The sequence below is a fragment of the Anoplophora glabripennis genome, unplaced genomic scaffold (assembly GCF_000390285.2).
Source record: "Anoplophora glabripennis isolate ALB-LARVAE unplaced genomic scaffold, Agla_2.0 scaffold760, whole genome shotgun sequence".
In the NCBI taxonomy this organism is placed as follows: domain Eukaryota; kingdom Metazoa; phylum Arthropoda; class Insecta; order Coleoptera; family Cerambycidae; genus Anoplophora; species Anoplophora glabripennis.
This window is the reverse complement of record NW_019417081.1, coordinates 1-69782: the sequence shown is the minus strand read 5'-3', so window position 1 is coordinate 69782 and position 69782 is coordinate 1. Positions and strand designations below refer to the sequence as shown.

Genomic DNA, 69782 nt, shown 5'->3' with positions numbered 1-69782 from the left:
ATATTTTTATTATTATTATTATTATTATTATTATTATTATTATTATTATTATTATTATTATTATTATTATTATTATTAAACACACTAACGTAAATAAAACGTTTGCGCTTATGTTTTGTAATATCTTATTGACATCTAGTGTGTTCACTAGATGATATACCTACTGCGTTTTTACTGTAAATGATGCTTTGTCTTCATTTTAATTTAACAGCGTAAAATGGATTGTAAGTGTCTAAAGATGAAAACCTAGTGAAACCAGGAAAAGTTTTTTATGCTGGTGATTACAATTGACAAATATTTAAAAGAATTTGCTTATAAGCCCAGAATTGTGAAAATATTAGATTCTGTCTAAAATTATGAAAATGAAAATGGTTTATATGCAGGCCTAATTTTTATTGAGGTATCTCCAAAGTCCCTTAGAGTTTTATATTGAGACAGAAAGTTTTTAAATTTGAGACTGTATGAAAAATATTTTTCATTACATGCTAATCGATAACATTTGATATACAATATTTTGTTATGATAAATTTTTCACATGTTCATCATAAACAAATAGTGTTCTCTGTCGAAACCACGCGAGCTACCCGCTCGTACAGCTCCTACTCAGGTTCTTCTTTTATATAAACACAACGTACTTTTCTTTTAAAATATATTTTCCACAAAACACAAAACAACAAGATTACATTTGACGTTATNGAAACCACGCGAGTTACCCGCTCGTACAGCTCCTACTCAGGTTCTTCTTTTATATAAACACAACGTACTTTTCTTTTAAAATATATTTTCCACAAAACACAAAACAACAAGATTACATTTGACGTTATTATCAATAATAACAATTGTTTTTATTTTAACAAAACAAAACTCTCATGTCAAGATACAGATAGGATACAGATTATCGATGTCTTTAACATGCTCCCACCTAAGAAATTTCTGTATAAAAGCTAACAAATTTATTATGAGACAAAAGAGACATCAGCTCCACTTTACTGATTGGAAATACTTAACTATGTCTTAAATCTACTAGGTCTTTTGACTGAACGTCCACTTCGCGTAACGGACACTTTGTCTACGGATACTCTGCTTTTATACAGCACTCCCGCACAATCACTTTCGTACTCAACACTAGCAGTCGCCTCTTCGGGAAAGTTTCTTTGAAGTTCGGTGACATCACTGCATTCAAGGGGGTAGATATTTTGTAGAGGCCGAGGAAGTTCTTCACCAACCGTATTCACACGAACTAAACGAACAGTTCCATCAATGCATATGCAGGCAATCACATTACTTTTCCTCTCTCTGTTTACTTCTAGTTCGTCACATTCTAGATTTTCTTGTACCCACAGAGATTGCGGTTGAAGAAGCTATCCCTCCCACCATCTAAATTCAAACAGATCTTTAGCAGAACAGCCTCGGGAGGTAAGTCTGCTGGGTTCAAATCTCCAGCACATATCTCCATGACTCGATAGTAGTTAACGAACGGATCTTTATAATTCGATTCCCTACAAATGGTGCCCATAGTTCTTGTCTTTGTATCCACGAAATAACAGTAGAAGAGTTGCTCCAGCAAAGATATTCAATTTCTTTTTCAAGGCTTTCCAATATAGACTTGGTTAACCTGGCTCATATCGTTGCAGCCAGCAGTTCTAACCGCGGTATCGTTAAATTCTTTAAGGGAGCAACTCTGGCTCTGGCGGCTAGCAACTGAACAGTTACTGTTTGGCTTTGTTCCACTCTTAAGAAAACTACCGTAGAATACGCATTTTTACTGGCATCGCAGAAGGTGTGCAGGCTCAAATTTACTGCTTCGCCTGGTCCTGCACAATCCAACGGGGTATTTCGATTTTCATCAAGTACGGAAGTCCATCAAGCCAATTCTTAAAGGCACATTCTAATTCCCGATCTACTGGAGTATCCCAACCTATTTTGAGACACCTAAAACAGGCTCTTTTATCAAAGAAAATGTTCATGTTTACGTTCCAAGCTGAACTTTTGTGCTTTAACACAAGTCTCGCTTACATGTGATCCTTCACAAAACACACACTTGGCAACATCGCAGCTTACTAGGGTACTCGCCGTCGGTACAATCGTCTCATGAGGTTTTGCCTTTCTCTTGACTTCTTTGCCTGCGTATGAATCTTCGGAACATAATTCAAATCCTCCCTTAGCCAAAGAAATGCGTTGTTCGTTTTCCACTTCCCTCTTAAGAAAATTCATTAAATTTTTCAACTGACTGAATGAATCCTTGATAGGGAGTGATTCGCGAGACCCAAGCTCTCTTGCTTCCATATCTGTTGATGTTCTTCTTCCTACACGTTGCCAAACTCTAAGCAGGTCTTCTGGTAGGCACGACTCTATTAAAGGAAAGAGCATGGCAGAACATTTTTCGGAGGTTCCTCCGAGGGTTTCAAGCGCCCTCATCTGGGATTCTAACCTGTCGTACAATGTAAAAAGATCTACTTTATTTTTCGACATGGCATTGTGTAAAATGAGCTTTAACAGTTCACGAACATATACTTCTATTTGTAGATCTTCTCTACCAAATCGCGCCTCTAGCCCCTGAACTATTTTCTCATAATTTTTTCCTATTGCAGGGAAGCTTTCCACTAGTTGCCTGGCCCTACTGCCTGGTACTGTTGCTTGAATTAAATATTCTACCTTATCTACCAAAGCAATATCAGGATCATCATGTATTTTCCTAAACTGTACCCAAAATGACAACCAGTCGCGTATATTGCCATCAAATTTTTTAAACTCTATAGTAGGAAGTTTAAATTTATGCCTACTTATTACGCCACTGGCCTCTGAAATCACCGATTGCAGATCTTCCTGTCTTCTTTGCTGACAATTTGAGGAAACATCATTGTAACGGATTCTCAAATCAGTAAATCTCTTTTCATAATTATCACATAGTTCCAATTCTGTTAACAATAAATCCTCTTCAGTTGCATCGTCTGCTAGAATTGCTTCATAAATATCTCGGTCTACCACTTTCAGATTATCATGTTTTTGTACAAGCAGCTCCCATGACACCTGAGTGTCTCTTAAACTAGCTGGGGATCTGTCACTACTTGTCAACAGGGTTTCTAAGTCACTTGCATTATTTGTAAATGCAGTACGCAGTACTTTGCGATGTTTCTTATTTTGTTCCACGTTCGAACCCATGATAAACTCTGTTCAAAACAACACTTGTTTCACAAAATTCCAATACACAAACAGTGCGAAAGTTTATCGTTCCGAAATTCACAAATATCTGGTACAAACACAAACGTTTTTCACTATACAGAGAGTCCTGTCACGGTCGCCATTATGTTCTGTGTCGAAACCACGCGAGTTACCCGCTCGTACAGCTCCTACTCAGGTTCTTCTTTTATATAAACACAACGTACTTTTCTTTTAAAATATATTTTCCACAAAACACAAAACAACAAGATTACATTTGACGTTATTATCAATAATAACTAACAAAACAAAACTCCCATGTCAATACAAAAGATAGGATACAGATTATCGATGTCTCTAACAAATAGTAAATATTGTCTGGAATAATTTCAAAGGTTTATTACTGTTGTTATGATACAAGCAATCTAATCTTATGGAGGTTAGTCAATAAAATGATATCAATGGTAGGTAGTAAAATATAAATTGCACATTGAAATTTAACGGGAGCAACCCACTGGCTTCGGTAATCCGTAAATAAAAATCAACATAGGGAATCATTGGACAAACTTCAGAAACAATAAAATGTTTTATCGTGTCTCGAGAGCAAACGATGAAATGTAAGAAATCCAGATTGTCACATAAATTCAGGAGCTGTCCATTTTGTATAAGATATTCTTGATTGAAAATGATAAAGGTCATGTCTGGGTAGAGGTAGATTAAGAGAAAAAAAATAGACTGCTTTGCAATAAAATTGAAATAAAAAGCAAAAGCTGAGTTGATGTTGATATGTTTATAGGTATATTATCATAATGAAAAAAAAATGTAGTAACTCATCACATCATGGATTAGTGGTGCTTGCAAAGGGTGTTTCTTTAATAATGGGAAAACCTTTAAGAAAAGTAAGAGAGTCTTTTCAAAAACGTCTACGGTCCAAGTTACATCCCTTTAAGGGGTAGGCTAAAATTCCGTTTTTATTTTATTTCTCACAGTTGGAGAAACATAGAAGATTATTGTTTTTCTTATCAAATGACTGTCTAAACCGATATTTTAAATCATTTGTGACCCACGAGCGGGTTTTTTGTTTCTTTATTGCACTTCTATCTTGTATTTTTCCACTAAAATGTTTTGTAAAAAATAGAGTACATGTGCATTAAAAAAACATTAAACGTAGCCAGTGTACTAATTATATTTTATTTTATGCTGATAAAACTTACATACATATTTAATTATTTTTTTTACCACATTCTTTTCTTTTTCTAAATAGTTGTTTATCAGGGATTTGCGAAAATAATATATTGTTGTCGCTATGTATATCTCGCCTCACTTAATACAACAGGTGTACAATTTATGGTCTTTAAAATGGTAAACTACACAAACAGTAAAAAATGCGAGATGCACTTCGTTTATGGTCTTGCTAGTATTTTTTGAATAAATTGTAAAAAGAAACTTATTTGGTTTATTTTTTTTTACTAACAAACCGAACATTTTAATAAAAAATACAAAAGACAAAAAGTTTTTAAGTGATTAAAAATATCGGTTCTGATAAACAAAAATGGAAAAAGAAAAAGTGTAATTTTGTAACAAAATTAAACTGACATTTGTATCCTTCGTACTATCATTACTATTATTACATAGCACCAGTTCAATGATTTCCATCGTTTACAATCCTTCCCGTTATCCCTGGCATCTAAATCCATTTAATCTAATAACGTCATGGTTGCTTGTATATACAGTTATTTTGTTCTAGCAGTGATCGATGTTTGTGCTAATAGTGTATGTCTTTCAGCTTACGAGTTGTGGTTCAAACAAATTATTTATGAGTTGGATTCGATTAGAGATGTTTTCAGTGAGGTACTGGAAGAATCCCAGACTCTTGAAATTTTAAAGAGGCTTAACAGAATCGTTCTCATTCTAAAGGTAAATATACAACCTTTAAATCTTCCATAGATTGGTACGTACTATGCTTTTTTTCCATACGTAGATTTAAAACTACAAAATAAAAAAAGCATGTACACTTTTCTTATGTTCGTCATCATTTATTTTGTCTGCAGTATAAGTGCCCTATGTTCATTTTGTAACAGAATACCGTAAAATAAACTCTAGAGATCTGTGCGGCATAAGTCCTAAGTCCGTCCATTTCAAAGACATATAAGAAGAAGCCTATAAAGTTTGTGTTGGATTTGGCAATTGAGTGTGTATGGTTATTTACTGGTTACGCATAAAGTAGTAAATACCAAAAACAAATAAAGCATTTTTTGCAAAATTATGAACAAGCAGCATTAAATAAAAGTGAGAAACAAAATACATTTATTGTAACAGATTTTACAGCAACAAGTATTTAAAATTTTACAGCAACAAGTATTTAAAATTAGGATGTTTGAATATTATGAATTAATTGCATCAAATTTTAAATTCGTGTCGGACATTTTGTTGACGATTCTTAAAAAAAGAATTTTTATTTCGAATCAAATTTTATTTTGAAAAGATGAAATTGGTGATGTAAACAAAATACGGTCCTTATTTTTGTTTAAATAAAAATGATAAATTTTTAGTTGTAATTTCTTTTCTCCTTATAAATTACAAAACAGGTCATTAAAACTAAAATTAAAAAAAAAATTATTAACTGCTTTCTTATAGGAATAAGATATACAGGGTGTTCTCAAAGTTGTGTCATTTATTTTAAGAGCTAATAAAACTCATAAAAAAAGTCGATTTACCAAAAATCGTCTATATAAAAGTTGTCAAATAAAGCAATTATTAACAATTATTTAAAAAAAATTGAAATTTAAAAACTTTGTAATACAAACCTGATATATTGTCATTTTCAACCACTCCGTTGTAAAAACATAAATTGTTTGTTTACTACTGATACTGGGTATGTCCTTTTTTTTGTAGTAGCACGGTTTTGAGTACGCTTTTCGATTTGAAAAGTGCTAAATAATTCGTACAGTAATGCGTGGTATTATTTTTGATTTGTGGGTGTTTTGTGCAATAAAATGAGGTTTTGAGTAGCTATACAAACTTGAATTACTCAAAAATTGTTGGATGTGGTTAAATTTTCCAATAGATTGATAATTAATTGAACACTACATGGAAATTGTGCCCATTTGACAATATAAATTATCAGTGGTGTAGAAAATACCTATTTATAAAGGGGTCACGTTGTCCTCGCCTCTACGCCACCGTTGTCCGTAACATATTGGTCTTTAGGTACTAACTGCACGTGGCAAATTTGAAATAGAAATGTTAAGGTATTTTGGAATTATCGATATTTAACGTTAACGCCCAATCTCATTAAGGAAGCATCTACTTTAATTTCTGTATGTATTTTTTGCCCTACTCTATCAGCAGTTTTTTCAATCACCATGTAAAACCTCCTGCTTTACTTTTATTACTCAATTTTTAATTATTAGATAATATTCGCTTTTGCATTATCGACCAGAAAGATTTGCATTCGCATTTGTATTCGCAAATATCGAAAATATGGAACAACCCTATTTAAAGTGTTCTCCGTCGTATTCTAAATTAGAGCGTACTGTACAAATCCAATTAGATATTTCGAATACGTTGGAAAATTCCCGCCATCATTCCTGTTTACGAGGCAGCGGCAAAAATTCTTCAACGAAGTTGCTCTTCGTGTTCAATTTCATTGAAATATGCTAGTGTTTTATTATAGATGCAGCTACAAACTACTGGATAAAACGTGAAAAATCTCGTGTAAAAGAAAATTTTTGGAATTTGCTTCCAAACACTAACTTCTCAAATTCTGTCTGCGTGAGGAGAAACCGCTATTATCAATTTCTATTCTCATTTAACATGATAGGGGTAAACTACTGTTGTTTAAGTACTGTTGTTTCAGATATGCCAGTTTGATTGGCAACTATTATCCTTTCGCTTGTACCGGAAAATATTTGGTGTCTGCTCTTCTAGCTGTACGGCTCTCTGGATTCCGGTTATACATCCTGCTTCCTGTAAATTCATAACTAAAGAGCGCAATTTTGCTTAAGGTTGTTTTTGTCAGTATATGACTGTATCATGCTATCCATAACAGTGCGTATTTCTTTTTCTCTGGGGCGCAAATAATACATTAAAACTACTAGGTCCGTTTATGCAACAGTTTCAAACTGTTTTCACACTATCGGATATGTAACCTGAGGGATTATTTCTTTATTTATCTATCTCCTGTTATGACCAGTATCATAACGTAATTAGATTGCAAAAGACTTTACTATTTACTTCTTGAAAGGGAATTAATAATTAAATTAATTCAATGGATACGTGGAACTCAGAAATGTTCAAAGAATGAATTTCAGGCACTTACCATCCATTGCTTACGTAGAATGTAATCCAGTAACTGGCTATACAGGGTGACACTGAAGTTGAAAGAACAAAAAGAAACACCAAAACTCTCCAGTAAGGGTTTTAGTAACAATAAAAACAAAACAAACAAAATAACGATGACACAACGGTCTCGAACAACATTATTAATCATTTACTCGCGATAGCGTACCGAGATTCAGGAAATGCGAGTTCCGTAGCAAAATTTGGAAAGACTTTATCCATTATTAAATTAACCCAAGACTTTAAAACTAAGTAGACTGCTCAGTGTGGAATCCAAGGAAAAACTGCCTTTTTCTCTCCTGAATTCGACACCGCGCTTCGACATACCCATTTCTTGGTTTCTGAAGTCTCGGTTCTTATCTCACTGACGGGATCCCTGAATATCGGGACGCTTTGGCATAACTATACCATGTTAATAGTTATCTAATTGACTAAATTTAAAATTGTTTGAATAAGTCTGTGATTACCTGAACTTACAAGTAACCCTACCCTTCCTCTCATGACTTCGTATAGCAACACGGGATGGATTAGTCAGTCTGATTTAATATATTCTTATAGCTTGAAAAATACGCCTAAAAACCAGCTATTTGATCGACTATTTTTTCCTCATAATATTCTAAAAATTTGTTTGAGTATCTTGGAATTCCTACGTTTTTTCGAATGTATTTCGTGCGTTATTAGAAATATTTTTCCCTTCACCATGGGCTAAACCCTTGATACCAAATGCTCGACACATAGCCCCGACGGCGACGATCTAAGTCAACTTGTTCAAAAACATTGCTAAATTTCATGAGGCCTTCTCTGAAGGACGGCTTTGCAAATTTATTACTCCCAGTTACAAAAGGCACTAGTCTGTCGACGACTTTATGGCGACGCTAAACCTACTTGAAAACCCTTCACTTTTCAATAATTAGTGTTGGCTGAAATATTTTACTGTCTGAATTGGCCCATCCGTTCCAAGAACTAATAAATAAACTACCCCGCGTCCCGGCTTTTGCTACAGATATATTCGACCACTTAAGTTGTGGTCAAATGATAGTTTCAAATCAGTCTTCGACTGCTGCTTAAACAGACCTTAATGATTAGGTGTATCTGCATCTTAACCTTGCACAATTGTATCAATAGTAGAATGTATGGCTTATAAAGCAAATTATAGAAATATGAATATTAACTATGCTTTTTCTAAATAACGCGAAAAGTACCGGAAGCTATGCCCGGTATAAGTACAGAGGGCCAGTATTACAGCACATAATGTCCCGTAGCTTTAAAAAATTGTATTAGGTACTTTCTAAATTCAATTCTACATTTTTACAATAACCATCTTTTTTAATTGAAAATAACAGTTTATGAGATGCTTCGCTTTTTTCATAGACAATATTAGTTCGCATAAACAAATATGCTGCAATAACACTAGTACTATAAACAATCAAAGGACGCAATAATTACCAGTTGCTTTGCAATCTGATACAATTGTACACTTCAGAGAAAGTACACTTCAGAGAACAATAAAAACCACAGAAAATGAATTGCGATTTAAATCACGTTAATTTTCATAAGAAGACGGTTCTGTATTTCCAGATTGTAAGCATTTATAATTAATTAAAAACAATATAAATTAAATCTTATTATCATATATTTGCATAAAATATTGCGATATGCGAAGAAGCAAATCATTATTAGCCTTAAAACAAACAGTTTTAGTTATCATTGTAATCTATTTTATTTTGTAAACTTAGATTTTTTGACACAATATCCATTTTATCCAAACAATTAAGTTTAGGACCCATGTTATACAGGACTTTTTTCTATTTATTTTGATCCATACATCACATATTCAAAGTATGGCACTGATACTGCGGACACTGACACTTTTCCTAAGAGAAGATGGAAATCATTTCGCTGAACTATTCCTCCAAAATCCCGATTTGGTAGGTACTTTAAAGAAAGAGTTAAATTCTGTGAAATGAGAACTGCTCTACAATAAGTAATTTCAAATTTATTTTGCTTTCTAGGTTCTGGTAGATCAAGTGATGATCTTGGAAACAATGACACCTTTAGACTTTATGGAATTTAGAAATTATCTACGCCCGGCTTCCGGATTTCAAAGCCTTCAGTTTAGACTTCTGGAGAACAAGCTTGGTGTCCGACAAGAGAACAGAGTGAAATATAATAAGAATTATACAAAAGTCTTTGGAAATAACGAGGTATTTACTGAGACACTGCTGACATTTTATTAATAGTTGTAGAAAATTAGTCATGTTATTTTAGCAAGAGTTGTTCTGTAAAAGATATTTATTTTCCCATAAAGTTGCTTTTAGAAGTTGTTCCATAAATTAGGTGTCAATAAAGAAATATACAGTATAGTCTAATAAGTATCACCTCTCTAAAAATTTTTTGGGATGTAGGACTTTGATTATTTTATAACGCAGTTTGTGAAAAACCTGGTTTTAAATTTATGAAATTTCTGTTTCGGTGTTAAAATATGCGAGAATTTGGAATGTCTGAAAATAAAAAATTAGGCAATTATTGCCCTGTGGATTATAAGATAATAGAGTCCGGAAATAATCTTCTTTCGTAATTTTAGATTTGATTTTTAGGCAGGTATTGGTTAATTTTTAGGCAAGTATTGGTTAATTTAATTCCGTATTGGTTAATTTAGGAGGCAGATATTGGTTAATTTTTAGGCAGGTATTGGTTAATTTTTCATCTTCAGGCATTTTTAATCAATCTCACATTTTTAAATGTCAGCAACTTAAAATTTTAAATATCTATAAAAAAATATTCTACGTTATAAATTGCTAAAATTTGAGATATGGGAATTCTAAGTGGTACCTACCAATTAAGACTAGTAGCAGTAGTAGTAGTAAAGGGGCGGCCTCAGCCTGGCAATTAGGCCACAAATGGGCCCTTTTTGCCTACCCCGCCGTCCCATCACCTATCCACTCTCTGCCTCTGACCCTCCTCGACCCTGGCCGGTCTCTCACCTCAACCTCTTGCAGCTCTTCAGCACCAAAGACTTTATGTCTTATTCTCCCAAAGGCTGCACAATGTCCCAGAAGGTGGACAGGGGTGTCCTCCCCTTCTCCCCATTTCGAGCATAGAGGGTCCTCCTCAATTCCTATTAAACTTAAATGCCTCCTAAGTCTGCAGTGACCTGTCAGAACCCCCACCATTTGGTTTAGGTCTCTTCGACTAAGGCTCAGCAGCCATCTCGTCTTGGATTTGCTAGGTCCATGTATAAAACTATGGGCCTGCTTACATCCTCTATTTCTCCTCCAATTCTGACCTAAAGTTTGATAGGCCCATTTATTGACGGCTCCATTGATGCTGCCTCGTGTGATACCTAAGATTGGTTCAGGTCCCTGGCCAGGTCCTCTGGACCCGAGACGAGCTAGTTGATCAGCCCTCTCGTTACCAGGGATACCCATATGGCCTGGGACCCAAACCAACTCTACCTCTCTTCGTCTGGCCAATGACTCTAGAGCGTATCCACATTCCTGGACAAGGGCATACCTAGTCCTCGGGGTGCTAACCACTCTGAGTGCGGCCTGACTGTCGGAGCGGATAAAAATCTTCTCCTCTACACAATTCCTTACCTTCTCCTTTCTTGCTACCATTAAAATAGCAAAAACCTCGCCCTGGAAGACTGTAGCATACATACCAATTAAGACTATGTAGCCAGATTGATTATAAAAACATCATTTAAAATAATTTTTCTAAAAATCGCTTCCAAAAAAGCGTTCAGCCAGTACATTTAGAAGGTTCTGTATATTTTAGTACATAAATTTATAAAATAAATATTTATTTAACACAATTATTGAGGTTAATTATTTCTGTATTGCTAATGATCTCAAAAGTCTTTTCTATACTTTACAGTATGTGGCGATTGGTATATAAAAATATTTCACTTTAGTTTACACTTATGAGACTTTCACAAGCAAATATTATGAAAAAGACTAATATTTCACTACAAATATTAACTAACTAGAACATTATATTAACATGGCTACGTTGTAGGATGCTACCAAGCAAATCGAAGTGTCAGAAACGGAACCGTCTCTCATGGATTTAGTCCAAAGATGGTTAGAGAGAACACCAGGATTGGAACTAGAAGGGTTTAATTTTTGGGGGAAATACCAGAAAGCAGTTGAAGTTTTGTTAGAAGAGCAAAGAATTCTAGCCGATGTGAGTAATATTACTTGAGATCTTTAGTTGTTGTACTTAGAGTTGTCATTGAGTCTTAGAGATTTGCCACATGCCTACAACATATTATTTTAAGAAATTTTTACATACATGTGGAACATACGAGTATAAACAAGAATTTTACTATTCATTTATTTAGTAATTTCATGCTTTAGGAAGAAAAGACAGAGTGCATAAGACAATACCGACTTACCGACATTGAGAAGAGAAGGGAGGTCTACGAGTCTATATTCAACCCGGAAATACATCGAGCTTTAATAGCAAGAGGCGAACGGAGGTTTTCCCACAAAGCTTTACAGGGTGCCATCATGATTACATTTTACCGGGATGAACCACGATTCAGCCAACCTCATCAAATCCTGACCCTTCTGATGGACATCGATTCCCTCATAACAAAGTGGAGATGTAAGTCTTTTTCTTTGAAATCCAAGTAGAGTTAGATTTTATTTGATAAGTCGATACATTTACCAGAAATATTACCTTATGAAACATATTTCCATTAATTACTGACGCAACTGAGATCAAAACCGTTCGTAGAGTCTTTTCTACATTCATGAGATATGAATGCAATTTATCACATCAGGTGTTAATACGGATTAATTTTAATTCTAAATAGTCTCCTTGTAACCACAGATACAAAAAAGACTAGACCCGTATTTATTTTTAAGTCAATATTCTTTTTTCGAACTTTCAGTACTAACATTGGATTTCGTTTCATTTAAAAAATTGTATTTTAATATCTTCTTGTATTCAATAGCTTTGTTCCTAATGCACTAGTTCTGGATTGCTCTAGGAACAAAGCTAATGTATCCTGTTAACGTCAAATAATAGTAAAATTAAGATATCTTCCTTCCGGAAGTTTTACGTAATGTGAAATGTAACTTTCGGCATTATTTTTAGACAATCACGTTCTTATGGTACAAAGAATGATAGGGTCATCCCAACTGGGCACAGGAGGGTCTTCGGGGTACCAGTATTTAAGATCAACCTTAAGGTGAGGGCAATCATCATTTTTAATTGTAATAGTGGTTTTAAAGCTTTGACGACCCGTGCTCTTCTTTGCCATGCCAACTACCATGTTCCTTTCGTTATACCGTGCCTATGTAACAACAAAAACCGAAATCCTTAGTAGGGGGTCCAAGGAGTTTTGAAAGCGGGGCCGCCCCTTCAGAGCCTAGCCCGAGAACAATAGAAACAGATCAAAGATTCTTAGCTAAGATTTAAGTCTGGCGATGACCAGGTACATAGATCACGGAACAATTACTTATTATTAATAATAAGTAAATATATATATAAAATTGCATTTTTTTTTATAATTCATAAAATAAATTCGTATGAATGTATGTCATAAACAGTTGAGTTTTTGAAATACAGATCGATCAAAGTTTTTGACAAATGCAACAATTATGCAAATATATCTGAAAATGTTTGACATAAACTGATGAAACTGAAGCTAACGATTTAACTAGTAGAAATACAAAGTCATTGAATTTGTATATGATTGTGTCAACCACTGACGGAAATACTGCGAGACATCCACAAGAAGAATCAAAGAACTTTTTTTACTATTGTATTTAACTTTTGAATAAATGAATATTTAAATACAAACTCATACAATGTCTTTAATAAATAAACTACTGGTAAATAAGATGGTCAAATATCAAATAAACCATAAATTTTTCTTATAAAAGATTAAAAGTTATCGACAATTTTAGATAAATATAATTAGTCAAACACCGTATAAATCAAGTTTTGTTTTTATAATTTTACTATTGCTGCTGATAAATAGATTTCATATCAAATAAACTGTAAGAAAAAATAAGTCATTTGTTATGTGCATCTTATAATAATGAAATATATAACATACAAAGTATCCTAATATTTCATGGAAATCAATAAAGCCCAATAAATCGACTAAACAAATTTTACAGTTCTTACGATATTTGGCCGCCAATGTCTCTCTACCTCAGGTGTCGAATGCGATTAATTCGAAAAAAGTGACGCATAGGTCTTCTTGGAATTGTATCTCAACAAATATCGTACGGACTGTACAAAGATTTAAAATTATTTGTGAAGTGTTAGAGGGTATCAACGTTGAAAAAGATTTTTTTTATACATATTTTCAAACAATTTCAAAAGCTTTGTTTGCACCTTACGCGTAATCGAAACACGAAATTATCTAGAACATATGACAACACTTTATATTCACATTTATATTCTTTTAATCGATTATTTAAAAATTGACAATTAATTAACTATTAACAAAAGTTATAGATTAAAAGTGAAAGATTTATTACAACTATAAGGTTAATATTTTAGGATAAAAAATTAAAAGTTTAATGGATAATTTAGAGAATGATTATGATAATCAAATTTTTCAATTATAGAAATGATTAATTTAATGTTAACAGTGTTTGAGATAGCGAATTATTTCATTAAATTGTAGTGTAAACAATTTTTATGGCGCAATAATATACAGTCAGTTACGTTCAAATTAGAAATCAACAGCAAATCTAACAAAAAACATTAAAAATAATAAAATAACTTACATTCTTTCAAAACTGCAGTATGAATTACATATATATTTTTTATTGTTTATCTATTAGTACTATTTATTACCCTCAAGCTAAAATATTGACACGCTTTTGTAACCTGAGGGGTTATTTCTTTAATTATCTACCTATTATTAATTATCTATTTAATGCTCGAAAGAGTTACTATTCAATTCTCGAAAGGGAGTTTATTTAGTTATCGTTATACTTTAATTAACACGTGGGAACTTAGAAATGTTGTATGTTCAGAAAATTACTTCCAAGCACTTACCCTTTCATTGCTTACGTGGGTAGCACTGAAGTTGGAGAAACAAAAGGAAACACAAAACTTCCAGGAAGGGTTTTATTAACAATAAACAAAACAAACATTATTAATTAATTGATTCAATCGCGACAGCGTACCGAGATTCAGGGTATGCGCGCTCTATGCAAAATTTAGAAAAACTATAAAAATTAATTAATTAGCCCGAGACTTTAAATTTAATAATTAGTCTGCTCAATGTGAAACTTAGGAACGAACTGCCGTTTTCTTGCAGATCCTTCTCGAATTCCACAATTCGCTTTGACCACGACCATTTCTTGGGTCCAGAAGTTTCGGTTCTTATCTTATTGGCGGGGACCTGAATATCGGGATGCTTTAATAATTATCTAATTGACTGAATTTACATTTATAACAATAATTATATGACTTACTAGTAACCCTAGCCTTCCCCTATGACTCCGCGTAGCAATTACGGGGACGGATTACTCGCTCTCATTTAATCTACTCTTATAGCTAGGAAAAATCCGTCAAAAAAACCCAGCTTCTTAGGTATACTCTCTTTTCGAATTACTATCTATTTACAATATTAAATTGGAACCCCTACGCTCTTTTCGCGGTTTGGCGCGTTATTAAAAAGATGGGGTTCTACGCGGCGTCTCCTAGACCATATGGCCCTGACTCTAAGCGAACTTGTTACAAATATTGATACATTTTGTGAAGCCTTCCCCGAAGGTCGGTCTTGTCGATCTACTACTTGAAAGCCCTCAACTTTCGATAATTTGTGTTGACAAAAGTATTTTACTTTATGCCCATCCGTTCTGGGAACTAATAAATAAATGACCGCGCTTTTGTTACACTTTGATGGGGCCTAAGAAAATTTTAATTAAAATATCTTAAAACCGATTAAATTCTCATAATAGATAGTGTTTTGAAGTGGATACTACTAGGACAATAATAAACACAGACAGATACACAAAAAAAATGGTCGTACCCATATACCAATCTGTCTTGGGAAACGTCCCATAAATCTCAGTATTTTTTAAATTGCCAAAAACCACCCTTAGATGCAGACATAACTTTGGATTCAGTAGGACTCATAGTATATTTTGAGTCTTCAAAGATTCACTTGAAATCTAAAAATCAGATAAAATTTTACATTTAGCAGATTCAAGTAACAAATTGATACTACAAATTTATAGTTCGGAGACAATGAGATTCACGCACCCTAAGTAGCAGACAAGTGAGTGACTCAACAGACAATACAATCCACACTCAATACTACAGATGTATTCTGGACATAAAAGGACAAAATGAGTTCTGTAAGTCTGCAGTTTTTGACGACCACTAAAAAACCCTACTCACCGAAGCCATTAAATCTATTACAATTTTACTTGGTGGATTTCTATCTGCCAAAATCTGAAATTTCTAAAGACTCAGAGTCAGTTATAAAGCTACACCTAAAGGCTATATCTATAAGTGGTTATTAGATATAATTTTTCCTTTTGTGTCGCTTTTCCTTTCTTTTAATTATTTTTTTCTCAGTTTTTGTCTTTCATACGTATCTCTTTGTAACGCATTCGAAACTGCCTTCAGAGATCAAGATTGCAGAAATACTGCTATACAGACCCTCATTCAAAGAGGAACACGCTAAATGTAAAGGTCCAGTAGATTTGGAGTTTTGGAGGGAAGGCATAATATCCACCAACTCGGTGTTTACAGGACTGAGTTTTGTCCTTCTCTGTCCAAGCTACGTATTCAGTATTGAGGCAATGGATTGTAGTGTATGTAGATCATTAACTAAGCTGACATCATTCAATTTTAGCCAATCTTTATATTTTAAGGGTAGCTTTAGGATGTTCAACCGAAGTCGAAGAGTTTCAAAGGTTGTTTGAGTCTTTTTTTGGTGTAATCTACTTTAATTTTATTTTTAGAAATATTATTTAAAATACCATTTACAGTGATCGGTACAAGGTGTTCGTCGATCTTTTCAACCTATCCACATTCTTAATACCAAGATCTTATATACCTCCGCTCACCCCTGCCATGCGAAGCCACCTGTGTCATTGGGTAAATGAAAGGCATATCCCGTCAAAAACAGCAAATGTTGAAAATGGAAAACTAGTGGAAAATGGGAAAGTGATGGAAAATGGAATAATTGCTGAAAATGGTAAACATGAATATGCAGATTCATTGTAACAGTAATTTATTATTGTTTACTGAATATTGTACATACGATAAATAAAATTTATTATATTTGTTAAAGTATTTGTTCTTATTAGTACAATATCTAAAAAAAATGAGTGAAAACTCTACTGTAAAAAACGATATAAAAGGATTTAAATCTATGGCATTTTAAGATATTCACCTGAGATTGCACAGACGTGTATTTTATGCCGATACATTTTTCGTGTGATGTTAGTTAAAAAATAAGTGATCAGTTATAGAAACAATTTTTAAGTTGGCTATCATTAGAATTCAACCCTTTACAAATTAGTTAATAGGAAGTCACTCAAAAGTTTTTATAAACAAATGAAAATATAAATTTGAAGGCACTTGTAAAAATTAATTAATATTTAAAATTACTTAATATTTTCAATTACTTAAATTACTTCAGTTACTTAATATTATTAATTTCTTATAATTATTTACAAATAGTACAAGCTTCTTTACACGATTAATATTTTGGTATAGGATAAAAGTGTATGCAAAATTCAATGTCTTAAAAGAAAACGAAGTTATTACAACATATTTTTTTAATCTGAAACTTCGACATCTCCTATGTTGGAAAAGAGGTAAGTTCCATTATTTTCCTTTAAAGAATCTATGGTTCGGTTTACTTTTTTGTAATATTCAATATCAACTAAATTTGCTATAGGTACTTTATTTTTTCTTCGATCATATTTTTGCCACGCAAAAGAGACTTTCGATTTTTATTTTTGAAAACAATTGAGTATATGTTAATTAACTGATATAAAATATCTACCTACATAATTTTTTTTATTAGGTACAAGTATAAAATTTAAAACATGGTAATATCCAGATGAATGTTTACCTATTAAGTTGTTACCAGTTTACTTGTAAGGTAAGTATCAGCAGAAGTATAGTGTAAATACTATGTGAAATCACTTCACAAATTTTAAATATGTGTAATTTAAATATCAATATTTCGTAAAATCAAACAATATTAATGCTGGGGTTATTTCTTGCATTATTGAGCCACTGGTTTTGGAGAACATGTCAAAAGATATTTTACGTAGATTGGGGTTTGGGATACTCGTTAAAAAATTAAAGAAAAAATTTGCTGAATTGGCATACAAATATGTCAATCAGCGGCAAATGTACGAGAAGGTCCTTTCTTTCCAGAAAACCCCTGCGCCACTGAATTTTTTGGAAATTCAATCAGTGCATTTGACTCGTAATAGTATTTATTTTTTAGTATTTATTTTTAAAGGAAAAAAGGATTTTTCATTTTGTGAAACTGTTTATATAATAATTTTTCTTTTTTGAGCTTTTTCTTTCAAATACAATTTAGAATCAAATGCCCCTAACGAATTTCAAAAAACTCAGTGGCGTAAAAATTGTTGAGATTTCCAAAAGCAGTGGTTCCTAGTATCTATGCCACTGGTTCACATATTGTATACCAATTCATCAAATTTTTGTCTTTAATTAGATATAGGACTGTCTCGAGTATCTCCAGAGATATTTGAAATGTTGCGATATTTTTTTCCTTCAACACCCCGTATCTTCGAAATGAGTGTCTTTAGTCCTTTGGTTTATTAGAACAAATTGGCCTAAAATGAACCAAGGAACACGCTCCTGAGTTTACATTGCTTAAAATGCATTCTGTACATTTATGAGTATCGTTATATTTAACGATGTACCCTTGGTTTTTTTTCTTTGAGTATAGAAATCAGTTGGGAAAGGTCAACAGAAGTGTCGCAGTAAGAACGCATTTGTCCCGTCTTGGCCACTGGTGCTTTAGCGATCTAAACTTTTTTTATAACTTCCTAATCTTAGAGGATCCCTAGAATACTTTCTTTCGATATCTTTTTTTCGATTCCCCTAGATTATAGGATGGATAGAGTGCTTATAACAAGGTTTTCGACCCAACGTTAATGACATACGACGAATTTTTTTATCCATCGGATACCAAAAAAAAAACCTGGAACGTGAAAGACTCAATTAAATTAATAGCGTTTGAATCTCATTTTACCAGATTTAAATTCATAGATATAGGACAAATGAACTTGGCGAACTTCGTGTTTATAGTAACTGCTATTTTCTGAAGTTATGTACTGTGTTGTACGAAAATTTGTTTGTAAATTTATTAAAATATTTTTTACGGGAAATTATAATACAGGTGTAATTTCTAACCTACTGTTGGTAATTACAATAATGATTAACAAATGATGCATTACTTGAAAATTGATAAAAATATATTGAATTTAATGAAGTTAATGTTTCCTTACAAAGTCTCTAATGAAATGAGTACGTAGAATTGGAAAATTTGCTTACCTATGCAGGTATTATTTAAGTAGGTCGACAAACCCATAGGCTATAAAAACATGGGGTTCCAAATCTATAAGCTTTCGAGATAGAGGGCGATGGAATTTGAAAAAAAAATATGATTTCTAAAATGTTCGATTACTCTTTTTTACTTACATTACTGTTACTTGACTTTTACGTATTACAATTTTAAACAGAATGTATCGAAGATACATGAGAACGTTACAAAAGGAAAAATAATCACTAAAAATTCCTGTATTGAATTACTGCAGCTCTTGGGTTTAGTACTGTAGTATTATAACTGAGTCAATTTCCTCTATTCAAAACAAAACAATTCTTTTTTTAACACTAAATGTCTATTCTTCCACATCAGTCAAAAGACCGTAACGCTTCTGATCCGGGACAATACAGTCACAGAGACACTAGCGCCTGATCAAAACGTACGAGGTTTGATCAAAAAGTAACGGGAATGTTCAAATTGGGCGTGTTGTATTTTGTTTATCTAGTTGATTCTCTTTTCTGTGTATTAGTAGCACTGTCATTAAAGTACCAGGCGTCGCGAAAATTGCGAATATATGTGCTCAGCCTCGAAAATTGAATAATTCTAAATATTTCGAATTTTCACCACCAATGACGGCGGTGATAACATTTTTACCAGTAAGGTATTGTATTAGCCATGTGTGAATCTCTTTCGACGCCAATATCCGATATATATGTTTTCAGCCACCCTTGTGATACGGCAACCCTATTCTCCGGACATGACCCCTGTGACTTTTCCTATTTTCCGAACTTAAAAAGATCTCAAAAGAAAACGTCTTTCAACCGTGGATGAGATAAAGGCAAATTCGCAAACCGTGCTCAAGACAGTACATAGGGAGGCGTTTCACCAGTGTTTTTCAAACTGGAAATTTCATTGTCATGAGTGTAAAATATCACAGGAGATGCGGACTTTGAAGGGGATGGGATAAAAATTGAAGATTAATATTACTTTATGAGAAAATTAACAATTAACAGAGTCGGTCAGGTTCAGTTTACTGATCGTCATGATGAAGTTTTCAAGAGAAGAATTAATGTCATTATTATAATTTTAGACGAGGAAGAGCCAAAGAAACGAAAATGGGTCTATGAAGCATGGAAAAAAGAGAAATTAAAGGAGAATTTGTCTGTATTGAGGATGGAACCAATTTTTTTCAATATATCATCTGAATGTTGCTTTAACATTTTACTGCGCAAACTGTTACTATTTTTAGAAAACCAAAACACCCACTAGATAAAATCCAAATCCGATACACGTCAAAAGGTACCTAAAATATCGTCGGAAAGAATTCCAAAACTTTCGAATAGACGACGACAGAGGAACTAACGGTTAGAATTAGTAGCGACACCTGCTCAGTGTACCTAGCTCGTGTATATTATTCCCATGTATTTAAAAATATGGAAATAGTATATTTCATGACTGATGCTTATAAAACTATTCCGAACTGAACCGTTTCGGGACTTATGTGGACCTATGTGTATGAATAGACCTTAAATTGCGGACCTCCGTGGTATATTCGTAAAATACTTTTTTTATGAACGGAGTGAGATTTTTCTCGCAAACAGTGGATGCTGTACCAAACTGATTCCTGTTCAGCGGATTCGAAAATATGGAAGTAGGGCTATGGAATCCAGTCTGTGAACTAGCTTCTCCCATGACGTTACAGTCCTTAAATCTATTCGCAAATAACCCGGTTTTGAGAATTTGGGAGCATTATCTTGAAAATGGTGTACGGCGTCTACTTCAGATTAGTATTCAGCAGGTCCAAAAATACGAAAATAACATCTGATCAAATGAATAGACTACTTTTGTTGTGTAGACAGGTTATCATTTATACAAGAAAAATATTCCTAATCTTGATAAGAAAATTGAAAACATGATTTGAACTATTTGTAATCAAAATATAAAATAATGCTGTCGGAATTGCTTATGCAAAATGAAAATTATACTAAATATATTTATAGCATTTAAAATAATCTAAGGATGTTACATTTTCGTAGTACGCAATGTCATATTACAATCTCAAATAGAAATCGAAATAGTGAGAAGCTTTTAGTGCCCTAAGGTAATCGTCTATTTTACATATTGAATAATTCAATCCTGTTTGGGTACGATGCATATTAAATCCACAACTTATTAGTTCAATTGTTACAAGAAATATGATAAAATCGCTACTGATATCTTAAGTAGATAAGTAACAAATAATAAATTAAACCCAACATTTAAAAATTACATTTAATTGTTCATAAGGCGCAAATTCATAACATTTTAGTAATAAAAATATTTTTTTGGTTACTGGCATTTTCCAAGCATCGAACTTCGATATATTTCTATTAATAAGTAAAAACGCCATGATATTGTGTGCGATAACGGTGATAATTATGTACATTTAATTGTTTACGGCATTAAAGCTAAAACATAATACATAAAATTAAGTAGATATGAACTAAAAAATAATATTTTTATTGTAAATGTAGTGTCTTTTGATGTATAATTGTGTGTAATTATGTCGAGCGTAGTTAGTGCTAAAAAAACAGCAAATAATTCACACTATACTACCAAAAAAAATAGTAAATAATAAAACATTTTATTCCTACTGGAATAAATACAACCCCGAGTCCGAGAACCATGTCGGACCAGCTTGGAAGTAGATTATTTAATTATCTAATTATCAGTAGGTGTCGAACGGTCGTCTTCAGATTAAGATATTTTATCACCGCCGCAAATAAGTTTCGCTGAAACAAAGGTAGAAACATACCTGATGATGCGAGCTATAACGGATCCCATCCAGATTGTGGAACCGATGGTAACGATGCGTAAAAGAATTTACGTGTTTCACAATGATATAATGACATAAATCTTATAATCAATACTCATTGTTCACTTTGGTGAAAAAAGCACACTACCAAAGACATTTTTTAAATAACTGCGAACTGGTTCATCAGATCTAAATTCAACTCGGTACAGATTTACGATAAACTTAAGGGGAAATAATTATTTCTCATTTACAGAGACGCACGGGGTAAGTGTGGGTTATTTTATTTTATCAAATGGTCCTTCGGATTTTTGGTAAAATTATTATTTTTCTGAAAAAGGATCTTAAAAAGATAAAAAAGGTACTCTTGTTCGATATTGATAATCTACACCGTTTTTGAGACAATTGACTATTGTCAATACAGGGTGTTTGGTAAGTTGATGCATTCCTTGCAGGAGGTACCGCTCAGAATATTTTAATGAAATTTTACAGGTTTTGACAGTTAATAACAATACATGTTTCAAGATAAAAATATCGTTTTCAGTTTCACCAGTGGCGTGGACACAGGCACATATCTGGATATTTTTAAAGAAAAAAATGATACGCCACTGATTTTTCTTAAAATAAAAATTATTTTTGAATTCCTTATTAACACATACATTAATCACAATTATTGAGTATCTTTACACATTTGCTTTACAAAACAGGAAAAGTAAATTTTCTGATATATACATGTTCTCCGTGATCTTTCATTGCGAAAAATTAAAGGAAGTTGTTCCAGTTTAGCGTTACGCTTCGTCACTTCCTGGATGGATCTACCTGTTCTATCATTATCTCACTAAAAATGTGCTGTCCTTAATCGGTGTATCGAAGAAAAGGTGAACTATAGTTAGTATAGCTAACAAAATATTGGTAAGAGTTAAAAAAATATGTAAATTTACAAGATTTTATTATTTTTTAAAGAAAATCGTTGTATACACAATAAACAACAGTATTACATTCAACAAACGCTGCTATCAAATCCTTAACACATATTTCCAATTTGAACAGTTAGTAAGCACTACAACAACAATTACGCTTGTTCAGACAATCTATTTGTCCATTTCGTCTCCATATTCATCTCACTGCCGGTCAAGCCGAATTTTCTCGACTCTCTAAGGTCCTTGAAGCACTCAAACAGGTTTAGAAACGACTTCCTGAAGCCGCAATTCATAAAACAGTAAGTGATGGGGTTGCAACAACTGGAGGTGAAAGCCAAAAGTTGGAAAAAACTTATTCCCGTGTAGCCGATGTTGTTGTAGATGATGGAGGCGTCGAACAGAGCTATGGTGTTGACGACGTACAAAGGAGTCCAGCAAATGAAGAACTCTAGTACCACGGCGAAGAGCATCTTGATGACTCGCTTTTTGTTCAGCAGGCTCCGTTCTGCGTTCGTTCTGCGCAGGCCTGGGGTCTGCCTTCTGGAGCCGTTAACGGGGCTGTTGGAGTCTTCCGATAAGTTCTGCTGCAACTGGTGCCTGCTCGAGAATTGGCGCGAGGAGTTTTTGTAGCTTAGGCGCGTGGAGCTCCTGCCTTGGAGGTTTATGTAGACGCTGACCGCGTTGTGAACTGAAATATAAAATGTGATAATTGAATTAATTACAAGTTAAACTTATATTATAATACCATACAGGGCGAATCGGGAGGATTGCACCAAACTCCAGGAATACATTCTACACCTCAAAATAATATTGAAAAACTCAAATATTTTTATGCGATTTTAATTTTTTTTCAAGTTATAGCGTAATTACAAATCGTAAAAATTTGAAATCAGGGTATGTCATGCTTCAAGTTCAAAAGTAGGATTAAAGTACCAAGAAGTTATTCCAATTTAGAGTATGCTGTTGAAGAATATCGCCTAAGGTTTCCACATCACAGAAGTCCTGATAAAAATCAGAGTTCTCAACAAACTGTGCGAACCCGGAAAGATTCCCAATAATCCCAATGCTGAACGAGTTCATCGACAAGGTTTAGAAGAAGTAGAAAATATTATAGGTTTAGTAGATGATGATGCAATTACCAACTCACGAAGAAATACTACTCAATTGGGCATTCCAGAAAAAAACTGTAACGAAGTGATTTTCCGACACCCCACATTTGTCTTCTTTTTATTTAATTGTATTAATAAGTATAGTTTACCGCATCGTCATTGTTTATGGCATTTCAAACGCCTCCTGAATTTAACCCGTCACCGCGTAGCGCCAAGCCGATGGCCTGCTAACTCACACCGCGTACCACAGTCTTCCGCCAGCCAGCGTAGGGACCAGTCGTGCCGAGCTCAGCCTGCCGTCCAGCCAGCGATACGACACCACCGCATGAGTAAGAATTTTACAAGTCCCTCTTAGGAGAACCACGCAGTCGCTGCCGAAGCGTCACCGGGACCTATAAATTAAGCCGCCGTCAGAGATTCAGTTCACCACGAGGCATAGTAGAGTCCAGTCGAGCCGTCAGCCGTTCCAGTAAGACCTACGTCACCAGAAATAAATTGTTAAGATTTCGCTAAGTCCAGCCTGAGGAAACTGCGCAGCCGCCAGGATTTGCCGTACGAATACAGCAGACAGGCTGCATTCGAAGTAGGGATGGGCGGTTATTGAAAAATAACCGGTTATCAGTTAACCGGTTATTGAAAAATAACCGGTTATTTTTCTTAGTCGGTTAAACCTGAATCGGTTAACCTCTACCTAAAAACCGGTTATTGAAATAACCGGCTTTAAATTTTTGTGACTGCTCTAATTTATCTCTGTATTAAAAAACTGTGTAGTCATGTATTTATATTTTTTTACTTTTATTCAAACACCAAGCAGTGCTTATATTTATTTTTTAAAACTTTATCAAATGGTTAGGTTTTCATATCAAGGAGAAATAAAACATTGCTTTGACAGCTGAAATTTATTGTTATTTTGACACTTCATAATGACCAATATGTTTTGTCCCGTCAAGGAAGCGTAATTAGGGTAGTCCGACCCACAGACCACTAAATAGAATGTCCGGCCGACGATGGCTTAAGTCTGATCACAGCAAAATAAATATTTATTTATTTTATCTATGCTGTGGTCTGATCTACTGTCAAGTTTAGGGATAGAGCACAATATACTTTAATCGTATAGTGAGCTAGAGCTAATTCACTCGGTCTTGGTAAAATAACCGGCACGCGGTTTTTGACATAAATAATCGGTTATCAGGTTAAACCGAAGTCGGGAAATAACCGGTTTTTGACCGGTTAACCGACACACAATAATCGGTTATTCATTTAACCGGTTATTTTTGCCCATCCCTAATTCGAAGGAGTAGTCTACCAGGAACCGTTGTAGCAGTCAGTCCAGTCCGAAGACCGCTGAAGTAAGTTAGGTTCCGCGCATATTCAATGCGCAAGTCTCTTGAGGTGACCAGAGACCTGACGAGATAATTGTACTGCAGAGTTAGTCTTGTTCCAGCATTCCGACCGAACAAACGTGCCCAGGAAGAGAAGTGAGTCAAGGTTTAGGGAACATAGGTAAATACTTGGCTGCTGTCCGTTATACTAATCATATCTTGTCTTTTCAGTTATCCGCCGTCCTACGACAAGGAAGGGTGCACTGTTGTCACTGTCCGGTACATTCGACCTAACTGCGCGCTCTGCTGATAAAATGTCGTGTCCCATTTCCTTTCTGTTCTATGAGTGGAGACGCAGGTCGTAGTTAATCTTATTTCTCTTTCAGGTACGACGTGGTTGGGTGTACTGTTGTCTCTTTCCGGTACACTTAACCTAACTGCGCGTTCGGCTGATAGGATGTTGTCATCCTTTCCTCCTTTTCTGTCCTATGAGTTGAAACGCAGGTCGTAATTAATCCTCCTTTCTTTCAGAGTTTCTGCCAGCCGCCTGCCAGGATTAAGGAGCCCCGCTGTTACTGTTTTATTGCTTTTGTGTAGCGATAGTAGCCAAGTCTAGTCAATAGTTATTGTTTGTAGCTTTGCTTAATCGCTTCCTTCTTTCTGGTATCTGTACTACCGCTTACCGCATTAACCGTTTGCCTGTTTCACTGTTCCGCTAACTCTGCTGTGCTTTGCTTTCGTCAGGTCACCGCTCAACACCGCACCGTTATTTTACCGTTGTCCGTAGTCACCTCCTGTATATAGCCGTAGCCGTTTGTCACTGTTTAGCGATAGATTTAGAGTAGCATAGTGTACATAGGTAGAATTGGACTATAAATAAATGTAAATATATACCAATTTGTGGTCTTTTATTCCTGTGTGAAGTCTAACTCTCTCTAGACCCTCTGGACATACCGTGTCTTCACTGTAGCCGCCCGCGTAGTGGTGTTTCTGCACTTTAAACAGAAACTGGCGCCCGAGGTAACCGCCGCCGCTCAGGCGTCATAGTGACGAACGACGAAAATACGACGTCACAAAACTAACAAAAACCCTCCAGAGCAAGGCTTATATCTGTGCCATGTACAGAGAATACAACACCTACCACCGGAAGATTATAAGCGTATCGAGTTTTGTAGATGGATCAATAATAAATCATCTTGTTGTATCCCACATACTTTTTATGAATGAAGCAACATTCACCCGTGATAATTAATACTCGGAACTTTCATGTATGGTCAAATGAAAATCCCCACGCAACACTCGAAAGTAGTATTCAGCACAGGTTTTCGGTAAACGTGTGGTGTGGTATGATCCATAGTTATCTAATTGGCCCTTTCATTTTGTAGTATCGACTCACAGGAGACCACTACTTGAATTTTTTACAAAACGAATTACAAATACCACTAGAGGATGTTCCAATAAATATGAGAATGTGAATGTACTACCAGCAGGATGGAGCTCCTGCACATTTAGCTCGTCCAATCTACATTTGAAAGACATTGGTAGTCCTATTAGTTGGCCTCCAAGATCTCTACATCTCACAGCACTAGACTAGCGTTTATGGAGCTTTTTTAAGGAAAGACATGCAGCAATCAGGAGACACCCTTTGTAGACGAAGCAGAAAGTATTTAGAGGTTAATGATGGTGTTTTTAAACATTTAGCTAAAGAACGCCATGATTAATAGAATGTCAATAATTTTTTTTATTTAAATGAAAATCGCATAACATTTGAGTTTTTTTATTATTTTGATTTGCAGAATCCATAGAGTATGCTGCGATTCTCCTGACTCACCCTGTAGACAGTGATACAGTAATCTATTGATGCAAAACGTTTTATACGGGATGTTTTATTATACGACGATCAAGATTGAGATCTTGAATGTAGAGAGTGTCAAAATGTTAATTTTGGCAACAGTTCTGGAATTATCTTACCAATCAAGTTTAAAATCTCAGCAGTTACATATTTCGGCTCATGTTTAAAAAGTATTTACTTACATTTCTATTAAGAAATATATAGTGCGGAACAGCTAAATGGAATAAATTCACTATCTGAATTATTGTGCATATTTATAAAAAATTCCGAGATACGTCGATTTTGGATTCTGAAATGACATCCTTAAATTCTAGTGGGAGTTACAACCCCTAATTTTTTTAATTTGAACTGGGGGCTTTTGATACCTCATTTGGAAGATCTTTTCATTATCTATTCAAAAATGCTATATACGCACATAAAAAAAACTTTCAATGCAATGAGTAACGGTACCAATTTTGATGTACTGCTTGAGTCTGAAGCAAACCCACATATCGACAAGCAGCTTCAGCGCTGAATGTTGAAAGATCATTTCATTCTGTATTAAAAAATGCTATGGTTTTCATATTTATTGCAAAAATTAAGGGAGTAAATAATAAATAATAATAATAATTAAGGGAGTAAATAATAATAATAAGGGAATAAATGGGAGTAAAAAAAATAATTCATCTGCTTGAACATTCCTTTGAACATTTTTTTCAGCACCTTAATCATAGATAAACGTTCTTCCACATCTGAGGTGTGACCGACAAGGCAACCGTTACTTTTCTTCTCAAGTCAGCTATATCGTGCTGCTTAATTTTGTATACCATATCCTTGACTATAAGTCAAAGACCATACTTTTCACATATACCCATAGAAATAAATCTAAGGATGTAAGATCAGGATAATGTAGTGGCCATTCTAGTGATCCTCGCCTCTTTATCCACCGATCTGAAAATGTTAAGTCAAGGTATTGCCGGACATTGATTCGGTAATGTGGAGGTGCTCCATCCTGCTGGAACCATCAATGGAAGGGACCAACAACATGGTCTCCAAACATTAACTTTCAGGATTTTGAGTATGTAATTCTCTCATCCAGTGAGTACTTTAATTAGCCCAATAGCGACAGTTTTGACGATTAGCATAGCCGTGAAGAGTAAAAGTGAATTCATCAGAAAACAAAACATTTTCTAATTGAACAACATTGTTATGTCTACGTTCTTCTATCAAAATCATCCTCGTTAAGTTCCTGAGCGTATTGGAAGCTTTATTTTTATCTGCGTCCATTTTCGCGAAATTTCTTTTCAATTTCGCTAGTTGTAACTTGGGTTATAGGTGGCAAATCAGAATTTTTTTCTTGAAATAGACAAGCAACTTCGGCCTGTTATCGCATTCTTTCTCCGTAACCAAATGTCTAATAATAAATTGTTATTTTATGTATTTCCGTTAAATAAACCATGTTCAGGAATTGCAATTAGCAAAACAGTGACAACTGTCAATTTATAACAAGTAACTACGACGTTTTTAATAGAACTGGCAATGAAGAATTTTGATAAGTTTCTTTGTCTTCTTTTTAGTTGATAATGTTAAAAAATAACTGAAATATTGTTTTGTCTGCCTGCAAGAACAAGACGCTCCAAGTTTTTATGTTTTTGTTTGTTGTAACGAATTTCGTCAAGCAGACCGTTAACTTTTGCAATAAATACCGTGACATTTTTAAATAGAGAATGAAAAGATCTTTCAAATGAGGTATCGCAAGCCCCTATTTCCTATTTAAAAATTTAAGGATTGCAACTGAAGGGGGTTGAATTTAGGGATAAAATTTTTACGTTGCAGGAACTCTTTTCAGAATCCAAAATCGACGTGTCTCGGGATCTTCTATAAATATACATAATAATTGAGATACTGAATTTATCCATTTGTCTGTTCCACACTGTAAATTTTACAGTGTGGAACAGTAAACAAATACATTTTTTTAATCTTAGCAAATGAAGTCAAACAATGTTCTTCGATAGCACAAATGTAGGTATGCAAAATATATCTAACCTACAGACAAGACTCCTAATTACAGACATTGCGGAAAACAATTACATATGGGCAATGTCCCAACTAGAACAAAACAGCGAGTAATAAATTATTATTATCCAAAATAAAAACTAAAAATGACACGTCTAAATAAAATTAATACATGAACATACACGCTGATATACTGAAGTTCTTAAATAATGCAAACATTCAGAGAAATATTCTGTATTCTTATTGTCTTACTATCACCCTTGACAAAGATTAATTACGTAAAAAACAGCGATTTTGTAATTTCTAATATTTTTAGAGGTAAGTATCCCATTCAATTTCAAAATTCAGAAATTAATGAAACCTTACATATAAAGTTTAATAGTAATGGAATGGCTTTTGACACTGCAATATTTGAAATATTATACGGGTTAATATTGTTTTTGAAAGAGACACATATTTGAGCACTTTTTTGTAACAAAATAAAAATAATATTTGTTCAATATTCATTAATCCATGTCAAACTATAAAAATCAAAATCTAAAAAGATTTTCCTCTTGTATACGCCACACTTGTAAGACTAATTGTTACAACTGAGAAGTAAAAACAGTTTTCCTTCACTTCTACTGATTAATGGCACACATTTTTATAACGGAGTATTTTATCCCCAGACCTTAAAAGCGAACTGATGAAAGAAATGGCATAAAATGGAATTAAATCGATGACACAATTTTGTATAATAGCTTTTATAAATTCAGCCCTACAGGATCTATAAAAAATGTTTGTTTATCTGAGTAATGGTTATGAAGGTCTGTCAAGTCTTTAAAACGGTGGAAATATAAAGAAAATATCTCCGATATCTGATTAAATAAGGGAATAGAAAGAAAAAATAATATTAAAGAACTCGAAGTTGAAATATTTTGTTGATGGAAATTCTGAGTATCAATTAAGAAACATTAAATTAAATGTTATTAAAAGGAGGGATTTTATACTTATATGTTTCTCCGTATTGACGTTCTTTTATTGTTGAGCTTTTAGGAAGACGTTCTTCATAAAAATTTTGATTAATCTTATATATTTTCACAGTATGGTCAAAGTTATAGTAAGCTAATTTAGTTTTTATGCGAAAAATATTGTAAAAACTATTTTCATTAATAGAGAATATTTAAGTTTGTTAGGAGAACTTAAATAGTATACCTAGAAACATTTCAAAAAAAACAAAAAAATTGACATCACAATATATTTTGTTAAAAAACTTTCACATCTAGAAATAAATATATTATACGAGGGTTTCAAAAAAAAAATACCCGACTAGTATGAAATTTATTTTACAGTACCATATAAAATAATCTTCTCAACAAAGATTAGAAAAGAGAAAGGTATCTATTTTCACCATTTGTTAATAAGCTACTTTTTGAAACTTGCAAAATTAACAAGAGATATATTTTGGCTGAACAATATCTGGCAGTTAACCTTTAAACAAAAAACATGTTATCATAGGCAATTTCAATGTAACCGCTGTACAATTATTTTTTTTAAGGTTTCACTTATCTCTTAAGTAACATTAATCCATCATCTGGAAAATAAAACCCAATAAAAGTTTAATAAAATACAAACAGTGCTTCCTTTGAAGTTAAAGTGTACTTAGTAAGCAATTACTGTTGTCTTTCAATCACTTTTTTAGGCATCAAAAATAGATTTAGAACGTGGAAAGTATTAAAGACGTTAGTCGTTTATTTTGAAAGCAGTACAAATTGTTGCTTTGGAACTATAATATTTTTAATATTTAGACGGTCATTTTTCTTTTCTGCAGCAGCATTTAGACTAGAATTTTAGGAACTTAATAAAAAGCGTAAAATAAATAATTTAAAATCTATTATGTGCAACACTAGTGAATACGATTGATTATTTTTTGAAAATTTGATAATATTTCAGGTAACATTATATTTTAGATGTTACCGTTTGCCTAAATAAAATGTTTATTTAAATAGAATAAACTTGGGAGACTTTTAGAACAAGTTTGATTAAAAAAAAACTATTTGCTTTCTCTGCAAACAATTTTAATATTTGGGTCACTATAAATATTAATAGATTTCTTGAAAGATGTGTGAGATGAATTTTATTAATATTTTTATGTTGTTCCCAATTTAACGAAATTAATTTTACAATATAATTTTTATAATGTTGGAATTATTTTTGTCTATATTTGCTACTAGACTTATTAACATTTCTATAGTAATATTTTTGACTTCTGACCCAGAATTGTAAGAAAAAATTATTTAGAATAAAAGGTAAGAGTAAACTCTAGGCTTAAATAAAGAGTGTTCCACCAAGAAGTGCACAAACTTTAAGGGGACATTCCAATATTAACATTTTTTATACATATACACCTTCGTCTGAAAATGCAGTTGCCAGTGTCGTAGATATGGGGGTTGGGTATTTTCGCGGGGTGCAACTTGTAAGTCGTTGAATTTTGTTGAAATATTGCTCTTTAAGAAGTTGAATCGCAACCAGCTAACCTTTGGCCATCAGTAAATAAAAAATAAAGGTCGTAAAATTTTGAAAGTTATGTTTAGCAAAGTTGCAAATGAAGTTAGGAATAACAATTTTCAATCAAAAAATTGTATATTTACTTAACAGACACTCCGGAAATCAACCCTAACCTACCTCGTTATGTTATCTACTGTTTTTAATTTATTGGTGTTAATAGCAATGTTAGACTATGTTTACCTATTTTTATGTTTGTTTATTTGTTATTACTTTTGTACATAAATTTCGTGCAAGTTTAGTTTTTCTATGCCGACCCTATTAAATAAAATAATTTTGGAAAACTGTAGTTCATAGTGTAAATGTAAAGTAAATAGAAAATTTGACAAAAGTAGGTACTTTGTTCAACTTATAACCAAATATACATAAATATGATTTGATGTCTTGAATGATTTATCTTGAAAATGTAGTTTTCAGGATAAGTTTAAAGGACTTAAAAAAATCATAGAAATTGTGCTTCAGCAAGGGCTGACATATATGCAGAATTACTACTACAGTTTTGTAAGTACTAAATGTCTAACGTGCGTTTCAGGACCAAGGTTTTCTTTATCAACGTTTTTCGACTATTTTTGCCCGAGAAATGTCAAATTAAAGTTTGTGCGTTTCCTTTGGAATACACCCCGTACATGACATTTACATATTGTTATATTACTCTACTTACCACTATTGTCTCTCAGATGCTTCTCTGTCTTCATTCCCTTGCAGAGAGTCCTTGTGATCAAAGAATAAGTCACCGCCAGCACCAGAAGTGGTATGACAAGTAATATAACATCCAAAAATATATTGTATGCTTTCTCGTAGTCCAGAGACGTCCAGTTTTCCCTGCATTTATGATTACCTGTGGAAAATGCAAAAAAATCTCATTGAGACACAAATAAATGATATGTGTTTTAGAATATACAAGATATGACAATGACACCATGATAAACTTTGAGAACTGACTCATCAAAGCATACAAAAAAATTGTGTTTAGATCAATTATAACTGAAGAACCACTGAAGATATACATTTTAAATATGGTGTATTGTACACTGCATCCCATTTTCTTTTTTCAACTTTTTTTTTTCAAATGGAATGACCCATATTAAATATCATGGGTGAATGTAAAATTGAATGCCCTTTCGACTGATAAGGTTGACCATACTCATTTCTAACAGTTTTCCGAAAAAATTAGGTTCTTTTCTAAAAGTAGACTTTCAGCGGAGACTGGAGTTTTGTCAGTGATGTTAAGTCAAGATGATGATTTTTTTAAACAGGTCATGTTCTCCGATGAAGCTACTTTTCATAAAAATGGTTTAGTTAATAGTCATAATTGTCATTACTATGACACAGTAAATCCTCGCCAATTCCGGACAACTCATAGCCAACGATGGTCTTTGAACATGTGGGGAGCAATTTTGGGAACCTATGTCATTGGACCATTATTTTTTGACCAGCATCTAACTGGAGCAGTTTATTTAAACGTTTTAACAAACACTCTAGAAGATTTGTTAGACGACATTCCTTTAACTACACTTTGAAGAATGTGGATGCAATATGATGGTACCCTACCTCACAATACCGCTGCGATTCGTCAGTTTTTACACGAAACTTTTCCCAACAGATGGATTGGGTGCGGGAGCACTAGTGAGTTGGCCTTCAATGTGTCCAGATATGACAAAGTTGTGACTTCTTTTTATGGAGATTTATAAAAAATAAAATTTACGTTACACCACCACCAACTACAGCGGAAGATATGTGACAGCGCATTACAGTAGGTAGCATTTCAAGAAATTACGCGAGATATGCTGACCAATGTTGAACAGTCTTTTAAAAACAGAATTCGTTTGTGTATTAATCAAAATAGAGGATACTTCGAGCAATTGATATAAATCAGCGGTTTAAGTATTCTTCTCCTTGTTGTGTTCCGAGTTTCAGTTTGTTTCGTTTTGCGTTGTGTTTTAGTTGTTGTTAGTGGTTTACTTTTGTTTGTCAAACCACTTTTTAAACATGCCAGTAAATATTGACACTGACAGTCCCAGCCCTGATATAACTAAAACCGCTGTATCTTTTCCATTGCATCACAAGCAATATTCGTATGAACTAAGACGAAAAATCCTAGTCAAATTAGTCACTGTTTGCATATAAATGAAATGTCATCTTGACAATTCCCAAATTTGGATATCTCGCAAATTTTAATACTGGTGTTAATGGATACGAAAATATGCAAAAAATCGATATTTCGACGTTCAGAAAATATATCCAACTGTTAGGTACCGAGATACGATCAAAACAACTGTTAAAATTTTAATTTGATTGTCAACTCTGTTTTAAATGCACTAGTCAAACTATAATCTAAAACTAATAACCAACAAACGTCCTTCATTTTCTTTCACTTTAATACACATAAAATATTGGAACGATTGTCTGTGATAGACAGACTATGAAGGCATTTATGCCATCATTGTATTTCTTTTTGGCGTATAACAAATAATTAATTCACGCCCGCAACGACTGTTTTTGATATTAGGACACACTTGTGACGTAATGGCACTCTTAAAACGGTTCTACTTATAAATGTAAGAGAAAAATGGTTTTGCAAGGCCTTCTTGACGCTGTTACATAGCTACTTTTTCGGATTTTAGAAAAGAAGCTGATTTTTCTGGAAAAATGTTAAAAATAAGTATGGACAACCTTATATCTGTCGAAAGGCCATTCAATTTTGCATTCACCCATGACAATTAATATGGGTCATTCCATTTGAAAAAAGAAGTTTTTCAACCCGTAAGATTAATGTAAAATAAATATGATGTAATGTAAGTCAATAAAAGTCTCAGTATTTCCGAACCTGAATAACGTACACGTTTTGCTCGTAGATGACAAGATAGAGATTTATGCTAAAACGAACTGTGAAAACTTCAGGTTTCTAACTCTTACGTTTTAGACGTTATCTAGCCTCATTTAGAAAGCTGAAATTGTGATTTTTTTTTTAAAACAACTGATTATTTCGAAAACGGTAAGTTTTAAACACCATGTACATTTAATAAACTCTGCTTAATGTTAACCAAGGAATTAAAAAATGCAAAAGTATACAGGGTGTTTCATTTAAAATAACCCCACGCGAATCATTTTTTTTACATAGTCTACATGATTCCAGGCAACTTTTATTGAAACCATTTTTTTTTATAAATTTTACAGTTGCAGAGTTACAGAAGAATCCCTCTTAGGTGGAACACCCTGTGTATACAAAAGGTAAAAATGTTAGTAATAGCCCTTGTTTTTCACCAAATTTAAAAGAATAAAGTTGATTATGACAAAAAACAAATTCACTTCAAATCAGAGTATATGTTTTAGTAATTATTCATTACGTTGGGTTAAATACATATGTCTATCCTTTTGTGTGTGAGCTGGTCTAACAATAGCAATATTCAAGTATAACTGTAAAAACTATATCCAATAAAGATATTTCTCTTAGTATTTGTGTGGTATAAATAGAAACCTTTTACGTTTAGCTTTTCTAAAGGTAACTGCACTACACCAGGTTTAAAGTCTGCGTCTGCAACAATACTTGAGTAATTTAAACTGCGTTTCACATTCAATCTTTGAAGGATGTTCGCCCTAAAGTCCCTTAAAAAGGAAAAGTTTTATTAAATAAAAATCACTGTTTTTTTGTTTTATTTTCTTTCTCTGAGAGTTTTCGCAATATCACGATTCTATTCTAAATTAAGACATATTTATTTTTAGTTAAATATTAATGCTAATTAGGTATGTTTTTTTAATTAAATTGTTAAATACCGATGTCAATATTATTTCTACTACGTACGAGGTCTTTTCAGAAAATAACCGAACTTTATTTTTTTTAAACTTTATTATCAATTTTACTCAGTATTGGTCTTTGTTTCCTTCAAAGAACTTCAAAGAACAAGCTTCATTTGATATTATCAATAGTCTGAAAATAGCGTCTAGATTTTAATTTCGGAAATAAAAAAGTGAGTGTGTGGGCGCAAGCATCATGAGTTGTCTCGCCACAACTTTGGTCTCTTTTAATTCCATTAAAGTCGAAAGAAAGAGTGAGCATCACTTTGACATGGGATCGAGACTGACGTGCTTTCTTGGGACGTGGAGACCCTTTGCCAATCCATTGTGATGATTATCATTTGTCTTAATGTCTCAGCTTCCGTATCCCGTTATGATCCTTTCAATGAATTTTTTATCGTCCTTGGATTGTTCAAAAAGTTGCCGACAAATGTCCACACGATTTTCTTTCAAAATTTGTTGTTCGTTCGGTGACCGAACAACCAATTTAGTTACAACTCTATGTATGTTTAATTTTTCAGTCAAAATTTCTTGACATTACCCAATTGAGATGCAAAGCTCTTCTGCAACTTCTCTGACAATCAATCAGCGATTTGCACGCACCAGGTCTTTGACTCTGAGGGTGGGTCATCACTTGAAAATGAAGGCCTTCCTGGTCGAGGAGTATCTTCAATTGACTAACGACCACTTTTAAATCATGAAAACCGTTGGTAACATTACGTACGCCCCGGCATTATCTCCGTAAGTTTGTTTCGAAAGTTGAAACGTTTCCGTGAAAGTTTTCCTCAGTTTCATGCAATGTTTTAAATTGCATCGTTGTTCCAGAAAATCACACGTTTCAAGAATCGTCACTCAAATAACAATATCACGAAAACCAAATGAGATATCAACAATACAACAACATGTGGTTATAGAGGTTATGTGTAACGCAATACTGCCAAACGCATGTCACTAAATATTTCCATTAGCGCGTAATTATTCACAAAGTTCGGTCATTTTCTGAACAGATCTCGTACATACTGTAAACTCTGTAAAGAGAATCGCATTAAAAGAATAAAACTTACTAGCCGTGAAAATATTTTATTCTCGTTACGTCGTTGTAAGGGCGTTTCTGGGCGGAAGCTATTAAGCACAATTTCCATATGAGACGGAGTGTATTGCAAATAACCCACTTTTACAGTACTTGGAATAAGATCTATTTTATGCATCATATAAACTATTCAGCTTAAAGCCATTTTAATGTAAAATGTGCATATAAAGTGTATTTATTTCATTGCAAGACATGTTTGCGAGGGTTGACCAGCTACGGAGTATTATGAAGCTTGGGTAGGTTAAAAAATTGTTTGAGAGTCAGAGCGGTCAAGTAGGAACGATTTCCTCATAATACATTAGAATGCAAGAAGCAATATGTTCAGTAATTTTACGTTATACAGAGTTTGAAGCAGATACGAAGGTTATTTATTGAATGTCGCTGAAGTCAGGAAGAAAATTTAATTCAAGATATCCTTTTATACAGGGTGATTCAGTCATAATGTCATTAATTTTAACCACGTATTCGGAAGGCTTAATAAAGACAGAAAATCGGAAAAAAAAATTTTTTACTCGACTTTTAAAAATGAAGGAAATCAACCCATAACTCCCGCTACGAGGGCTGCCCTGCCGATGCCCGGATGCTCGGAAAATTTTGTAACGTAATGTCACGAACAGTTGTCGGCTAAAGGAACAGCGTTGCCAAGTTCAGGTTCAAGCTCGCCAGGTTAGTATTTGACATATAACCGACCACTTCGTACACTCGATGCACCTGGGCGACTACAGCTACTACGAAAACAGCCGGTATTTTAGATTTTAAATTAAATTTGTTGATACGATTTTCCTTTGATAAAAGACCGACAACTTTTTGCTACTACACTCGTATTAGTCTAGGGGCTAGGGGCCAGATAGGTTTCCGTAGCCAAACAGAATTCCACGGCTGCAAATAACTTATTTTTAAGTATTTTGACTTCTCGAAACCAAAAAACTTGGTGGCAAAGCCTGAAAGTGGTCAGTTTAATTGTTGTTAACAAATTGAATGTTTAAATGGCTGTAAAAAGTTTATTTTTATAGCTAGTACAATTTTTTATCTGTTAATTATTACGTTTTCTCACAACAAACATATATTTTTTTGAAAATTAAAAAAAGATTAACTTTAACCAAAGTTATTGCAAATTTAGTGCAAATATATTACATTTTCCGTCTCTGCGCGCACCAATTTTACCATATCTCTGGTTCAATTGGACGGATTGAGACGCACATCTCATTTTAAAACTTAAACTTTATTTTACAAGATAGGTAAGTTCCATTGATTAATTAATTTATTTAAAAATTAATGGCAGCTTAGAAAGTTGTGGAATTTCAACGAAAATGTTGGCTTTATTGGTTTATAAAACTTTTTTTGTTATTCAATTTTTATGAAAAGCCAAAAAAGTTACCGGTTATTGTTCCTCGCATCCTAACAATGATTTCATGCCTTGCTTGATTGTTAGAATGCAAAGAACAATATCCGGTAACTTTTTTGGCTTTTCGTCGAAGTTGAATAATAAAAAAAACCTTATAAACAATTAAAACCGGCATTTTCGTTGAAATTTCACAACTTTCTAAGATGCCATTAATTATTAAATAAATTAATAAATAAATGGAACTTAGAACCAGATATGGTAAAATTAGTGCGCACGGAGACGGAAAATGTAAGAAATTTGCACTAAATTTGCAATAACTTTGGTTAAAGTTAATTTTTTTTAATTTCCAAAAAAATACATATTTGTTATGAGAAAACGTAACTATTAGCGAATAAATTGTACTAGCTATAAAAATAAACTTTTTACAGCCATTTAAACATTTAATTTGTTGATAACAATTAAACTGACCACTTTCAGGCTTTGCGACCAAGTTTCTTTGGATTCAAGAGGTCAAATATTTAAGAATAAGTTGTTTGCACATCTGGCTCCTGGACTATATGGTGCACGTGTGCAAATTAAAACTGGGTTAAAAGGTTACTGAACCACAGGTTACCCTAGGTCGGAAACACGACGTACCGAGTTGTTTATTTGTCTCCGTCCCATTGTTTTTTTATGGAATATACAAGTCTCTCTTCTAATTGCAGTCAATATTTAAATACTGCATACAATTTATCCTCTCTTTATAATTTATCTAGTGAGTGTTGGTTTTTTATGACATTATTTCTGTAACGAAATTGAAATGGTTATGAAATGAAATTTAAATTATTTGAACTTTTGGGGTTTTGTAACTTCAATATTAAATCTTATTTAAAGTGAAACAGCTAATTTCTTTGCAGCCATAATAGTCACATTTGGTCAGATGAAACACACTACTACCCGCACACTACTCGTCGGTGGTATAGCTTTCAGAGGAGATTCGGTGTCAATGTCAATGGCGATCGTTTAATTGGGCCGCATTTTCTACCTGAACATCTGAATGGGCCGCGTTACTAATTTTTAGTAGAATTGTTTGAAAACCTTCCCCTTCGGGCTTACAGCAAATGTTGTTAAAATATTAAAATTATGATGCTAATAAAAACTGATTTTTGGCAAGGCATGCTCAGACCTCGAGGTTCTTGCTGGGCAACAATAACAATTTAATATGTTGATTGCATAAATAAAAAATAATTTATAGCATTTTAAATTATTATTGGTTGACGTGAGCAAAACCGTTTATTTATTGTCTTTATATGAGCGAAAATATATAAATATGGCAACGTTGCATCTAGGGCGCGTTGTTCATAGGTTCATATCGTAGCCGTGCATAATATTGTGACGTCAGCCGGTCAGTAACAGCCTGAAAAGGGGGTTAAATAATGATTTGAAAATATTTTTTTTCAGCTTAAATATGCATTTAAATTTTTTTTTAATCACGCCATCGTATTATACTCATTTTTCTCTATCTGCTCTTAAAATTAATGACATTATGACTGAATCACCCTGTATAGACAGTTCCACTAGGAGTGAGATATTTTATATGTGAACACAATTCAATGGAGTTTTTTTTTCATGCCTGAGGAGTCAAGGTATAAACAGAAATTTGAATTTTGGTAATAGTTCGAGAATCATTTTCCCAATCAAGTTGAAATTTTTAGAAAATATATTTTCTAGGACGAGAAACTAGAAAAAATGTGCCTATTTCCTTTGTATTCTTCGCTAAAACAACACGTTACTAGTAACCAATAGTAGGTGTAAAAATGACTAAAGTTTTTTCTTTCTTTATATGAAAATTTGAACCTAAACTTTGCATTGATAGTTAAAAGTAAAGAAAACCTAATCGCTCTGGTAATAAAACAAATTTTTTATTTTTGTATGTAGGGTGTCCTGATTTCCTAATATGTCTAATATGAAGATGGCTCAAAATACCCCAATTGCAAATGGGGAAAATACATACAATGTTGTCTACTAGCTAATAGTCGGTTGTTAGTCATGTTGTTAGTCATGTAGTGACAAAAATAAAAACATAATAAAAGTTATCGTTGCTTTTAGTGTGTGTATGTATTTATAACATTTACATTTTGATGAATTGTAGATTAAATAAAGTTGTGACAACTGTAAGTGACAAAGATTTCAGATTCCCAAGTTAAAACATTCTCACTAGAAATACTGGCACCATTTTAAGATATTTTTCATGCTGGTTTATTATTTTTTTAATTTAAAAAATATGCACATTTAATTAGGATACTTATTTAAAACTATAACTTCCTTAAAATTGTAGGTCCTAAGTGAAACACAAATGTTTTACAACTTTTGTAAAATATATAAAATATGATAGTCAGAATGTGTAGAATAATATCGTGTTAAATTTTGGATGAAAACATCGCTAAATCAATTTCAATAATTGACCCATATAAAAATCGTAGCTGAACTAGTATTTGCAACTTTGGGGACATTATAGATTCGAAAGGTACGCCTTTTTAAGCTCTATCTAAAAAGATCTTAGGCTTCATTCTTCAAAAAAGATGTGTGTGAATTGTATGCCACTTTAATCAACCTTGTGAGGTACAGGACTACTAGACTCTGGGTGTGTTATTAGAGAAAATTTCTATTTAAGTTACACCTCTCTCTCTCTCAACATCTCTTTATTAGTAAATAAATGGGGGACATGGTAAATTTTAATTGAGTTTCATATTAACAGAATTTTTCATATATAATATAGATATTACCTTGTTTAGTCGGTTGAAGTTGACTTAAAACAGCAATTGGTGTCATGCATATTAGACTTCCGATCCATATAGCTATGATGAGCCTGTAGGCATGGCTGAGGGTTTGCCATTGCAGGGATCTCAAGGGATGGCAGATAGCGTAGTAGCGCTCGACGGATATTGCCACCAGAGTCCACACGCCCACGGCTACCGACGAGGCTGAAACAAAATTGGCGATATTTCTAAAATATTACTAGACCCTAGATGATATGTTGTTTACGTTTTCCTTAGCTTTCTCGTTAAGTGCATGTTGACGGTGAGAAACTGAAGGTGTATTTTTATTGTGTCGTAAAAGAAAAGAATAAACATAAACATTTTACGTTTTATACGTAAAACTTCATTGAAACAATGCAGCACTATGAATATTATATCTAGATCTCTAAAAGCTGTTTTACATTGACAATTTATTGATCAATTAATTCATGAAGTCGCTTCATCAAGAAATTGGACAAGTGTAATGCACCAAATCAGCTGTCAAATTAGAGCATGTTTTAATTTTCGTCAATTTCTTCGTGAAGTTCGGAAGTACCAACCCAACAGATTTCCAGCCTCAGATCAGTAATGAGGTTATGTTATTGGAATATGTAAATAATTGTGTGGCGTCGTGCTAGTTTTGCATTGTTTTTACTGATTTGTTATTTACAAAAACTAATATTTATATAATATGTGTCAGAACGGTACCGCTGTTGTATTACTACAATTATGAGTGGAAAGGTGACATTTTTGAAATTTGTTTGCTTCTTTGATTCATTTGTAGAACAGATTCATACGTCAAAAAACTTGACAAAGTCTGTAGCAGTGTAAAACCACACTGTTTACCAATCAATTCGTGAATTAATTGATGAAGAACTTCGTCAATTTATTCATGAATAAATTGTCAATGTAAAAAAGCTATTAGAAACTTATTGGATATACGATCATATTTCCTTAAGCCATAAATAAATTTTGTATCTCGTGTATACGATCCTTAGCACGTCCATTTAAAGAGTAATTTGTTTATTTAAAAAAATAAAATAAAATATGATATTGCAATACAGAACCTTTAATAAAGTAAAAGATTTTTTAAACTATTTTTTGACTTAATCTCTATATCGAAAATCCGAATATAAAATAATTCCCAAAGTTTTAGTTGAATACACAAAAGATAAGCGCACACTATTTAATCGAATGCAAAATTATTTAAAAAAAAATCTATCGTTTTTTGCTACGAAGTAACATTAACAAAGATTTTAACTATTAGAGAAGCTATTATTATATACTAAATTTTTTGAGTACCTCCGCTAAGATAAGAACTAATTAATATGACCGAGTCATCCGAAAAACCATAAAAATTTAATTTAGCACACACTAGATTATGGTATTGAAAGCTTTAGAATTGTCAAACAACATAAGTATGCAATTATTGTTGCCTTTATAACATGCTTTAAAAATATCATCGGCGACTTTGGATAAGACCACATATATACTGAACCCCTTCCTAAAGCCACATTGACATTCAGGTAAAATACAGTTTTGCACAAATTATTAATTTGAGTGTAAAGCAGAAATTTGGAAATAGCAGTAATAATAAGCCTTAATTCTGGAAATAAAAGAGGATTATTTGTTTTAGAGATATACAAATTTTTCTTTTCTCTGTCACTAATAAAAGTGTAAAGTTTCTAATTATTTACATTCAATAAAATTAGCTTGTATATTGGATTAAATTAATTTTCTGTAATGCTACATCTCCTTGCCTCATAAATTTTTAAAAATAGGAGTAAGCCAAGGGGCTTTAGGTTCAGTACATTTCATTTCTTTAAAGGGTACTGATTAATTTTATTGTCAAGGTTGTCTTCCTGTAATAGAAAATACCAAGATAAATTACACAAATTAATTAAAACATCGATATTTAATAAACTTTGGTTGAACTTTATCTTTTGTAATATTTCAGCTTGCCTGTCGGTTTTTAGAACAAATAAACTGAGTACTCCTGCTGAGTAGAAGTTTCGAATTCATTTTAAATTACTCTTTAATTTATATTACCTTGTAAGAGACAATTTCCACATTTAGACAATTTAAACAATTACAGTAATTAATAAGTATAAGCATCCTTGCACATATAATTCGTTGTAAATAACACAGTTCGTAAAAAGAAAAAAACGTATTAAAATACTATCCATAGGTGTAGTCAATGTAGGCAGGGTGAGCCGAAGCAGGAAAAATGATTAATTTTGTTAATTACAGAAATCTGGGAAAACAAAGTCCATCCTCTCGCTTATAAGGTTCGCCTCTCCTTGAACAAATTCCTAACAATGCACAAGGACATATTAGTTAATATAAAATTAGTACGAAGCAGATATTCTACTTACAATACACGTGCAATTCATATACAGGGTGTTAAAAAAAGAGTGTAAAATATTTAAGGAGGTAATAGTATGAACCAAAATAAGCAGAAAAGTCTCAATAAACATGGGTCCGCAAAGTAACGGTTGCGGAGATATGGAATGTTTTATGTTTTTTAGCCCCTTTTTTTATTTTGCAAAAACGTTGTGTATTTTCTTATAATAGTTGGTTGATGTTTAGTGAAATAAACAGTACGTATTTGACAGTTGTTCTCAGTGCACAAGTTTTCTTTCGCTATGGCTGGTTACTCTAACGCAGAATTAACAGACATGCATTTCATGTATGGTCGTGCTAATGGGAACGCCACCGAAGCGCGACGTCTTTATGTTGACGCTTATCCAAATCGCCAGATTCCTTCACAACGCATGTTTGGAAGAATTCACCAAAGATTGCGTGATACCGGTTCCTTGAGCAAACAGTGCCATTTATCCGGAAGACCAAGGTCGGTATCCACTCCTAGAGCAGAAGAAGAAATTCTAGCACTGGTAGAGCAGAATCCAGGTACGAGTGTGCGGAGAATATCAGCCGAGGTAGGAATTAGTGGTCCTCTTGTTTGGAGAATCCTTCACGAGCAACTGCTTTATCCATACCATGTGCAACGAGTACAGGCCTTAAATCCAATAAATGATCATCAAGCACGTTTGGTTTTTTGCCGCTGGTTTCTACGTCATGATGCTGAAGACCCTCGTTTTCTTGCAAACATTCTTTTTACTGATGAGGCCGGGTTCACAAGAAATGGAGTGTTTAATTTTCACAATACGCATATTTGGGCCGACGAAAATCCTCATGCTCTAATAGAATCTGGACATCAGGCACGTTTTTCATTAAACATTTGGATGGGTATTGTAGGTGACAGGTTTCTAGGTCCTGTTGTTTTACCAAACCGATTAACAGGCGCTGCTTACCTCAACTTTCTGCAGAACACACTGTATGAGTTTTTGGAAGACATTCCTTTGAATCAGAGGCAACAAATGTGGTTCCAGCATGATGGTGCTCCAGCTCATTTTTCCATGGCCGTTAGAGAGCATTTACACCAAACTTTTCCACATAGATGGGTAGGAAGGGCCGGACCTGTTTTATGGCCTCCAAGATCGCCTGATCTGAACCCTCTAGATTTCTTTGTTTGGGGATATTTGAAGACATTAGTGTATGGTACTCCTGTAAATAGCCTGGAAGAGCTGCAGCTACGGATTAATCAAAAGTGTCAAGAAATCCAAACCAAGGAGGGTGTTTTCGAAAGAGTTCGAATATCGTTGAGACGAAGATGTCGTGCCTGCTTGGAAATGGACGGAGGGCACTTTGAACATCTTCTGTAACTTTGTTTTTTGTTTGTTAAAAGCTTCCTTTGTCGGTTTATTCCTAATAAAATAAAATGTTTGAAAAACGAATAGTGGTCCATATCTCCGCAACCGTTACTTTGCGGACCCATGTTTATTAAGACTTTTCTGCTTATTTTGGTTCATACTATTACCTCCTGAAATATTTTACACTCTTTTTTTAACACCCTGTATAGGCGTTATATTGATGGTTAAAAATAACAAACTTTTAATAAAATTCTTAATAATATTATTATTCTCTTATGATTCCCTTATTAATTAAATTATAAGTGGAAGACGAAAACATACTTTTTATGGCTAGCTAAAAATTGATCTGGTCGATAGGTTCACTAAATTAGACATTTTCTGTGTTATTTGATACCGAACTTTTTCTAATAATTTTTTTAAACACAAACTAAAATCACAGAACACTTCAATAAAACAGGCTTATAGGAAAAATTTAAATTTTGGTCTGGATGAAATAAATTTTAATTAAAACTCATAAAGCGTAAAATGAAATTTTTAATCAAAATAAACAAAAAATATAGTGTATTCCATTTAGATACCAAGTGACTCTGTGGGTAACTCATATTACACTAAAATTTTCTTAGTATCTTCATTTCTTCAGTATTTCATCAGTATCTTCACCACTTGTATATTCATTCAGCGAATCTGTACTTATTTAAATCACCAATCCAATTTTCATTAATTTGAATTGAACATCTTTCAAGATATATCTGTAGATGTGACATTAGTTTTCAGAAATGTCTCGTATCTCGAGTATTAAGTCTTTAATTTTCGTTTTCGTTTTTTTTTGTTATTTTACTTATTCCTATTTCTGCAACGCCAGAAGACGAGCAACCCCCAACTCAGAAATTTTGCCGAACTCCCCCTTTGTCATAGGACCTCGACTAAATTTGTATAGCTTGTGTGAATACACTGACATACAGCTCACTAGAAGGATGACGAGCATGGCGAGCTTTCATCCATTCAAGTACTAACCGCAATCGGTATTGTCTGACTTTTTATATCAATGACATGAATGCCAATTCGCTAAGCCGCACTCGCCCTCAAAATGTACTTAAAGTCCGTATGTATATGGAGAGTTTTCTGCACTGGTCTTAAGTCTCGGCGTGCTGTAAATAAGACAAAAGATTTCTATATGTATAGTCAATGTGGTATCTATTTCTTACAAAGTAAGATTTTTGGATAGGATTGACAAAAATAATTTCACCAGCTCTTTTCTGGTTATTTCTGGTCATTTAATTGATTTTATGTTAGCAAATATCAGAATCTACCTTTAGTTATAGACTTCATATCCTAAAATTCCGGTGTAGCTAGAGATAGAGATAGAGATAGATATTTTATTCTTTGAGACATAAAAAATGTATAAGGAACGTCATAAGAAGTTGTTAAAAAAGAAATTACATTTTAACAAATATTTAAACACAGGTAATATATAAAAAACATAATATATAAAAAACATAAAATATATAAAACATAATATAAAAAAGAGTAAATAAACGTTACAAGTGATGCTTGATTAAGTATAAAAGTCTGCGGTATTATATAAGCACTTTTCAACAAGATACAATTTTAGATTGAATTTAAAAGCATTTACACTTTTAATATTTTTTATATTTTCCGGAAGATTGTTGAACACTTTGGAACCAATCCGGCTTGGAGTTTTAAAAGTAATATTTACTTTAGAATAAGGGATACATAAATCATTCTTTATTCTAGTATTAATGTTATGGACGTCACAGTTAGCTAAAAACTTAGATTTATTATTAAACACAAACAAACATATCTCAAACACATAAAGGCCAAAAAGGGTTAAGTTTATATCTACCAAATAGTTCCCGTCATGAATGTGTACTAGGGACATCAGCAATGCATCGCCATATTCTCTTTTGCGCCACAAAAACATCTCATGAGAGAGTGGAGTCACCCCAAAAAGCAATTCCATACTTTAGTCGGCTTTCAACTTGCGCATAATACAGTTTTAGTAAATGGTCAGTTCCAGTTACATTTCTAATGTTATAAAAAAGGTAATAAACAGATGCGAGTTTAGATGTTAAAAATTCACAATGTTTCTTCCAGTTTAAATGCGAGTCTAGATATAAATCCAGAAACTTACAGCAAGTATCATGAATATGAAACTTAGTATCACTATTAACATAAAGCTCAAGATCACCAAGTGGTTTCTGCGAGGTGTTAAAACCTAAGAATCTGAGTTTTATCCGAATTAAAATATAAACATATATTATTAAACCAATCAATCAAGTCCGAGATCACGGCTTCACATTTGCGTTTAAGGTTATTTTCACATTTATCAGAAATTACAAGAGCGAGCACAAAGAACAAAATATGCCTCACCGGACAATTCAACAATATTGTTAAAATATAACGGAAAAAGGATTGGGCCCAAAACTGAGCCCTGCGGAACGCCTATGCTTATTTCAGCTAGCTCCGAGCTATATGTTTGCATAACATGATTACTCAAATGGTTAAAGCTCACATAATGAGTTCGCTTTTTACCCTGATACGGTAATTATATAATATGCGGATTAAAATATCATGATCAACACAGTCGAATGCCCTGCTGAGATCACAGAAGATCCCAACAGGGCACTCACCATTATCTATGAACTCAATCAGCTGATCTATGAAACTGTGAATAGCAGTAGAAGTAGATTTTTTAGAGCGGAAACTATGTTGATGATCTATAAAGATATTAAATTTATTGGTAAAATTCAACAATCTGTCCAAAAAAGCATGCTCAAAAATTTTGGAAAACCCACTAGTAATAGGCCTGTAGTTGGCTAGAGAATCATTCTTCTTTAAGATTGGAATGACTTTTCCAGTTTTAAGACAAGATGGAAACTTCCCCTCCGAAAATGAGAGATTTACTAAATATGTTAAGGGTTCTAAAACCAGCTGTAAGTGGTTTTTAATTATTGACAGAGGGATACTGTCGGGACCTGCGCACATTTTACTCTTTAATTTGGAATTTAATAATTTAAGCAACTCATTAGGTACAAAAGAATCTAGATATATAGAATTATTATTTGATATTATTTTGTATGGGAATATTACTAGACGAAGGAACTTGTTTCCTGACCCCTAAAGGCGCATCAATAAAATAACTATTAAATTGAGAAGCCATCAGATTAGGGTTTTCAATTTCCTCATTATTATGCAAAATATTAAAATTATTAAATGCTTTACACCGATTTGTTAATCTATCCAATATATCCCATGGTGTTTAGGTAGGGTTATCTGATCTATCAATTTTATTTTGCAAATACTCTTGCTTTTTCTTATTTATTAAAATAAAATGTGTTTTCTTTGCATTATTATATGCCGGAGAAAGATCTGGATAAGTATTCTTCAGTATGAATAAATCCCTCAAATTTGTACTGGACAATACTACATCATTGTTAACCCAATTATTTTTAAAATTCGTTTTAAATTATTTTACCGGAAAACAGTCATCAAAGTGTTTTAAAAACTTCGCGAGAAAGCTAAATCTATTACGTATAACATTTCTTTTTTCCAATTTATATTTATATTTACTCTCCAGAACCAATTTTGAGCTTTATTTTTACGATTTATTAAATATTGACTTGAAGATACAAACTCTGAAACTCCGTAAGTTACTTACCCTTGATTATCTTGACATCGAAAATCACTAAAGTGCGTTTTATGTATTTATTTTCGTATTTCTCTTCTCCTTGTGACTAGATCGATAAACTGATTTTGAACTGGATTCCATAAAAAATGATTAAATAAGGAGTTTTATAGGTAATTGATTATAACGTATAACGCAATTTAAACATTATTTCTTTTAACAGATACTAGAGCAAGATATAAATATAATACAAATGTATTTAATTGTATAGTACGAGTAGTATGCATGGTAATGTTAATTGACTTTTCGTCAGAGTGCCATCAAAATATTAAAAAATAATTATTATCCTTTAGTAGCGTATTTGTATTTAAATTTAATTTAAAACTAATTTTTTTCCAGCACATTAAGTTATGCAAAACGTAATACTTAATTGAAATTGGAACTGTAAATAATTAATTATTTTAAATGGTGAATATTCATTCACAAATAAATTGAATACGAGAGTTAAGGGTAGATATTTGTGAATCTACGTCTGATACTGCCACTTCCAAATATACCGGGTGTTTCAGGATTAATAGAACAAACTTAAAATTTAAATTTGGGTGGCTAAAATAAGAAAAAAGAGACCCATAAACTAATGGGAAACACGGAATCCGTTTTTGAGGTACAGGATGTTGAAGTTAGTACAAAAATTTCACATTTATCTTTGACACTTGATGTAGAATAATGCCTGTTCGACTAATGATTTAATGAATGAATGAACACATTGAAAAAACCACTTGTCGTAGAAAGTTTGGACTTTATCAAAGGTGCCAAGGGAAATCGTGTTTTTACTTTCAGTTAGTTAAGTCATTAGCCTCTAGTTTTATCAGTCTACGCATCATCTTCAGAGTTTCTACGAACTGGGTAACACAAATGTCATCTTGTCCATAACACAAATGCTTCACCATAACAGAAATGTTGTCTTGCTTCAACATAAATTAAAACAATATCCATCAACTCCGAGTTGCTATACATGTAAGACATTTTTTGACATTTGAAAAACTAATGTAAACACTATCGCAAAAACGTCAATACTAAAATCGGATTTCAGTATTCGAAACTAGAGCCACGCGGAGAGAGAACGTATTGCGCACAGCTCACAACGCGAATGGCACTAGAGACTAGAGTAGCTCAGCGATGTAAGGGTTGAAAATACTACAACTTTATGCCATTTATTTCTCTAAACGATATAATATTGTGTTGCAAACTCTAAGCGAGTGTCGAGTATACAAAGGCTTAATAGAGTAGCCAAAATTATACATAAGGCAATACAATACCAACTGCATAAATACATAGGGCAATACACAACACAAACAATATCAAAGATCAAATATTACAAATTATATTGGGACTTGACAATGACAATACATATTGTCGAGCATAATAGACCCAATTTAGGCTAAATATTCACACCCTTGCGAAAAATCAGTAATTTTCATAAATGCCATATAACACAATCCTTTTAAAATTAAAAATGAACTCTTTATGGGCTCGGTTTTGACCCATCCATCGAAAGAATATACCAGCGAAAGATGTGAACATAATAAAAATAATAGTAATAATAATAATAATAATTATTATTATTACATTACCTAATTACTATCACGAAACAAAAATCCGCGTCTGACAACACCAATTTTAGTTCATCATTAAAAACATTTTTTCTTCCTTATATATTTTTAGCTTTCCTGCATTTAGTTTACGAATAAAGTCAAACCACGAAGTTTTAAAATAAGAACTAGGTCAAAGGATAACTAATACTTATTTTTCTGGACCATGTCACAATAGAAAAGCTTTATTTTAGTTTCTTGTAAGAAGGCGATAATTCTTAAGTTGCAAAAATTGTGGTGGCAACTAATTTTGATTTCACTAATTCAGTGTTTAATTAATTTATTTATTAAGGGAAATGTGATTTATATTAATCTGTTAAAGTGTTTTAAAAGTAAGCAAGAACATTGCGGATGTTTCAGTTACTTATTACTTAATATAAATTAGGTTATCGAAGTAATGAACAACAAATAAATTAAAATAGAATTAAGAGCACAAATTCCTGTAGCAGCCATAAAAATAATAACTTCTCAAAACTTTAGGAATTGCTTGTTTGAAAGTTCGAAATTTTTAAGCGTCTTAAAGAATCGAAATTGATTTAAAAAGGTCACAGAATAATTGAATAATATACTATCGTGGTTGTTAAAATGAACCTTAAAAGAATTTTTATTGGTTTTGTTATATTCAATTCATGTTCAATGTGAAATATGGAAAAAATAAAAAACGCTTTTTTCTGAAAACATCTTGCTGGTGCTGGCTATTCAATATTACAGTTTGTTCCGCGTGCTTCCATTAGTGAGGGTGTTCAAAACAATGTATGGTAAGCGTTAATTTGTGGTGATAGTTAAATTAAAATGTTAATTAAAACTTTATTTAATATCTGCAACGCATAAAATTTAATGCCTGAGCATGTAATAATATTGCCCACATCTCTTTGTAGAGACTAATATTAGAAAAGTAATGTGTTGATTTAAAATATGTAGATGTAGTAGTCCCACAGTGATCCGTGCTAGGTCCTATTTTATTTAGCTCTATTATAAACGAATTTTACCGACGATTAAACGTTATTCATTCCAGATGCTTCAAATAAACAATTAGAATATAAATGCAAACGAGTTCTTGAATCTACAAATAATTGGTCTGTCTTATTGTCTTTATTTGAATGTTGAGATTCCTCAACAAACAATTGATGTCTGATATTTCAAGATAATAAGTTAAGTTTCTGGCCGTCACAGTGCCTTAATTGGAAAATGCAATATTAGCGATTGATGTCTAAACTAAACGCAGTAGTTGTTTCCCACAATATTATTAGTTAGACATTAGGCGAGTGCGGCCTAGCGACTTGGCATTAATACGAAAAGTCAAACAACATTGATCGCGGTGATCATCCGGGAAGGCTCGCGATGCTCGTCTACCTTCTAGCTGCCTGTATGTGGGTGAATTCACACATATTATAACTATTACAAGAATGAGAATAGGTCATTGCCTTAGTCCCAAACATCTCTTTAAAATTGGAAAAGATAATCCATTCTGTGAATGTGGTCCAATTGGAGATTTAAATCAAATATTTCTGGAATGTCCAATAAATAAAATTCAGAATTTTGATTTATATTTAGAGATTATTAAAGCAAGCTGTCCCGCAACTATATCAATAGTTTATATTTTAAGTAATTTAAACATAAAATATATCCATCAAATTAGTCAATTCTTGCAGATATTCAAAATCAAATTATAGCACAGTTCAACGATTTCCTAAGAAAAACATAGATGGTCAAAAAAAAAAATATATATATTTATAAAAAAATCCCCTCTATCGTAACCTGGGTGCTTTGACTGTCTGTCCGAGGCAACATTTATTCAATGGAAAGAGAAAAGTTCAACCTTTGTTGTGTAGTCCCCTTACTAACAAATCAGCCTATAAGAATGGAAATGAAAATGTGAATTGTGAATGAAAATAATTTGTGGAGTAAGAAGAGGAAGGGAAGATGGAAAAATTCCAGACGCTGAAGGGCATTCCCTCTTCGATTGTTGGTAAAAATAATCTGCGCTGGCAAAGTACCCAAAGGTGGAGGTCATTAACTAAAGAAGAAGAAGAAGAAGAAGAAGTAGCTATAGTATAAGCGATGTTTGTATAGAAAAACATACTGTTCTTCGGAAAGGATGTGAAAGCGTAGGTCCCTTGTCTAAGTAATGTTAGGTAAATGAAAATATCCCTACTCTACGACGAAAGTGGGGGTTCGGCAAAATTTCTAGGTTGGGGGTTGCTCGTCTCCTAGCATTGGTGTTAGTCATAGTAGCAGAAATATGCCCACTCAAAATAACCAAAAAGGAAAGAAAGAATCATAGTTAAATTCGCTATATTTTACTAACCTGAGATATGGGATATATTTTAATTGGGGATAAGATGCACTGCTAGAGTGTCTTGCAAATCCCCTTGTACTTATTTAAGAAGTATTGTACTTTAACTGTTGCCAGTATGTTAACATATGAAATGTGTTATTACATGTTTTCGAATAAAACTAATTTCGCTTTATATAAAAATATACAGAATATTAATATCAGGCAAATAAATAAATTTACTTTCCATTTTGTAAATATAATGTGCCTCACAGTCCTCACTCTTTTTTTTTTTTGGGGATTACAAATATTCAGTTTGCTACCAAATTGAATAAAAAATTCAATTCATTTAAAACTAATCTCAATATTTTTTTATTAAAAAGCTTTTATCCTCTAGATGAATACTATGAACATGGAATTACAAGCTAGATATTATTGATGAAACTGTGCATATTCCGATAAATGTATTTTTTATCTATAAGAAAATAAATTATCATTATTATAGTGAGTTCCCGAGTGCATAAATTCTTGCAAAATAAAAAAACACACAGCTTTTTACAAAGTTATTAAATTGTCAAGGCATTCTATTCGTTATCTGAATAATATACTCTTGTATACGCATTATTCGCAGTTTCTTATATCCAGACGTTTTTTTGTGTTTTTAACAGTTTCGTGTTTTTATTTTTTATGTTTGCCTGCTTACTGCTTCACTGTTTCAGTGAATAATAACGACATTTTCTCATAAAAAGGTTGAATTCTTTTTAAAAAATGTTCATTAATTTCAATATCTTTAAAACAGTCACAATTAGTTAATGAAAACCCTATTACAATAAAACATTTCCGATTCTATTTGGAGTAAAAGTATATTTTTTATATGGTGCAATAACGAATTCTGTGTATAAATAAGGTCAATCACATCAATAAAATTAAAGTAGAGCAAAGTTATAAAAATCTTGCCAACAAGTGGGAAACTGCAGTTTGCAGATAAGGGAGGTATAATAGCAGGCAATTTGCTTTAGTTAGTGATATAAATAGTGGCTTGTTATACAAAGCAAAGTCGCAGGTAATTGGTTCTTTTCTAAATGAACGAGAAATTTTATACCTCGCAACACTCTAGATTCAGAAATTCGATGCAAGACATTATTATATTTCTTAGTATTTGTCTTAAAAGTTTGGACATATATTTAAAACTGTTATAAGAAAAACAGGGCTTAAAAAAGGTATAGCTAAATGAAAAATTAAAGGAATTAAAGAATCATTGATTAATTTTGACTAAATTAGAGTTACAGCATTTGTTTTGACCATTAAGGTGGCCATATCCCTGGCCGAGAAATGGTGAAATTTCTGGCATTTTTAGGTACTGAAATCTTGAAAAGTAAAACGTGTAGAACAAAAATAAACACAAAAATAAAATCCTTGATGTTTTGTTTATCCATTGTTACCATTTAAATTTACCCAAATAAAATAATAAACAATTTTATATGTAGGACTAAGCAAGTAAATGTTATAAGAATATTTACATGTGGAGTTATATATAAAAAAGTTAGTATTTTCATAGATTTCAGTACCTAAAACCTTGATGGTTTGATCGTTTTTTGCACCTGTTTATTCGTTTTACTGCGGCGTCTTTGAAAATACCCAGATGGCATGACATAACATTCCTATTATTTGATAAGCTTTAGATTATTCAGTTATTAAATGTTTGAAATTATTTGTCTTTGCGGAAAACACTATTTAAAGAATATGGGTCCCTTTTCAAACGAGTTTTTTCTGTAGATATTCGTAACTTTGTAAAACTATTATTTTCTAATTTCTTAAATAGCTCTAATGTTTAAAAAACTTATAATATATGAAACTTTTTATGATTATAAGAAAATTGTGTTTTAGTTAACATGATAGTTGGGAAAGCATCACCTAAGAGATGTTGATTTCTTTGGTAACAATTTTATTGAAGTTATATCTTTATAAAACACTTCAAGAAATTAATATTACGGCAGACTGGTTAATCTTATGCGAGTAGATATTTATCTCGAAAACGAAATGAAAATTCTGATTTTTTTCTTGCTACCGGTTTCATGAACAGGTCCTTATTTGACTGGAACTTCGCCACAATATAAACAAAAATAAAAAATAAAGAGTGTTTCCTAAATCCTCCGTTTCTGATTGACAGATTTGTTATCACAAATCAGTGAATGCAGTCTATACTTAATTTTATCAAACTAATTAAATATTAAATATTTTATAATGATAAAAGTTTCATCGCCATTTTTTACAATATTTTTAAATTATGTAGGGATGAGAATATGATTAACCGACATTCAGCAGGAAGAAGGTAGGAATGTGCGAATTTCAGAATGATATTCTTGAAAAATGGTAAGCATTTTTAAGGCAGTTTAATGTAATGGGCTGAAAAGGGCATGTTAATACGAGTATATGAATGTATATCTCTATTTTAACTGTCTACCCTACTCATAACCGAGTGTGGTACACGTACTTGTTGTTTACATGCAAAATGAATACTTATTTTTAAAATGTTGTAAATAGTTCATTGACTTTAGACTGACATGTAGATTATGAATAATTACATAATGAAAATCATGCAATATTCCCATTTAGTTTGAATGAGTTTACGATGTTAATGAGAAAACTTAAAAAAAGTTAAACTCTTGAAACTTACATATCAATCCTTTGCATAAAAATCAGGCAGGTGAGAGTCACAAAAAGGCGATTTATTGTATTGGAAGGAAATTATTGTCTCGATGATGAAAGGTGCCATTTTATTTACGACTACAAGGAAGTTCTTGTCGTGTCAAGAATGTAAGAAATAATTATGTCGGAAATATTCCAATTGTTTCAGTAAACAAAACGATTGATATAATTATTCTATCTATGTCTATCTATCTATGTCTAGACATGTTTTGAATATTTTTTTTTATTTACACTAATAAAACAAGAAGGCAACATAATACTGATATAAACAAAAACGTATGATATGATACACAAAGAAGTTAGAAAAAGTGGGGTATAATAATAAAAGAGAGACAAAATTTAAAATATAGGTCAAAAAGGTCATGCAAAGAATAATAGAGAGTTTTGTTTAATTTTAAGGGATGAACTAAATTACAGAAAAAATTGTTTATCAACAAAAGAAATGGGATGCCCTACTTTTGACCCCGGAAATGAAAAGAGCGGAAAATTTCACGTTCAGATATGTCCTTGACCATTTTCCGAATTTGACCTCTGATGGTCAAATCAAGGTCACGCATGGTTTGGCGCGCTGTCTTGAAAACAACGGGTTGCAAAAAAATGACCATAACTAACGTTGTAGGATTTTTCCCTGGCTATCTGACGGTGACCCTTGATTTGACCGTGACCTTCACCTTTAAAAACCGCACTATATCAATTTTAGCAAAAATCGGTTGATTTTTGAAATCGCGTCCGCCATCTTGGAAAATGGTCGAGGACATATCTGAACGTGAAATTTTCCGCTCTTTTCATTTCCGGGGCATCCGATTTGAACGAATTAACTTGACCTTGAAATAACCTTGAAGGTCAAGGTCAAGGTCAAATCTAGGGTCATCATTGAATAGCCAGGGAAAAATCCTAAATCTTTTGTCTGAATAATTTTTCCTCAAAATGCATTTTTCGAAAGTTATTGTGCTGTTTCCATACTTTTGGGACACGTTGTATATTGATCCACTTCAACTTTTATTAAGCATGTTCTATATCTAAAATTGTTAGTTTTTAAGACATAGCAACATTTCTGAAAAAATACTAACTTCAAGTAAACATTTCTCTGGATCTTTTTTTTTTTTGAGGAATTTATCGGCAAACTCGAAGACAAAAAGTCGACCTTAATTCGCTACATACTATTTGGATTTTGTGCGGTTGAACTTGGTTCTAAATTTTGCAGTTTAATCAGGATCCTGACAATATCTGATGAATAATTCCGCAAATATTACATAACACCAGTTGCAACTTAAGTTATCTGAAATGCTTTCTGCCGAATACATTTTTTTCCAAGGCATTTGATCCGTAAACAGCAAATTATTGCATTCAAGAACTTAAGGTGCATTTTTCTAAAAAAAATTGTTATGTAAGACATCGAAATTTTCACACCGTTGTTTAGATAATTATCACTGTCATCAATTTCGAACGAAAAAAATATGCGTTGTCATTTAAAAAAAAAAATTATGTCATCGCTGCCGTAAGTGGATTATCGAAAAAGGATCAAATAAAAATCGACGGGTCTCACAGTTTTTCGAAAAAAAATTGTTTAACGAAATTATGAATTTTATGCAGAACTTTTTTACCACGCTGTATATAGAATTTTTTCAGAAATCCTTATCTTTAAAAATATACAGGGTTTTCCATTTAAAAAATGAAATATTTGGCGTGTCCCCTTTTTAATCAGCCCTATATGTTTCAAATTAATTTTGTCCTTTAGGTTTTTTGATTCTGTACAACTTTTATATAAACTTTTTTTTCTGTATTATGAATAACATTTTCTCACACTAATGGCCCACCCTGTATAAGGTAAATTAGTATACTTCTGATAGCCTAAGGGTTTAAACTATTTTTAATACCCGTGTTGCTGATGAAATTGGTCTATAAACTATTATTGATTATTCGTCAATATCTGTGTTATGTCCTTTATGTGCCTTTGCTATTAACCGATAAGTATGTTATTACTAGAGTTATAAAAACATGCTGGAAAATTTGAACTAAAGATTGTTGACGTAAATATAAAAAATGTTTATGTGCAGCACAAAAATGAAATATAATAAATAAATTATTAAATCATATTAAAATTGATGGCGTTGTAACGACTTGGCAAAGGATACGAGTATCGAACGTATTCTGCCTGTTTTGTTGTAAATATAAATTATAATTGAATGTAATTGAAATGGTTTAAAACTATGAAAAAATTATTAATATTAATATTATTGAAACCGCATGTCTTTTTATATTTTTTAGTATAAGAATGTGATACGTTTCCAACATCAGGATTTATTTTGTTTAAAATTTTATTATCAGCAATGGATTTCGATTAAAACAGATGAGGCCAAAAGTACCAGAATGGCAGGATATCTGGGAATACTCTAGGGCTAGGGTAAAAGTACAGCACTAGGGTTTAGAATCTTTCCCCGGCTATCCGATGGTGTCTCTGAATTTGACCTGGACCATGACCTTCAATGTCATATCAAACGATATTAATAGAAATTATAAATTTGAAAATCTAAAATCTCTAGAAAAATTTGATTACTTGCACTGATGTTTGTAAAAAATATAATATTTTTCATTAACTTGACTAATAATACAGGCATTATATTTTTGAATGTAACAAAAATTGGAACGTATTTTATTTTGTTGAATTGAACACAACTATCTTAGAACTAGGTTAGATCTTTGTCTAACAAATTATTTTTAAGAGACAGACCTATAATGTATCTGTTTTAATTTCAACCCCATCAACCCTTACAATGCTTTTCTCCCCTTCTCGATTATCCTTCCTTTTATGTTTTCTTCTCAGCACAGCTTAAGACCTACAATTTGTCCTCTTTGCTTATTTTGTATTCCTAAAAATTATGGTTAAAGTTAAAAAACGCAAAAAATACAAAACCTTATGTTTAACCATATTATACTAAATTCTTATCAACTTCCAGTAACAGTAACGGTATCAACTTCCTTAAAGTGAAATTGGTCAAGATAAAATCAATTTTATAAATGAAACAGCTGATTATCATATATTGGAAAATCGCTTCTGTTTTGGTTAGATAGTCCTTGACACGTGCCATGAATTAATAACACCATTTTTCCTGTGCGACGTTCTTTTAAAGGCACAAGGAAAAAGTGTATTGGAAGCATTTAAAAGATTCAAAACACATTTCTAAGTAACCTGAATCAAAGTAAATGTTCTGAGCGTTAGATATAATAAAAAATGATTTCAAACTTTAACGTAACTGCATGAGTGCTTTTGAGGTTTCTAAATTTCTTTTCCCATAAATGATATATTACCACATAAAAAGTTGGATGTTTTCAGATGTATTCTAAGACCACAGATAATATAGTTTATCGCTTATTGTCTGTGATAAGACTAATATTTATAAAACAATAGGAGTTTTATACATTATACATATAACACTAGTAAGCATAAGTTTTCGACAAGAAATTTATTCGTTTTCATTGCATATGCACATTGGTTTCTGCATAGTAATCATATACAAAAAATATATTAATTTTAAATATGTTAAGTCGTTGGTCATCATGTTGCTCACAACACACGTTATATTGGGAAGCACTAGCTATGTTAAATATGAATACAACCTATAAAAAATATTTAATATACTAATAATAATAATAAATCGTCTTTATTAGAAGAAGATAATGTAAATATAAAAATAAAGAAATAAAAAAAGAAAGGAAAAAATTCGTAATGTAATTCGTATGAGTATATCCATTTCTTGGATTATACGTGATAAGAGGGATGATATATATGCGATAGCATATCATTACAAAATACATAAATAACAGCAGACAATCGCTCAGAAAAGAAACGATAACACAATTAAAATAAAATACAATTACCTAACAATAATCAACAGTTTAAAATAAAAATCCTCGACTATAAACTATAAAATCAACTGTCCACTCAATAGATATAATTTAAATTTATACTTGAATTTTTTGATTATCAGGAAGAGAATTGTATAATGTGATAGAATTATAAGTAAAACATGTTTTAAATAGGGCACTACGATGATGTGGCATTGCAAAGGTATTTTTAAATCGGATTTTCCTCGAATGAACATTAGAACGTTTAACAAATTTAGTTTTCAATGATTGATAAGAAGGAATGGTTAACATTTTATGCTCAAGATTGCTAAGATGGTGACGTCGACGATTTCTACAATTTTGTGAGAAATATGATCAAATTTTCTTAATCCATGTCCAAGTCGACAACATGAATTTTGAACTTTTTGAATTTTATTTTTTTTCTTGTAAACTAAGGCATGGACCACAGACATGATCACAGTAATTAAAATAGGAGAGAACAAGTGACTCACATAACATAACTTTATGTCATTTATTCAGAATATGACGACTACTATAAATTAATCTAAGTGAAGAATAAGATATTTGGAGTAATGTTTTCACATGCTGATTGAATCGTAAGTTACTGTCAAGAGTCACTGCCAGTAATAGGAATTGGAATACCATCAATTATAATATTAAAGTTGAGTCTTAATATCTGTACCTTTTTCTTAGTATCAAAAAAAAAAAATATTTTTGATTTGCTAGAATTTAATTTTAAATTATGTTCAGTAAATAATTGCCTTACAGTTTGTAACTCAGAGCTGACAATATTGCATGCTTGATCCAGATCATTAATATCAAAATGATAATATAGTTGAGTATCATCAACATAAGCTTGTACTTTACATTGTTGAATTGATTCTAAAATGGAAGTAGTGTAAATTATAAAAAATTAAGGGACCCAAAATTGACCCCTAGAGTATACCAGAAAGTATTTCTAAACTATTAGATAAAATGTTATTAACACATACCTGTTGAGATCTTCCATGTAAATAAGAATTAATAAGATCTAAAGTCGGTTCATCAAACCCATAGTACTTAAGTTTAGGACAAAGAAGCTTATGATTAATTGTGTCAAAAGCTTTAGAGAAGTCAAGTAAAACTAAAGCACTAACTAGTCCCCTGTCCTGTGCTTTTATTAAATCATCAGTGACGGTAATTAGAGCAGTTGAGATACTATACCCTTTCCTAAAGCCACATTGCCATTGAGGTAAGATATTATTTACAAAATAGTCATAAATTTGATTATATAACAATCTTTCAAAATTTTTGGAAAGCGCAGGTAATATACTAATTATTCTAAGATCAGAGAATGATTCTAGATTATTATTTTTGGGTATAGGCAAGTCGATTGCCTTTTTCCACAAACAAGGAACGTATTGTTTCTCAATACAGTAATTAATTATATATTATATTAATTATATATTAATACCTATATCCATTTGGAAAAAAAACGACTATTACCGTCAGCGTTAATTAACCCTTTTACAAAAATTGTACGAGAATATTTTTGGTTTGTGGGTTCAATACTGAATTAAAAAAAAAACAATTAGTTTGATGAATGAAATATTTCGTCCACAATGAGCCACCTTTTACTGGCATTAAATGTATGTCAGCAGTACATCTCCAATCAGTGCTGAATTTTTTTTTGCCAAATTGGATAATTGTGTTGTGTATGCATCTTGTGACTTTAATGGGACCAAACATAAAGTTGCTTCTTAAGCTTCAAAGACTTCTGATATGATATGAATTCTCTTTCAATTTTTCAAGGACGAATTAGAAATTATTTATTAGCAAGTATATTATGTAAAAAAAATATTAAATTGGTCAGTGTTCCTAATTTGTCTGTACAACTGAAGTGTGAAGAAGATAAAATTTTATAGTTTTTATGTAAGTATAAAAACTATAGTTAACGATGGCGTCTTTAATTTTAGAATCTATATCTTTTGTATTAAAAAATACTTTACTTTCTGTTTTAAATCAGACGAATGTAAATAAAGTTGTATCACTATGTAGATATGAAATTACTTAATTTCGTGGAAATGAATTATAGAATAATGCAAACTATCTACATACTTCTCGTTCATACATATTATTTTTATCTGAAATTCGATATTCTACAAGATATTGCAGTATGTAACTTTTGACAGTTTACATAATTTACTATAGTAAGTTCTCAGGCGATACTAATGGACTCTTCTCCAACGTAAGGTAATCATATGGTAATAGTTGCAAAGGAGTTCTTTACAGATCTACTGAAAATTCAACTCAAGGAGGCACCGAGTTGTTTACTTTAAACCGAAATTATATGTACGAGTAATTATCTCTATTTAGTGAACTTCCTCTTAATATTCAGTCAGGTTAAACATGGCAAAAAAATCTATTCCGCTTGCTCATTCAAGTAACTTTAATATACAAAACTTTACTTGTTTTCTTCTATGTTCACTTGAAACTATGTGTACGTCTAAACTTGCTGTGTAGCGTAATGCTGATTGCTATTTTTGTTTTAATTAATTCCAACTTCAAGTGAATACCGCATTCCGGTGTTAGGTACTAACTTAGGAAATGTTCTAAAATGAATTAAGAAACTGGTCTGGTATTTGCAAGGTATACCTACAAAGTTTTAAAAAAATTATGGATGTTAAGAAACGATTTCTTAATAGTTTAAATGTAAATGGAGTAAACTTAAACTTTAAATCATCACCTCATTTAAAAAAGCTTTTTCGCTCCGATCTCGTAATATTCCAATTTAAGTAACAATATGTCTACGTTGACACAATCAAAAGCTTTTGAGAGGTCACACATCTAAGCATTCGATTGGACACTCTCATCAAAACCCTGTACTATAGCATCAATCATTGCCAATAATGCTTTAAGAGTAGATCTACCTTTTCTGAAACCAAACTGGAAATCCGAGAAAATATGCTTACTTTCACAGTAACTAACTAATCTATGTTTTATGATTAACTCAAAAAGTTTATTAATAACAGGTACAGCTATAGGCCTAAAGTTATCTGGACAATTCCTGTCACCTTTTTTATAATTTTTATAATTAAGTGTTGAAGTTGGTTTCCCTCCGTTTACATACAATAATAAAATATTTGATCCACTTCCGAACGAACATTTCGAAGCATTTCGGGCGTTATCTGACCACATTCTTTAACAATTTCCCGATAAAAAAAATTGTTTTGATTTTTTTTGTTTATTTGTCAATACAAAAACTTCATACTCTATCAGTTCAACGATTTTACCTGTTTTACTTTAAACGAGACAATATTGTCTCGTCCTGTCTTGTCGAAACAGTATCCCGTAAAATTCAAACAATCAACAACATTGTTGGATGGATCCTTGAGGAACACCGGACACAACCGGACAATTGTTTCATGTGAAACCTCTGAAATATACGTATTGATGTCTGTGAGAAAGGCATGAATACAAAAGATGTAGCAAAGGCCACATTTGTAAGATATCGTGTTGTAACCCATCAAATGCCTTGGATAAATCAGTATACTCGTATATCACATCCACTTGCTATTGATTATCCAAAACCTCTGACAGCCTCTTTAAAGTATGCTAAGTTTGTTGTAGTGGATCGACCTCGCATAAAACCATGCTGGTTGTAACTGATAGTATTCTTTACGTGATTGTACAGGCTGGTAGACAACACGCGATAATTTCCAAACATCAGGTATCTTGTTGGTAGTTATAATTGAGTTAAAAATTGTTCTTAATGGTTTAACGAACATGTACCTGTACGTACAGTCACGAATTAAAAAGGCTGGAACGTTATCCGGTCCCATTGTCATCTTAGGTTTTAATTTTTAAGCACTTTAAAATATCATCATCATCATCAATATACAGTATCACTAAAACATTATTAATGCCTTCACAATATATTTCCTCAATATGGGTAATATTTTTAGCATCCGCAACATAAGCTGATTTAAAAAATCTGCAAGAGCCTCAGCCACTGCAGATCCTGTTACAAAAGCATCATCTTTATAATACATATTATGTGGCGTGGATTTGTTTTTCCGTTTATTGGATACATATGAACAAAGTTTTTCAGATTCAGATGTTAGATTCAGCCGTTTGTAGGAAAATTTTATGAGCTATGTCTCTTTTGAGTTTAGATCTTAAATTTTTAAATACTTCAAACATGACACGGTTTCTAGTTTTTTTTATAGGTATTCCATAATTTCTTTTTGTTTTTAAACATCTCGTATAATGGCGGTATTAAACCAAGGGGGATATGTAATTTTATTATTATTATTGATATATGAAAATGGCACAGTTCTGTCGAAAGCACTGTAATATTTTATAAAAGGCATCGTCAACATTGTTACAATTGTATATAGCAGACCAATCCCCATCTAAAAATTTATTTCTATAGGTAGTATTGATAAATTAGCTTTTATGAAGTTGTAAGATTTGAAATTAGTCATCAATATTGTTCGTTGCGCAATTCTTCCAGGCAATTGTTACTTCTAAAGATGTATGGCGCCCATCCTTATGAACTACAGGTAAGGGTGGTTCAGCAACGGAACAAGGTAGAGAACTAAAAATCAAATTAAGAAGGCATTCATTAGAGTTGTAAATATTCTTGCACTGCTTTAAATAATTAATTGGTTCTAAATTGAGGAAAATTAGAATCTCCAAGTAAAACAATGTCATGGTTGAACAAAAACTATAAAGACATGAGTCCCTCAGCAAATAAGTTTAAGGCGGAGTATAAATAAACTAGTACTCTTGAAGGCTTTTTTATTTTTAGAAATTTTGGCTATTATAATATCTATCATAGGGACTTGTTTAAAGTAAAGTTTAAGATGTTGGGTAATAACCCTAATTGATAATTATTACGAGTTATATTTTGGATATTCATAAACTTTAATAAACGTTAGATTTTTTTATATATCACTTTGACTTTAGTAGCAACTAATAAACTTTAATATACTGTTTGTCGGTAGATATCATTTTAGATATTATTTGGCATATAAAGGCAGTTTAGTGAATAGCATGGAGCGTGATTGAGTGATATTAAAATTGGAAGGATAGGCGTCTGTGTGTGTTGAGAAGAGTTTATGTCGAATACAGAGTTTATGATGTAAAATTTACGCTCAATGAAATGCGATGCGATGGGTCCACATTATTTCCAATATTGAGTTAATTTCAAAACTGTAGATGATGAAGTTGTGAATGTGTAGATGAAATATTTGTGACTTTGGTTTAAAACGTCCAATGAGGTTTCCTGATTCTTCTTCAAACTCTCAACTTCAAAATTCACCGATATTTCGAAGCCAACTATCAAAACGCTCGAAACCCTTATTTTTCATACGAATCTTATCAGGAAATGATTTATAAAATATTTTAAAATCAGGTTAGTTTTATGATATTTAGTTCTATGATTATTAGAAGTATTAACTAATTCAAACAAATAAATAAAATTAAAAATCTGGGACGTGGAAAAAATGCCTTCAAAAATTAAAAAGCGTAGAGAATATGGATGGTGTGAGTGAAGAGGTACTGGCATACTTTTTGGATTCAAAGAAAGTAAGTACTAATAGGACTGAGGAGTCCATTTCGTCAACGCTGCGTAATATCAGATACAGAAAATTGATTACAGTGCTAAATAAATTTATTAATGTTTACCAAGTCTTGGAACTGGATGATGTCATGAGATTTTTAAGAGTTTCGGAGGACGACTATCTGGTTATGAGGTGAAATTTTTATAAATATTTTGAAATAATAGGTTTGCTTGAGGAGTGCCAGTCCAATAAATTATTATAGTTAGAAAAGAAAGTAATCACTTACTGACACCAAAACTGAGCAAGATCGGTCGTTTTGCATTACCGACAAAAAATGTGTAATGAGAGGAGTTTTGTCAGAAAACACGTCGATTTGCATCCTAATAGCGTGTCCTAGCATAGGTTCTTTTTTTTAGGAATAAGTAGCTTGTATAATATTCCTAAGAAAACTGATGATTTGTACTAGCCATTGTTTCCGTTGCTCTGCAGCCATAATGCCCGTAAGTTCTGGTAGTGACTTGAGAGCAGCCAAGAGTATAGGGAGATGAAAGTCATCTTGAGTGGCCGAAGATTATATAGAAGACTCTGTAGTGAAGTATCGTTCAGTGAAGGTATAGAAACTTTTGTTACATGAGAAAAATTCTCTTACAAGAATAGGAATTTCTAGAAATGTTAATTGTACAATTAAAGTTCATATTAATTCAAATGAAAATTAAAAGTAAGTTTATGAATACATAACAGTAAGTACTTTATTTACCTGTGTTGTTAAACTATTACTATATCTCTACGCTTTCGGTTAAAATTAATACTTGATCTGTTGATTTGAAAAATTGAAATGATCTATTCCTGAAAAACTTTAAATATTCAAACACTCCTTTAAAGTTTCTATAAATAAATTTTAATGTGACTACTTTGGCATTTTAACTTTATTGGAATTATCTTAACAAAGATAAGATGAGAGAATGGAGCTCGAACTAATTCCAGAAGTTCTCAGGTAACACATCGACAAAATGACTAATTTAAGAAACAGAAATACTCCCGCGGAGATGCTTATTTAAATGTGCACTGCTGGAGAAATGTGTCTTGAAGGAAATACCTACAACCAAGCTGCTTTTGTCTTTATTAAACAGTTGATGAACAATGACGTACATTTAACAAAGGGGATGTCCCGTCAGTGTGAATACGAATTTCCTCCACTCTACATATGGTATGTAGTGATGATTATACAATACAACTGTATCGGTTAATTACTTCAATTCAATTTCACAGAGCCAAGTTCTATCAATGACATTGCAAAACTGTGCGAACTTTTTAAAATTAATTCCAGAGATTCCAAAAATTTCAGAAAAAATCTGCAGGTTTAGTTTTTTGAGTAGGGTCGAATAAGTAAAAATGTAGAACATGGCCATCTTAATAATAAAATTAGAATCAAACTAGTGATGAGAAATATTGACTCCTATATTAAAATGATCAACAACTAGTAGCAAAAGATGAATAGTTTTATAAAACTTTAAGAGATAAATTTCTCTGCCTCATGCTAGTTTGATTGATCTTTGTATTTAAGTATATAAAATTTTAATACATATTGTTTTATTCTTATTATACGAGATGATTAATCGTTCCTATATGTATAATGTGTCAAAGATATGTAAAAAACATAATATTGGCAGAGGACAAGATTTTAGTTCTTATCTTCATTTCTTCGTGCCTATCCATTAATTGTTATGGTTTTTAAACTTAATAAACTATGGACACTTCTTGAATGACAGATTTTGATAAAATATTGCACTTAATAACATTGCCTCCCCAATAATTGGTCAAGGGTTATTTATAACAAACTTATATTTGTCTGCTCCAAAATCTCATAAATAGAAATATAGAGATTATTTTAAATTTCGAAATTGATGTGCACCATTCATAGTTCTGTTTTGTAACTGTACTTTATTGTTTAATTCTTCTGAATAAAATATAAGTTCTATGTGATCCCAGAAGCAATAATGTAATGGATTAAGTTATCCAAGTCAAGGTTTTAGTGGGATAAAGATCAATAAATAAAATAACACTATATTTTAAATCATTGCCAACGTTTCGGTGTTATTTTACACCAGCCTCAGGGCTCTAAAATACAAACAATATTTTTAATAAAATTCGTTAAGGTATTAAAATAAAAAAATATATATATATATACAAATACATTTACAATAATTCTAAAAAATTGTTCCTGTCACAATTACCATAAAACACGAAAAAGAGAAATTTTAAAACAGCTCTAAAAATAACAGGTATTATTCACTCACCGAAATTTGAAGTGTCTTTTGTCCAACTTAACAGTTCTAAATATTAAGAAGATGATATCTAGATACTTATATGTTAAACGTTGGCAATGATTTAAAATATAGTGTTCTTTTATTTATTGATCTTTATCCCACTAAAACCTCGACTTGGATAACTAATCAAGATCGCAAAATAGTGGAAACATAATGGATTAAGATCTGGCGCTGTAGCAGACCACTCAACTTGGCCGCGTCTACCTATTATTTTCCATTAAAATGGCGATCTACCGCGTCCTTTGCAGCATATGTCTGAGCTCCATCGAGTTGATATCACATCATGTTGCGTAGTGCAGGCGAAAGATCTTCTAATAACTCGCGCAAATTATCCAATAGTTGTAGGTATGAGGCCACGTGCTAATAGAAAATCTCCGTTGAAAATTGTGTCTCGTAAATACGTGAAATTCTGTATTGACCGTACATGCCCATTGCGATATTAATTCAATTTATGGTAAAAAATAGTTTCGTCGGGTCACAAGATGGAACTAAGAAAATTGGGATTTCGGTTGTGTTGCTCGAGAAGCCAAATGTGGCAGTTTATCTACTTTATTTCTATTTAAGAACCAGTAAAAACCAATTTTCTTTATAAGGTAGTATTTTTTTTTAAGTTTTGATGAGTTTCAAATAACAATATAATTTTGGAAAAAGAAAAACTAATATACCACAAACAAATGCTTTTTGAGACAATAGAATAGAAACTTTATTGACACTGTCATATACAAAAACTGTACATTTTTTGTCACAACTATTACACTAAAAGAGAACATTAATATTAAACAGTAACGAAAGAAATAAAATCATCAACCCTATAAAAACATTGCTCTAATAAAAATTTTTTAATGAACTTGTGTAAATTTTTCTGAAACATCGTACTAAATTATACTATTATAAAGCTGAATTTGGACCTTGTTTTTCTTAGTAGTATTAATTCTAGAAAAGGGCTCCACAAGATTTAGTGTCTGTCTAGTATTGTGATCGTGAATGGATGAGTGAGTGGCCAGATTTTGGAGATTCTTGTGCACATGCAGCAACGTTTCAAAAATATACAGGCTTGGAAGAGGCATAATTTTTAAACTCTTAAATAGATTTTTACACGAAGCCCGGCGGTGGGCTGCAGCTACAAGGCGAACCGCCGCCTTCTGCAGAGTAAATGCCTTCCGCGCAGTAACGGAGCTACCCCATAACAGGACTCCATAATTAAGGTGACTGTGAACAAGAGAAAAATTCAAAATTTTCATAACTGCATCACTCAGCGAAGGCCTCAGCTGCCTCATAACGAAAATTTGCGATGCAAGCTTAGAACAGGGAGAGTCGACATGAGATACCCAGGATAAACCGGGATCTAAAGTAATACCCAGTAATTTCACATTATTGGACCTATCAGCTAATCTATCAGCTGTAAAATGCAAATGTTGGGTTTTAGTAAAATTCAATTTAACTTTATTTGAAGAAAAGCAGGATTTAGCCTTAGATAGACACTCTCTACTCCTATCCACACCGCCACCTGTCAAAAGGGACGTGTCGTCGGCAAAAATAATACACTTGCAGTCACGCATGTTGATTGGCAAGTCATTTATGTAAATTAAGAAAAATAATGGCCCCAACACCGATCCCTGCGGCACACCATTCACAACGGGCAGTATAGCGGAATTACAGTTATTTATATTGACAAATTGCCGTCTATTTGACAAGTAAGATTCAAAAAGTTTCAACGCTAAACTTCGGACACCATAATAGTCGAATTTGCTCAGAAGTACATCAACATTGACGCAGTCAAAGACCTTGGTCAAGTCACAAAACGTTGATCGTTGTCTGACCACGGTGAAGGCCATCAACTACATCCTCAACAACAGTTAGTAAAGCTCTAATAGTTGAAGAATTCTTCCTAAAACCAAATTGAGACGGTGTCAGGATAAGGTGTTTTTCAAAAAAGGAGACAAGTCTATCTCTCAAAATCTTTTCTAAAATTTTGCTGAAATAGGGAACAATAGCTATAGGACGATAATTGTCTAATAAATCCGTATTCCCTTTTTTGTGTATAGGAAGAAACAACAAGGCTAATGGCCCAGCAAGGATTCTGACTGATTCCTTAACCATTCGGCTATTAAAGCCGTAATAGTCACATCACATTCAATTTTTACATCTGATTCAACAACAGGAGACATGAAACATAACGAATTTTTTTTTAGGAGAATTAGTAAGATAAATTGAAGGATTAGTACTGACATTGTCAATAGTTTTCATTATATTTTCAGATACAGCTGCAAAAAATTTATTATTTTAACCCCTAAGTATGCATTAAATGGTAATGGAATTCATTTAATCTATTTCAACTCAATCTCATCTTTGCTTGCTATTTGTGACTTTTTTTCTTTCGAACTTTAATGAGCTGGATTTACCTTTATAAATTGTAAAATATTGCGAACAACCGGAGATTTGTAATATTAGATTGCCCTGGTCTCGCCTAGCCGCGGAAAAACTCGAATTTACACTAAGCTTTAGTTTTTACTCCCATAATTGCTCAGCTTGAATAATGGGTTATCATTTATATGCAACGGGTTGCGGCTCAATGAAATATAGTTATTTATGGAAGGGTTGTGCTATTTACGTGAGTGTTTGCAATTCCGCATCACAGTTGGCATGAAGAAGAGGTAATGTATGTATCGAAATTTATGGGGAAAATGAGGATAATTCATTTAACGAATATTTTCGCTGGTGTAATTGTAAATATATCAGGTATAAGTGCAGGTTTAAGTGAAGCCAGGTTAATTAAAGTGAGTCATCTGATATTATCTATAAAAATAGTTTACTTTTTTATTTGAATTTTACTTATCTATAGTTTAGTAATGCAATATTAAATTTATTGTTAATAACACAATAAATTAAGTAAGATCGGAATATTTCCATTCTGAGGTTCCATTTATTTCAGGATGTCTTTATTTTATGCAGAGTATTTTTTTTTAAAGATGATAGGTCTCATTTGAACGCAAAAACTATATTTACTGGAGCGATAGAAAGTAATATCACATTTCTCTTATTTTTGTAAGAAATCGCTACCAATAAAACAAATAGAGCAGGTTACAATGTATTGTTTAAAGTATTCTTAGCGATCTTTAAGTTTTAATTAAAAAATAAAAAATGGTTCATTCTTTTCTAGGCATCTTATGTATTAGGTTCTATGATCAATTTTATATTATTTGTTGGCAATTGTAGAATGCGATTTTCACCATCAGCCCTTGTAACTTGTTCTCGTATTAAACACTTCAGTGTTTTACATGGATGTTGTAAAATAGTTCAAAGTTTTTAGGTGGCATGGTAGAGCTAGGTAATTTACCATCCGGAAGAAGTAATTAGAAATATGCGAGTTTAAATTCCTCAACTTGGAGGGTTACGTATAAGTAGATATGCTATGGGCGTATCACGCCAAAATCCCATGTATTTTCTTATGAAGGTTCATATTAGCAGTTTTTGACGAATTTT

At 32.4% G+C, this 69782-nt stretch overlaps 2 protein-coding genes across 2 annotated transcripts in view; one reads left to right on the top strand and one right to left on the bottom strand.

The window, feature by feature from the left end:
• Positions 1-16779, top strand: part of LOC108912883 (tryptophan 2,3-dioxygenase) — a 28438-nt gene extending 11659 nt beyond the window's left edge. Inside the window, exons 3-8 of the mRNA XM_018718299.2 lie at positions 4946-5076; positions 9513-9704; positions 11518-11685; positions 11859-12108; positions 12604-12697; positions 16476-16779. Coding sequence (XP_018573815.1) covers positions 4946-5076; positions 9513-9704; positions 11518-11685; positions 11859-12108; positions 12604-12697; positions 16476-16713 — 1073 coding nt within the window. The 3' untranslated portion in view covers positions 16714-16779. The remainder of the gene's footprint in view (positions 1-4945; positions 5077-9512; positions 9705-11517; positions 11686-11858; positions 12109-12603; positions 12698-16475) is intronic.
• A 6078-nt stretch (positions 16780-22857) lies between these two features.
• On the bottom strand, positions 22858-45262 carry LOC108912880 (cholecystokinin receptor-like). Its single transcript, XM_018718296.1, has 4 exons — positions 45196-45262; positions 40553-40750; positions 32219-32395; positions 22858-23423 (listed from the first exon to the last, which is right to left on the bottom strand). Exons 1-4 carry the CDS (start codon positions 45260-45262, stop codon positions 22888-22890), a joined length of 978 nt encoding a protein of 325 aa, XP_018573812.1. The 3' UTR covers positions 22858-22887.
• Positions 45263-69782: the final 24520 nt, after the last annotated feature.

Bases quoted from the DNA above. Each gene is read 5' to 3' on its own strand.
- LOC108912880 (XM_018718296.1), bottom strand. From the start codon at position 45,262: ATGCTCGTCATCCTTCTAGTGAGCTGTATGTCAGTGTATTCACACAAG. The intron at 40,751-45,195 runs GTCCTATGACAA...ATTTTGTTTCAG, and splicing joins GCTATACAAATTTAGTCGAG to CCTCGTCGGTAGCCGTGGGC. The intron at 23,424-32,218 runs GTAAGTAGAGTA...TTTATATTTCAG, and splicing joins GCATCTGAGAGACAATAGTG to TTCACAACGCGGTCAGCGTC.